We start from the raw sequence: 72,089 nt of genomic DNA, 5'->3' as shown, positions 1-72,089 counted from the left end.
AAAGATGATGTTCTTAGACGCTGTGCCCGCGAGGATGAGTATTTATATATTCTACAAGAGGCACACATGGGCGTAGCTGGTGGTCACTTTTCAGGAAAGTTGACTGCCCGAAAGATCTTACAGTCAGGCTATTGGTGGCCCACTCTGTTTAAGGATGCATCACTTTTTGCAAAGGGATGTGATGAATGCCAACACTTTAAGAAGCCACAAAGAAGTGATAGGATGCCTCTACATCCCATCAAGGTAACCCAACCATTTGAAAAGTGGGGCTTAGACTTTGTAGGACCGATTAGTTCGGCTGCACGTAACACGCAATCACGATATATCATTGTGGCTACCGACTATGTAACCAAATGGGCTGAAGCAAAAGCAACACGGAAGGCGGATGAAAAAACAACAGCTAAGTTCCTCTTTGAGAACATTATCACACGTTTTGGATGCCCCTTTGAACTTGTGAGTGACAATGGAACTTATTTTACAAATGAAGTAATAAAATAACTCACATCAAACTTCATGATATCTCACCACAAGTCTACACCCTATTATCCCCAAGCAAATGGCCAAGATGAGAGTACCAACAAAACTCTCATCTCCATTTTGACAAAGACAGTCGAGGCTCATCGCACTGATTGGGACCTAAAGCTTACATCAGCTTTATGGGCTTATCGTACTGCGTATAAAGTTGCGCGCTCTAGAGAACCAAGAGCGCGCTCTAGGAGAGTCAAGACCAAATCACGATGGATTCCAAAACGACTATTAGAAGCCCAAGGCTACTATGATGGAAATGAGCAAATTTGGGTACCTAAACGTAAAATGTGTCCTTCCCTATCGACAACAAACCCATATGAGTCAAACAGTGTAACGCTAAATCCAATGGCAGACCGTGGGAAGGGAAAGATCACAGAATGCTACACACCTAGTCCAGAGCTAGTTTGGGCTCCAAGGCAAAACCAATTTATTCCACCTAGCTCAGGAAGGGGGGAGTTCCATGAAGCTTCTAGCTCCTCATGTAATACATCCATAGAGGTAAAAGCTTCTACACAGCCTGCATCTATAGTAGTGGACCTCCATGAAGCTACAAAAGAATCCACACCTCCCAGTGTTCCAGAATCACCTAATGAACCACTTATAGTTTGATCCTGGGAGAGTACCTTACCACCCTTGCAACTTGATGAGGCACCTAGGGTAATAGAAAACTATTGGCAAAAATCCTCACCTATTACCAACTGGAACGATTGGTTTCAAAGGGTGACGAGCTCATTTCAAACAGTATGATCTACCCAAGGAAGGGGGGAGTGTCTGCTGACAGTCATCATTCACTTGCTTCCCTCTCAACCTTTCTCCCTGACCTCTTAATCTCCAATCTTAGGGAATGTATATATAAAGCCTTATACTCACAAAAACAAGATAAAAAAGTAAAAGAGAAAGAGCCATAACACAAAATCATAAAGACAAATTATGCACAAGAACACGACCCTTGTAATATTTGCACTCTAACCATCATCTATTTGCGTGTACAGATATGGCTAGTACGCTAGAGTCATCCACTCCTGCCTTGGGTGAGAGGTACCCTCGTTACTTTTCACAAATATTTCACATGGTCTTTCCAGTGCTTGCATGTGAATGGGATTTGATAGGTACGCTAGCATGTGAGAGGAATTTTGAGGAGTTAGAATGGCTGGTACGTCTCTTGACCACGTCTGATCCATACTTAGTAGAGAGCGTTTCTCCCATTGCACAAGCCTACCCTTTTGACCAAGATGACTATAGGCTTCTAGTGACCTTCTTAGTAAACATGGGCACCTATGATGAAGAAGAAAATTTACAGGACTACACAGATGGCACATATGGTCTCATGGATGATGACTTTGTTTATCTCGACAACGAGGATAGGGGTTTAGCCTTAGGGTTTCCCCCCAACCTCTACAATATCCTATTCCCTTGACTCTCTAGGGGGAGTGCAACTAATTAGGTTAGGGTTTCTTATGTTTTTTTTTGTGTTCAATAAGTGTTGGTACCTTTTCCCACTAATGTGCCTCCTGGAGGTATTCCTTTTGTTTCCTAGTGTGTACAGGAGCGTGTTGCTATTGATAGGATTTGGACCTTCATGGAACCTTTCTCTCGTTCACACTTCAGATCAAGCGCCACCATCAACACAAACAGGTGTTTCTTGTCCATTAGCATTGTCCCTTATCTTTATTGCATCTATGGTTGTCTGCTTTGATTGTGATTGGTAGCATAATATCCAGCACATTTGCTTAGTATCAAACATTTAATTCAATGTCTTTTTTGTCATAATCCCTTGTCTAGGTTTAAACATCAAGCAAGTGCGACTAAGCTAGTTTGACCAAGTTAGGTTTTAGAGATCTTCTCTTAATACCATTGGGAATGCCTTCTAATAATTAATGGTTACTTAGGTTCTTAATCCGATTTAGGCAGCATTGTGTGAAATGTACTAGGGCTTTCTAGTGGGCTTGACCCTATTGACCTTTAGCTTAAGTATTATAAAGGGAGTTTACTAGTGTGATGAGCCTGGGGAGGTGTATCAGTGTTATATGACCCCCCAAAGTTACAAAATTAAAATGATGAAAATGAACAAACAAAAAATCAAAGTGCCACATTGTAAAATCTTAATCTGGAAGAGAAATCTCAGCTTGATTGGGTACTTCACTCACATGTATCGCCTATGGTACTAGAGCCCTAGAGGTTCTCAGTATGGGCGCTTTTTCTTGAAAAGCAAAAAACCCAAGGCATACAAAATAAGCACACACATCAAAATTGAATCACTGTGAAAAGAATTTGGGGGGTCAAAGAAAAAGTAATCAGTCAGGTGATGATTTCATGAGAAATTCCTTTTATGGTAGCTTAACTACAAGGTCTTCTAGATATAGCCTCTAGTCAGCCCTCGAACATGAATACTTGGCTCTCGCGATTAAACAACTTAATTGACCGTAGAAAATTAAGAAGCTTACCCATGGGATTAATATTCAATCTCGAGTGCCTTTCGACCGTCAAATTAGCGACCCGAGACTTGTTTAATTTTTTACCTTTACATCTGTTTATGCATTTGATTACATTGCAATTTAATGTTCATTGCTGACAAATTGTTTGAAATTCTTTTACCAATCAATTTGTCTACCTAAAACTGCATATGCTTTTTAATCACTTATGAGAATGCAATTACTGTGCCAATGTTGTTTGATTTTGCAGTGACTGAAGAAGGCTAAGGACATTCATCTCAAATGCTCTTCCACCTCGACGAACGAGCTTCAACTCAATAGCTTCCGAGGACGGAATCTACATCAGGAAGGGGGGCATGTTAACCCTCACGGCTCACGGACACCCCATCACCTACGACGGACGTGTATTATGTATTTGGTAGAGTCAGGTACCGGGCTTGTCGGACCAATAGGAAAAGGGTAAGAGTGATCGCCGATGAAAGGTGCACTCTAACTGGGACATTCAAGGGATTAGTTGGCTAAGCATGGGCGCCCAAGTGTGAATGGGGTGAGCTCATATAAAAGCCAACTAAACCTAAAATTCACTTATTCTCTCATTTGTGCAATAGAAGAGTGCTCTTGCTCCATCTTCTTCTTCTTCACCTCCTTGTGTGTGTGTGTGTGTGTGTGTGTGTGTGTGAGAGAGAGAGAGAGAGAGAGAGAGAGAGAGAGAGAGAGAGAGAGAGAGAGAGAGAGAGAGAGAGAGAGTGTGATCGAGCATTGCAACGACGGCACGGCGGCGGCAAAGCGGTTGAGCGCGGCGAAGCGGTGGTTCCTTCTTCTTCGCAGCGAGGAATCCTCCATGAAGCAAGCTTAGAGCAGTGAGTGACACACCATCGCTTTCTTTGAGCTTACTAGTTAAGCTAGTTGTGTGCTTGGAGCCGTCTGTGGCTCGCACACAGTGTTAGGAAAGTCCCTTGCTTCGACAGTGCGCTCCTTGCCGCACTGTCGAAGCAAGGGACTTGCCTAACACTGTGTGCGAGCCACAGACGGCTCCAAGCACACAACTAGCTTAACTAGTAAGCTCAAAGAAAGCGATGGTGTGTCACTCACCACTCTACACTTGCTTCCTGGAGGATTCCTCGCCACGAAGAAGAAGGAGCCGCCGCTTTGCCGCGCTCAACCGCTTCGTTGCCGCCGTACCGTCGTCGCAATGCTCGATCGCACTCTCTCTCTCTCTCTCTCTCTCTCTCTCTCACACACACACACACACACACACACACATACACACACACACACACAAGGAGGTGAAGAAGAAGAAGATGGAGCAAGAGCACTCTTCTATTGCACAAATGAGAGAATAAGTGAATTTTAGGTTTAGTTGGCTTTTATATGAGCTCACCCCATTCACACTTGGGCGCCCATGCTTAGCCAACTAATCCCTTGAATGTCTCAGTTAGAGTGCGCCTCTTATCGGCGATCACTCTTACCCTTTTCCTATTGGTCCGAAAAGCCCGGTACCTGACTCTACCAAATACATAATACACGTCCGTCGTAGGTGATGGGGTGTCCGTGAGCCGTGAGGGTTAACAACGGTGTAACTTAGAACTGAAGGGTCGACATCCTCATGGAACACTTTGTTGCTTATGGCCCCATGCCGATTTTTTAGAGCTTCTTGGAACACAGTGTGCTCACTTCCATCCCCCTAGGGTGTTCCCTTGAGATAGAAGCTACCATGGTCATGTTGGCGTCATGGAGGCTATAACGTTACGTCCCCCAACAACAAACTAGCGTTTTGTGTGCACACTTGAGTAAGGTGGCCGCACTTTTGCTAGCAAGATGATTGGAGAATCCCCCTCAAGATTTTCTTTAGTCCTCCTTGTTCGTTGTATGGACACGATTCTGAGGTTTTCTTTTCTTGGGCGGGGCTTTTTCACAGTTCACCTAGGCTATCTGATGTTCAGATGGAAAGTCTCTTTTGGAGCATTAAAACTACACTTTTGGGCTCCTGTCTAGAGATCCTCATCCTTGGGCTTCTAGGTGCCTTGAGCCTTTTCCTTGCTTTTTGGCCTATCCAAAGGGCAAAGTCTATAGAGATGCCTTCTCTTTTTGCTGACTAAAATAGAAAAAGGCTGAGTTGTAATTTCAAGCATTTTTTGATAGGCCAAAAATAATGATTGTTTTAAATAAGATAGTGGGCACTCGTTTAAATGAAGAGTGTAAATCTAATGATGGACATGTCTTGAGTTTTGAATTATGAATTGAATGCTCATTTACCAAGGAAAGGATTTTGGGCTGCCCGTTGAAAGCATGAAAAGTTAAAAGCCTTAGAGGTTAAATGATAAAGACTTAGCATAATGGGTGGCTCTACAAATCCCGAGAGTCGCCTTTAAAGCCTTAGAGTTTAGATGATAAAGACTTAAGATAATGGGTGGCTCCACAAATCCCAAGAGTCACCTTTTTTTTTCCATAAAAGGAGATATGAGGTTTGTATTAGAAAAGAAACAACATTACATGTATCTGGGGAGATGGGGATAGGCTAAACTTGTTTTTCCATGGGAGATTACAATGGCCATTAGATACAAAAACATTACAACAGTCTTCCATTATCCCTTTACAATCACACACGGCTACTTCCCAGCAGAAAACTCAGGACATCCTAAAGGTGTGCAATTAGACGAAGGTCGTTGAAGTGTTGCCTCCTGAGTTTTTCCTCTTTATACCTGCAGTCGTCAATCATGCGCTGGAGGTGCGTGTAGAAGAAGGTGAGTCACCTTTTCAATTTGAGAAGTTCTTTCACCCATTGAAACTTGAGTTAATAGACTAAAGTTTTCATTTATAAGATGATTATTTTTTTAGTTCAAACTTTAAAGAAAAATCTATCCTTTAGAGCTCTAATCTCTAGAGATTTTTTATTTTTAGTTTTAGAGATTTTAAATCTAAGTTTAAAACCTAAGGATGTAGAACTTTTAAAGTACGTCTCCAATGAGGACCTATAGTTTTCTTTTTAAAGACTACCTTGCGCGACCCGCCTACCGGCGGGTCTCACTCGCTCTTACTATGACACAAATTAAATTAATGACACACATGGTATACATAAGTTGTGCTTGCATGATCTTAATTAGTTTTTTTCATGGTACACACACACACACACGCGCGCGCGCACGCCAAAAGCGCAACATGGTTTTCATTCCAAATAGGAGCCAATAGTTCTGTTACAAAAAAGAGGCTTCTTGATAAGAGAGTAATCATCAGAAACATAAGGGATAAAACATAAGGAATCCCAACCCCAAAAAGACATCACCATCAAACCAAACCCATTGTAGAAGGCATCATTTAGGTTGAAAGCGAAGCTTGCGATAGACACGGGTTCACACCCGTAACACCCAGGGTCCAATGTATCGCACACTTCGTCCAAGCCGCCTTGGAGTATCATCGACAACATACATTCTCACTTTCCAATTCTCGGCTTCAAATCCAAAGGAAGGTAAGTGCATTTATGGGCCGTTGATACCCTATCTCTCTAAGAGAGACAGGACCCCGTCCTGCTGCCTCGTCTAGCTCTAAGGCAACATGATAGTATCCTATGAGTCCTAAATAGCACGTGGACTCATATAGACCTACCAATAGATGGACTGGATAATAGTGTTTTCTACAAAAAGGAAAGAGTATGTTAAGAAAAATCCAAGCCTATTGCAAGATATAAATAATAATAATTCAAAAGCCAAACCTTATGACATCAAAGTCTTCTAAGATATGGACAACATCATTTGCAGGTATGGGTCCCCTCCAAAAAAGTGGATCTATGCTTCATACAACACGATTAGTATGCTTTAATCATTCAAACTTTAAAGTGAGGCTCATTTTTTTTGTAAAGTTTCAACAAATTACTTTGAATATATTCAGATACCCTATCGATTGTGTATTTGATTGTAGAGCGGCTGGCCATCTATAAACAACAACAAAAATTAAGATTAATATAAAACTGCATTTAAAAAAAAGTTAATGACAAAGAGTAATGCATGGATGAAAGATAATATGATATCTTAAACATTTCTGACCTCTAGCACTTCTTTGTAGACAATGTTTGGGCTGCAAGCCATTGGATTTGCATTTGAATTGCCGTCGATGTTTGACTACCATCTATCAAAATCTTTATGGTAGTAGAAGAACGCACGCGAGACATTGCTACATAGAGGTGACCATGAGTGAAAACAGGTGTAGAAAGGTACAAACCTAAGAATTCAAGTGTTTGACCTTGTGCCTTGTTGATGGTCATTCCGAATGCAAGTCTCACAGGAAATTGTCTACGCTTCATTTCAAAAGGTAATCCTTGAGAACCTCCTATGATAAAGTCGATCCTTGGTATGAACACATTGTCTCCAACATGAGAACGTGTCATTACTTCCGCCTCAATGACCCTGTGATAAAAATGCTTACATATCAATCTTGTCCCATTGCATAAACCACGCCTTGGATCCAGGTTGCGAAGGAGTATGATTGGAGCATTCTCTTTCAGGTGCAAGCAGTGTGGTGGGAAGCCACCACCAAGATCCAATGAGTTTAAAAACTCTATTGGATATAACCCACCATTACAATCTGATGTACAAAGAGAATCTGCACTCAAGTATTTTTTGTCAAGTCCTCTCATTTTATGCATAGCCAAGTCATTGATTATGGAAACATCCTTATTGTGTGGTGCAAGAATACCTCTGTCCCTAAAGAAGCTTGCATGTCTTTGGACATTTTGTAAGTCACCATATATACTGTGAATTAGGCCTTGAACATTGTTATCTTCGAGTATCATACTGTTGGGGTGTGGGCCAGGTGGCCGTGGGAAACCGCCCCTGTTTATACTTTCACCTAAAATGAATATAGGGAGAGAAAGGGAGAGAGTTGACCACTCTCACACTTTTCTCTCCACTAACCCAAACTCCCTGCTGTGTACTGTGCTTCATCCCCTTCCCCTTCTCCTTCCCTCTCTATGCACACTCTCTGCCTGCACTCCCACAATTGGTATCGGAGCTTGGGTGTTCCAATCTCGAGCCCAACCCGATTCCCTCCCCACTCTGCATGTGTAGGCTTCTTAGCTCAAGCATGGAAAAATCGGCCTCTTCAGAAATCGAGCAAGTTAGCCAGTGAACTAGCAAAGAGAAACGATTCAGTGGTACACAAGACTTTGAAGTATTGTGTGTGGCTTGGTGTACGCGCGCGCACACACACACACGGAAATGCAACAGTAATCGGCAGCCAGAGGTGAATCTCTTCACGATATTGCATCTACAGTTAAATGCGGAGAATCGTAACAACAGGTAGCAACGAGAACTTTGTGGACGTTTGTGTATACACAAACATGCACACAAGTTTAACAGAGTTCAAAATCGGCAGTGAGTCCAATCTGCAGCTCGTAATTGATGCTGAGCCGCATGGGCACCGAGATGTGTAGAGAATGGGGGCGATAGCTGGAAGTGAAGACCCCTAGGGGGCGGTCGGAAGCACTGCAAGCTAGCTTTGAGGTAAAGTGCCATAGGGCAGGCAACTCAAGGCAATCGGGAACCAGCTTCTTGCGGATCTGTCCGCACATACAAGGTCCGTAGGCAGACATAGAGTGGGCGGTAGTGGACTGCACAGGTTGAGCCGACATTGAGCAGTAAGGCCCTGAGTAGCTAAGCCGACAGCGGGCAGCAGAACAAGGCTCGACAGCTTGAGCTGGGGTGGAATTTGAGCAGGACATTGGCAAGCTTGTGGTGTGTTACACACACACATAGTGCACACACACTCCCCTGCGTGTGTATTCAGACAGTGCTACACCAAGAAAGTCTTGAGCAGAACAGAGTGCAAATCGGGGGCAATTTCAATTGCAAGCAAAGCAAGGTCGGGCTGGTTCGACATTGAGCATTTCGAGGGCTGCAGCGAGCCGGCTTGAAGCAAGAAAACACACACATAGAGTCGTTGAGTCTAAAGTTGTAGGCAGAGAGAAGTAAAATCGATTTTTTTTTAAATTTCAAGCTTCATAGTTTGTGTGCAAGGGTTCATTCACACACAGAGCCCTCGACAAAGGCCATTTTGATGCTCTGACCCCCAACTCCTTGACCAGCTCACACACATGCCCCAAAAACAAGCGTGAGAGAGAGATTGGAAGATACCAAAATCTCATCATTGACATCAGTGATTCTCCGACTTCGTCATCGACTTCTTTGACATCATCATCCGACTTCGACGTCCACACACCGAGTTCGATAAGCTTGAGAGCGATCTTGACAGATCGAGTGAGATCTGTGATCAATACCGATCCTACTCGGCCTTGACCGTTAGATACCGGCTTCAAGCATGGGCATTTTACGGCTACTCGGCTAGCCATTTCTGCTCGGCGGCGGAAGGCGACATCAACATCGACATCGACACCGCTCATGGGCACCGGCTTGACACTGCTCATTGTGGCGGATCTCCGACATCCGACCTAGACATCGGGCGTTTCCCCAGACAAGCGCGTTCCCGCGATCAACGACCATGCTTGTGACATGCGCGGGTGAGGTACCTCTGTCATAGAGGAGTGACACCCTCATCGGCATCGAGCGCACCGATCGCACTGTACGACACAATTTACGGATACGACACCTTTGGCGGCTATTCGACCAGCATATTTCTGCCCGGCGGCAGAAATTGGCACATAGCGACACCGACACGCAGGTTACAGGTTACAGGGGGTTTTTCAGCCCATTCACTCACAAATTCTCCAGGTTACCAGACACAGCGCTTTCACAGGCGATCTGGCAATCATTTTGACAGCAGATTCTCTGCGGACACATGCGTTGACAGATGCATTTTGTTGTGAGCACACTTAGTGCTACTGAGCTCTTTTGAGAGAAGATATCCCCGCAGGGATCACTTTCATTGCATGCAGCATTTCCTAGCGCCTGTTTGAGCGCGGTTTTACTCATGTACGTTGAGTTGCGGACACTGCCCATTGTACTACGTGTGGAGCCATTTTTGGCTATTTTGGTAGTTTTTCCCGGCCGTTTCTGAGACTTGGACCGAAAGAGCCCTTTCTGAGACTGTGGCTAGTCCATTTGTGTTTGCATTAGCCTTTGGAGGGTCGATAGCGTGAGGTTTTCTTTGAGCTGGGGTGTGCTCGAATGTTGAGACACCTTTGGTGATACAGGTAGCTGGAATTTCCCTTTACGGTACCCTCGCCATAGGATATGTATCTGGACGGTTATTTATGCTTTTGACACCGAGTTGGCAATCACATAGCAGTGGTTTTGTGCAGCACATGCCCAATTAGTGCAGTTGGCACATTTATGTTCATTTTGAGTTGAGTTTTGACTCCTCATACAAAGGAGACTCTACCGGATTTCCTTCCCGCGAGTCGTGACTTTCATTGTTGGCACTTTTGAGTCTATTTCGGTTGAGATTTTACTCCCGATACAAAGGTTACTCTGCCCAAATTTCTACAGCTTCTCGCCATAGTTTGGCACCTCTCAAACCCTCTTGTCAGTGATGGCTTCTTCTTCAGAAAAGGAGGAGTATTTCATTCGGAAGTTCGATGGCAGCAACTTCACCATGTGGAAAGAGCGCATGAAAGATGTTTTGATAAACAAAGGCCTCTCAGAACCGTTGAAAGAGCGCGCAGAGGATGATGATTATACACAAGCTCAATGGGAGCTTTTGGATGCAAAAGCCATGTCTACGATACGTCTACATCTAGCCGAGTCAGTCTTCTTCACTATCATAGGGAAGAAAACAACCAAGGAACTTTGGGATAGCTTATGTTCAGCATGGGAGAGAAAAAGTGCATCCAACAAAGTTTTTTTCATGAAAAAGCTTATGAAGCTCAACATGAAAGAAGGTAGCACAGTTTCCGGTCACTTAAATGAGTTCAACTCCTTGTTCAGTCAACTGACATCTCAGGGCTTTAAGGAGTTTGACGATGAACTCAAGTCTATCTTCTTGTTATGCTCTCTACCCAGTTCATGGGATATCTTTTGCACAGCCATTAGCAATTCGGCTCCGAATGGAAAGTTAGAGTTCAATGCTGTCATAGATGCGTTGCTCACTGAAGAGATTCGTCGTAAATCTCTTGGTGGTGCTAGTCATGGAGATGCATATATGGCTAGTAGTTCAACAAAGGCAAGAGGCCGTGACAGGAACAAATAGAAAAGAAAAATTAGAGAGCGAAATCCTCGTAGTCCTAGCAGACACACGAACCAAAGTAGAGACCGCAATGCCAGAAATGTCGAGTGTTACTATTGCCACAAGAAGGGTCATTACAAAAAGGATTGTCGCAGTTTCCTAAGAGATCAGAAAAACATGCAAAAGGACAATTCTGGAAAAGGAAAAAGTACAGTAAATATTGAGGAACTCAATATTGTTGAGTCTCCCATACCTACCACTACAGTAGAGGATGCTCCTCCTCCAGTGATGCTCATTATGCCCACAGAGATTCATGCCGAGGTGACAACAGATTCCTCAGATGTTCTCATTTTCGCTTCAGATCTCACTCCAGATGCTTTGGTTGCAGAGGATGAGGATTATGCACAGAATTGGATTCTTGATTCTGGTGCAAGTTTTCATGTCACACCGCATAGAGAGTGGTTTTCCTCTTATGCATCCATGCATGGAATAGTCAAGCTTGGTGATTCCTATGAGCTTGACATTATTGGCATTGGTGATGTGAAACTTCAGATGCATAATGGCACTACTTTTGTGCTGCAGAATGTGAGACATGTGTCCAAGCTTACGAAAAGCTTGCTTTCTATAGGGCAATTGGATGATCTTGGCTACACTACAGTTTTGGGTAATTGTTCTTGGATGATCCGCAAAAACAACCTTATCATGATGAAAGGTAATAAAAACGGATCCCTGTACTCTTTATTTGTTTCGAGTGTCTCTATCTATGTTGCCGAGCTGCCGTCTCCTGAGTTGTGGCATAGCCGGCTAGGCCATATTATCCAAAAGGGAATGAAAACACTTCAGCGTTTTGGCTACTTACCTGTGTTAGATTACACGGACTTTCCATTGTGTGAGCATTGTCTATATGGAAAACAGACTAGATTGACATCTTTGCCATTAAATAAGAAACTAGGCGAACCTCTAGACTTGGTGCACAGTGATTTGTGTGGTCCAATGCCACATAAAACTCTAGGGGGGGCGAACTACTTTCTCACGTTCATAGATGATTCTACCAGAAAGGTGTGGGTGTATCTCCTTAAGAGTAAGGAAGAAGTCTTTTCGACATTCCAAAAATTCCTCGCCATGGTTGAGAACCAATCAGGAACAAAGCTCAAAGCTTTTCGCACGGACAATGGTGGAGAATACGTCTCCACAGAGTTCAAGGATTTTTGCAATAGAAGAGGCATTCGGCGGCATTTTACTGCTCCATACACACCTGCACAAAATGGGATAGCTGAAAGAATGAATCGTACGATTCAAGAGCAAGTTGTCTCTATGATGTCTATGGCGAAGCTTACTCCAGAGTTTTGGGGGGAAGCTGTTCTGACAGCAGTGCACATCATCAACAGGTCACCTAGTTCTCCTTTAAATTTCAAAATTCCAGAGGAATTATGGACTGGCAAAAGGCCAAGCTATGAGCATTTATGTGTATTTGGATGTGAGGCATATGCACATGTGCCCAAAGAACTTCGTTGAAAGTTAGATCCCAGATCACACAAATGCATTTTTATTGGATATGGTGCAAACGGAAAGATGGGATATCGTCTCTGGCACCCAGAATCAAACAAAGTCATTTGTAGCTCACATGTGATTTTCAATAAATCAAAAATGCACAAGAAGCCCATCAAAGATGTTGAGTACAAACGTGTTCGTTTTGAGGATGTAGCCTCTGAACCAACTCAGTTCAGTAGTGTTGCACCTACTCCTCAAGTGCAAGATACTACTATTACTTCGGAGAGAGCAGAGTCCAGCAGTCAGGCACTGAGACACTCTGAGAGAGTATCACGTGCGCCCGAGCAGTTTGAACCGGGTTTACATCACATTTTGGTCACTGACAGTGGAGAGCCAACCTGCTACAAAGAAGCTATACAAATGGATGATAGCATTAAGTGGGAGCAAGCTATGCAATCAGAATACAATTCGATTGTGGCTAATGAGACATGGGATTTGGTTGAATTACCAAAAGGCAAAAATGCTTTACCTTGCAAATGGGTATACAAGAAGAAGTATATAGCGGAAGATCCTGAGCCTAGATACAAGACTCGTCTAGTTGCCAAGGGTTTCAAGCAGAAAAGAGGTGTGGATTTTGATGAGATTTTCTCTCCAGTAGTCATGATGACTACACTTCACACCGTGCTTGGCTTGGTTGCTATCCAGGACATGGAACTTGTCCAAATGGATGTGAACACAACATTTCTTCACGGGGATCTAGATGAAGATGTCTACATGAAACAACCAGAGGGATTTTTATGTGAAACCCAAAAACCAACGAGGACAGAATTGGTTTGTAGACTTAAAAAGGCACTCTATGGACTCAAGCAAGGTTCAAGGCAATGGTATCAAAAATTCGACAAATTCATGCAGTCTCAGGGTTGCATAAGAAGTCAAGAGGATCACTGCTTATACACAAAAAGATTGAACAATGGTTCTTTAATCATCTTGATCTTGTATGTAGATGATATGCTTATCGTCGCAGGCAAATCAATTGATGAGATCAATCAGTTGAAAAAGATGCTAAACACTCAGTTTTCCATGAAGGATTTGGGAGATGCCAATCACTTTCTTAGTATGCACATCAAGAGAGACAGACAACGTGGAATTCTTGAATTATCTCAAGAAAAGTACATTCACAAAGTCTTGCAACGTTTTAGTATGTAGGGGGGGAAGTCATTGAGTACCCCAATGCAAGCATACTCCAAACTTAGCAAGGAAGACTCTCCCAAGACAGTGGATGAGAAAGAGGAAATGGCAAAAGTACCATATTCTTCAGCAGTTGGCAGTTTGATGTACGCTATGGTCGCCACAAGACCAGACATTGCACATGCAGTGGGAGTGGTTAGTAGGTACATGGCAAACCCTAGCAAGAAGCATTGGGAAGCAGTGAAGAAAATCCTCAGATATTTGAAAGGTACAACTAGCAACTGTTTACGCTTCGGAAACAGTGATGCATGTATTGTAGGTTACACGGATGCACATTATGCGGGTTGTGTGGATCATAGAAGATCCACATCTGGCTATGTGTTCATGTTTGCTAGAGCAACTATCTCTTGGAGATCGTGTCTCCAAGATTGCACGTCTTCATCTACCACTGAGGCAGAATATGTTGCTGCGTCTGACGCCTGCAAGGAAGCCATATGGTTGGCTCGTCTAGTGGGAGATTTGGGCATTGACGAGGTTCTAGTACTACATTGTGATAGTCAGAGTGCCATTGCTTTGGCAAAGAATCCAGTGTTTCACTCAAAGTCGAAACACATAGAGGTCAGATACCATGTCATACGAGATGCATTTGCTGGCAAGCGTATCGAGCTTGTCAAGCTTCACACCGACGACAATCCCGCAGATGCTCTCACAAAGAGCCTAGCCTCGGAGCGATTTACACATTGTATAGAACTTATGGGTGTAGGATGAAGCCTCGGCAATGCTTCATCAACTTTGTATAGACTAACTATACTAATGCCACTATTGGCCATCGTGACCTTCAAGTGGGAGGTTGTTGGGGTGTATGCCGGGTGGCCGTGGGAGACCCCCCTATTTATACTTTTACCTAAAATAAATATAGAGAGAGAAAGGGAGAGAGTTGACCACTCTCTCACTTTCCTCTCCACTAACCCAAACTCCTTGCTGTGTACTGTGCTTCATCACCTTCCCCTTCTCCTTCCCTCTCTATGCACACTCTCCGCCTGCACTCCGACACATACTACTTGGAAATGCTACAGTATCAAGTAAATCCCCATGACATACATTCCCATTTCCAATGTCTAGTATTCATTTTGCAAAGTCTCTCTCAACCAAGTCATTGGAACAATGAAGTACACACATATTCTCTATTAGCTTCAGAGTCTTCACATGTTTCCATACATAAGATCGGCACAAAGAGGCATCAACAATATCTACTCGACTTCCTTTGGGCACAACTGGTAAAATTTGTCTAAAATCACCCCCAAGGAGAAACACCTTTCCCCCAAACAATCCATCACTTTCAATAACATCTCTCAATGTCCCGTACAGGGCCTCAAAAGCATAACGATGGACCATGGGAGCCTCATCCCAGATGATGAATGATGCTAATCTCAAAAGCTCTGCAAGTAGACTATTTACTTTGATGTTGCATGTTGATTCAGAATGCACTTCTATTGGTATCTTAAATCTCGAATGTGCTGTACGTCCATTGCTAAGAAGTAAAGCTGCAATTCCCAAGGATGCACATGCTAAAGTGACATTCTGCTGACCACGTATACGACAAAGTAGTGCATTATAGAGATAAGTCTTCCCAGTCCCACCACGTCCATCCAAGAAAAAAATTGTCCCGTTTTATGAGTCAACTGCTTGCATGATTTTGTTATAAGCAGCTCTTCGTCCACAATTCAAAGATGCTTCCATACAAATGGCTAAAGTCATTTGCTCATTTGCATTGAACTACCTCTCTTCTGCTATCAAACCACTCCCACATCCTAATAATACAGAATGGTCTACTTCGGGCATCCCAGAGTAGTCACAAAGTCATTTCTCATATGATTGAAGCAGAGACTCCAAGCTACATAATGCTTGATTCTTAGCTATCTCATGACATACATCCTCATCACTTGTAAATTCATGCAAATCATAAACATAATCCTCAGAAAGATCCAAGGAGAATCGGTGCCACATTGTACCTGGACATAATGGCTCACAAAATACCAAGATCATGACAAATAGTTGTCTTAATTGCAAGCCGGTACTTGTACATGATTCCTCTTGCAAACACATAAACCATTCATCATCATTTTGTAGCAAACCCCTGGCACTGCAAGCTTCCTTGAAAGTGGCATAGGTTTGTCCGTTGAAAGTGCGAAGCTCCTCAAATGATTTACAACCCTTGCATATGCTAAGCAACATACACAAATAATAAAGATCGCCTGCATTGGGAACAACATTGTACATTCTCCCTATAGTATCACCTCTTTGCCTATGTGACCACATTTTATTAGTGGGGTTCCAAACCCATTTGGAGGGAAAATCTATATATAATAAATCATTTGCTTTTGGATATTGTTGATTCGCTACAAACCACTCAGTAAGTGTTGTCTTTCTATTATCATCATTATTGACCAAATTGGATATGTTAGTAGAGTCTCCAAAAGCAACCATATTCTATTGTGGAAGATGCACTTGCAAACGCAATATATCACGCTTTTCCTCATGCAATGGGAATCCAAAAATTCTCCAAATTGCCTCTGATGCGGATACATAGCGTGCATCTAAATAACTCTTGATTTCATCAAGAACAACTTCTCCATCTTGGAGCACAACTGTGGCCCTATCAGGTCCTTTGTACACATACTTATAGAGATACTTCACTGCTGATATGGTTGAGCATATCTCTACATTGATGTGAGCTTTATATCTTAGAGACAACAATGGATTATAGGGAACAATCTATATGTTATCAAGCCTCTCTTGCTTTTGAACCACATATTGACCATCATCTCGCCGCATATACCTTGGATATCCATCACCATCAATAGAAGTAGATTCACAAAACTCGTGTGGGTATTTGAATCTACATCTTCGATCTACCATGCATGGAGCATTTGGATCCAATGCGCCACACGGACCATGAACATTGCAACGACTCACAACATCATACAAATCAGGAAATAATTTTTTATATGGAAGTTCAGCGCAAACCATTCTATCGTAATGTCACATCTCTGTCGGCTTATATTCGGATGCAAGAATCAGTAAGATATGAGCATGGGGAAGACCTCTCTTCTGAAATTCTATCACACAAATATGTCCAACAACCTTTCCAAAGATAGCCCTTTTAAGAAGCAAGTTCATCAAATCTTTGAATTTATGATAAAAGACACGTGTAGTCAAGTCAAGACGATCAGAAGCAGTCTGTCCTGGCAATAACGCATCTTCTATTTCCTTCCACCTTGGGTTGGATGTGAAAGTTATGAATAGATCAGGCTTTCCTCTCTTACATACGATTGCCATAGAATCTTGATAGAGTTGCTGCATGTACCGAGGTCCCCCCACAAAAGATGAAGGCAATACAATTCTTCTCCCAACATTAACACCCATGACCCCATGCGCATTGTCACTGGAAGCAAGCATGTCTGCAAGGCCTTGATACACTTCTGCAGGAATTGATCTCTGATTGTTTCTAAACCATAATAACCTTGAATCCTCCATAGTATTGTAGGTATCAACAATGTACTGCTGCAACAATCGTCCTCCACGTAAAAGGCATTCTATGGTGTCACTCCTAATCTGCAACCTAAAAGTGTAGTATTTTTTGTGTGTAATAAATTGTTGCTCATTGGGAGTTTGTGGTATATATGGATGCCACCCATCCTCTCCATTAGGAAATAATAGAACATATAGTAAAGGCATATATGATCGATGTAGGTTGGAGATCCTTTTAAGCCCCCCATCACGATACTGCAATACAATATCACGATGGCCGATGTTGCTCTCATCTCCTTGCCCTGACATAATTGCTACAACCTCAGATCCATGTGGAGCTAAATATTGGCAACCATTTGTATGCTTTTCAGTAATGTATCCTCATCATCGGAAGCCTCTTCCTCTTCGGGGCTGCTCACATCAACGCTTAAAACTTGCCCTTTGCGTCGCAAGTGTCATGGTGGCTCATCGTGCTCCAACTCCAGCTACATGGCGCTGCTCTACTTCCCACGTACCATTGTTGAAGGTGAGCGTAGAGGGGGTATGTACTTCAAAAAGTCAAGCATGAACATAAGGCAAGTTTGAGCGCGACAAAGGTGATGGATGGTACCTTCGATTAGCACACCCTCCACTAATAATACCTGTTGCACAAGGGATTCACGTAATGGGAAATCATCCCACATATCAAAATATTTTTTCAAATTACCTCCATTAAAAATTCCAATCCAAAAACATCCAACCTGAGAAAATTCGATGTGAGAAAATCCGATCTGAGACACTCTGACTTGGCAGACAGATCTGATCTGAGAAAATTCGATTACATGTATCTGGGGAGATGGGGATAGGCTAAACTTGTTTTTCCATGGGAGATTACAATGGCCATTAGATACAAAAAAATTACAACAGTCTTCCATTATTCCTTTACAATGACACACAGATACTTCCCAGCAGAAACCTAGGACATCCTAAAGGTGTGCAATTAGACGAAGGTCGTTGAAGTGTTGCCCCCTGAGTTTTTCCTCTTTATACCTGTAGTCGTCAATCATGCGCTGGAGGTGAGTGTAGGAGAAGGTGAGTCACCTTTTCAATTTGAGAAGTTCTTTCACCTATTGAAACTTGAGTTAATAGACTAAAGTTTTCATTTATAAGATGATTATTTTTGTTAGTTCAAACTTTAAAGAAAAATCTATCCTTTAGAGCTCTAATCTCTAGAGATTTTTTTAAATTTTTTTTAGAGATTTTAAATCTTAGTTTAAAACCTAAGGATGTAGAACTTTTAAAGTAAGTCTCCAATGAGGACCTATAGTTTTCTTTTGAAAGACTAGCTTGCACGACCCGCCTACCGGCGGGTCTCGCTCGCTCTTACTATGACACAAATTAATGTAATGACACACATGGTATACATAAGTTGTGCTTGTATGATCTTAATTAGTTTTTTTCATGGTACACACACACACACACACACACACACATGCAAAGAGCTCAACATGGTTTTCATTCGAAATAGGAGCCAATAGTTCTGTTACAAAAAAGAGGCTTCTTGATAAGAGAGTAATCATTAGAAACATAAGGGATAAAACATAAGGAATCCCAACCCCAAAAAGACATCACCATCAAACCAAACCCATTGTAGAAGGCATCATTTAGGTTGAAAGCGAAGCTTGCGATAGACACGGGTTTGCATCCGTAACACCCAGGGTTCAATGTATAGCACACTTCGTCCAAGCCGCCTTGGAGTATCATCGACAACATACATTCTCACTTTCCAATTCTCTGCTTCAAATCCAAAGGAAGGTAGTGCATTTATGGGACGTTGATACCCTATCTCTCTAAGAGAGACATGACCCTTTCCTGGTGTCTCATCTAGCTCTAAGACAACATGATAGTATCCTATGAGTCCTAAATAGCACGTGGACTCATATAGACCTACCATAGATGGGCTGGATAATAGTGTTTTCTACAAAAAAGAAAGAGTATATTAAGAAAAATCCACGCCTATTGCAAGACATAAAGAATAATAATTCAAAAGCCATACCTTATGACACCAAAGTCTTCTAAGATATGGACAACATCATTTGCAAGTATGGGTGTTGTGCGCGTATGTCGCACATGTCAATGCAAGGAACTTGTCGATACACCGCGTGAGAGCCACAAATGGCTCCAAGCACACAACAAGCCTAAACTAGTAAGCTCAAAGATGACGATGGTGTGTCACTCACCGCTCTACGCTTGCTTTGTGGAGGATTCCTCGCCACGAAGAAGAGGGAGACGCCGCTATGCCGCGCCCAACCGCCTCGCCGCCATCGTGCCGCCGCAATGCTCTCTCTCTCTCTCTCATGCATACACACACACAAGGCGATGCAGAAGAAGAAGAAGGAGATGCAGCAAGAGCACTCTTCAATTGTACAAATGAGAGAATGAGTGAATTTTAGGTTTAGTTGACTTTTATATGAGTCCATCCCATTCACACTTGGGTGACCATGCTTAGCCAACTAATCCCTTGAATGTTCTAGTTAGAGTGAGCCTCTCATCGGCGATCACTCTTACCCTTTTCCTATTGGACCGACAAGCCCGGTACCTGACTCTACAAGTAAATAATACAACGTCCGTCGTAGGTGATAGAGTGTCTGTGAGCCATGAGGGTTAACATGCCCCCCCCTCTTGATGTAGATTCCGTCCTCGGAAGCTATTGAGTTGAAGCTCGTTTGTCGAGGTGGAGAGCATTTGAGATGAATGTCCTTAGTCTTCTTCAGTCACCGCTAAATCAAACAACATTGGCACAATACTTGTATTCTCATATAGAATTAAAAAGCATATGCAGTTGTAGGCAGACAATGTGATTGGTAACGGAATTTTAAACCATTTGTCAGCAATAAACATTAAATTTTAATATAATCAAATGCATAAACAGATGTAAAGGTAAAAAAATTAAACAAGTATGGGGTCACTAATTTAACGGTCGAAAGGCACTAGAGATCGACTATTAATACCATGGGTAAGCTTCTTAATTTTTTCTGGTCAATTAAGTTGTTTAATCGCGAGAGCCAAGTATTTCATGTTTGAGGGGGGCTGACTAGAGGCTATACCTAGAAGACCTTGTAGTTAAGCTACAATAAAAGGAAATTCTCATGAAATCATCGCTTGACTGCTTACCTTTTCTTTGACCCCCCAAATTCTTTTCACAGTGATTCAATTTTGATGTGTGTGCTTATTTTGTATGCCTTGGGTTTTTTGCTTTTCAAGGAAAAGCGTCCACACTGGGAACCTCTAGGGCTCTAGTACCATAGGCGATACATGTGAGTGAAGTACCAAATCAAGCTGAGATTTCTCTTCCAGCTTAAGATTTTACATTGTGGCACTTTTATTTGTTTTTGTTTGTTCGTTTTCAGCATTTTAATTTTGTAACTTTTGGGGGGTCATATAACACTATTACACCTCCCCAGGCTCATCACACTAGTAAACTCCCTTTATAATACTTAAGCTAAAGGTCAATAGGGACTAAGCGTCGGCGAATAACCTCGAAGGTTAACCGCTTACTTTTTTTAAGCATCCGTTTCCACTCGTATTTTTTACGTTTTTAATGTTTTTTTAATGTTTGATTTTTTTTTATTAAATGTGTGATACCTCGAAACGAGCGTATCATTTAGAGGGTCGCTGTGTACTTTACAGCACAATTTTTGAGCATCTGAAGTTTCGTTGGTTCTCAAAAAATTGATTTTTAGCTATGTGTGAAGCTAAAATTCGTTATTTAAAAAGGCGACTAAGGCCTAGGCCTGAGCGTGAGCTTGGGCTTGGGTCTGGGCTTGGGTTTGGGAGATATTCCCGATCCCGATCCTACCTTTAATTTTTTTATTTTTTTCAAAAAAATAGTTTTTTTTTTAAAAAAAAGGATAAGGTCGCCGCGGCCTGCGCGAGAGCACACACACACACACTCTATCTACCTAGTTCTAACTAATACACCTACTGTTACACACTAACACACTCTATTAGCTCTCACAGATCTACTTCCTACTTACTGTACACGGAAAACTAACAACCTTAATACACAGAGAATAAACACAGTACCTTTGAAAACTCCATTAATAAAGAAAACTAACAACCTTAATACACAGAGAATTAACACGATACCTTTGAAAACTCCATTAACAAAAAAAATACACAGTATAACACAAAATCCTTCTTCTCAACACACACACACTCCTTCCTTACCTTTCCTACAATTGAAATTGCACCACAAAAGAAGCACAGAGTGCCATTCAAGCTTAGTGTATGGCATTCCCCGGCAACGGTGCCAAAAATGTGCGCGTATGTCGCACGTGTCAATGCAAGGAGCTTGCCGATACACCGTGTGCGAGCCACAAATGGCTCCAAGTACACAACAAGCCTAAACTAGTAAGCTCAAAGATGACGATGGTCTGTCACTCACCGCTCTACGCTTGCTTCGTGGAGGATTCCTCGCTGCGAAGAAGAGGGAGACACCGCTATGCCGCGCTCAACCGCCTCGCAGTCATCGTGCCGCCGCAATGCTCGATCACACTCTCTCTCTCTCTCTCTCTCTCTCTCTCTCTCTCTCTCTCTCTCTCTCTCTCTCTACGCATACGCACACACACACAAGGAGATGAAGAGAAGAAGATGGAGATGGAGCAAGAGCACTCTTCAATTGCACAAATGAGAGAATGAGTGAATTTTAGGTTTAGTTGACTTTTATATGAGTTCACCCCATTCACACGTGGGCGCCCATGCTTAGCCAACTAATCCCTTGAATGTTCCAATTAGAGTGCGCCTCTCATTGGCGATCACTCTTACCCTTTTCCTATTGGACCGACAAGCCCGGTACCTGACTCTACAACTAAATAATACAACGTCCATCGTAGGTGATAGGGTGTTCGTGAGCCATGAGGGTTAACAGGTCCCCTCCAAAAAAGTGGATTTATGCTTCATACAACACGATTAGTATGCTTTAATCATTCAAAATTTAAAGTGAGGCTCAGTTTTTTGTAAAGTTTCAACAAATTACCTCGAATATATTCAGATACCCTATCCATTGTGTATTTGACTGTAGATCGGCTGGCCATCTATAAACAACAACAAAAATTAATATTAATATAAAACTTCATTTAACAAAAAGTTAATGACAAAGAGTAATGCATGGATGAAAGATAGTATGATACCTTAAACATTTATGACCTCTAGCACTTCTTTGTAGACAATGTTTGGGCTGCAAGCCATTGGATTTTCATTTGAATTGCCGTCGATGTTTGACTACCATCTATCAAAATCTTTATGGCAGTAGAAGAATGCACGCGAGACATTGCTACATAGAGCTGACCATGAGTAAAAACAGGTGTAGCAAGGTACAAACCTAAGAATTCAAGTGTTTGACCTTGTGCCTTGTTGATGGTAATTCCGAATGCAAGTCTCACAGGAAATTGTCTGCGCTTCATTTCAAAAGGTAATCCTTGAGAACCTCCTATGATAAAGTCGATCCTTGGTATGAACACATTGTCTCCAACATGAGAACGTGTCATTACTTCCGCCTCAATGACCCTGTGATAAAAATGCTTACATATCAATCTTGTCCCATTGCATAAACCATGCCTTGGATCCAGGTTGCGAAGGAGCATGATTGGAGCATTCTCTTTCAGGTGCAAGCAGTGTGGTGGGAAGCCACCACCAAGATCCAATGAGTTTAAAAAATCTATTGGATATAACCCACCATTACAATCTGATGTACAAAGAGAATCTGCACTCAAGTATTTTTTGTCAAGTCCTCTCATTTTATGCATAGCCAAGTCATTGATTATGGAAACATCCTTATTGCGTGGTGCAAGAATACCTCTGTCTCTAAAGAAGCTTGCATGTCTTTGGACATTTTGTAAGTCACCATATATACTGTGAATTAGGCCTTGAACATTGTTATCTTTGAGTATCATACTACTTGGAAATTCTGCAGTATCAAGTAAATCCCCATGACATACATTCCCATTGCCAATGTCTAGTACCCATTTTGCAAACTCTCTTTCAACCAAGTCATTGGAACAATGAAGTACACGCATATTCTCTATTAACTTCAGAGTCTTCATATGTTTCCATACATAAGATCGGCACAAAGAGGCATCAACAATATCTGCTCGACTTTCTTTGGGCACAACTGGTAAAATTTGTCTAAATCACCCCCAAGGAGAAACACCTTTCCCCCAAACAATGCATCACTTTGCATAACATCTCTCAATGTCCTGTCCAAGGCCTCAAAAGCATAACGATGGACCATGGGAGCCTCATCCCAGATGATGAATTATGCTTATCTCAAAATCTCTCCAAGTTGACTATTTACTTTGATGTTGCATGTTGATTCAGAATGCACTTCTATTGGTATCTTAAATCTCGAATGTGTTGTACATCCATTGCTAAGAAGTAAAGCTGCAATTCCCAAGGATGCACATGCTAAAGGGACATTCTGTTGACCAGTATACGACAAAGTAGTGCATTATAGAGATAAGTCTTCCCAGTCCCACTGGGTCCATCCAAGAAAAAAATTGTCCCATTTGATGAGTCAACTACTTGCATGATTTCGTTATAATCAGCTCTTTGTCCACAATTCAAAGATGCTTCCATACGAATGGCTAAAGTCATGTGCTTGTTTGCATTGCACTACCTCTGTTCTGCTATCAAACCACTCCCACATCCAGATAATACAGAACGGTCTACTTCGGGCATCCCAGAGTAGTCACAAAGTAGTTTCTCATATGATTGAAGCAGAGACTCCAAGCTACATAATTCTTGATTCTTAGCTATCTCATGACATACATCCTCATCACTTGTACATTCATGCAAATCATAAACATAATCCTCTGAAAGCTCCAAGGAGAATGGGTGCCACATTGTACCTGGACATTATGGCTCACAAAATACCAAGATCATAACAAATAGTTGTCTTAATTGCAAGCCGGTACTTGTACGTGATGCCTCTTGCAAACACATAGACCATTCATCATCATTTTGTAGCAAATCCCTGGCACTGCAAGCTTCCTTGAAAGTGGCATAGGTTTGTTCGTTGAAAGTGCGAAGCTCCTCAAATGATTTACAACCCTTGCATATGGTAAGCAACATATGCAAATAATAAAGATTGCTTGCATTGGGAACACAATTGTACATTCTCCTTATAGTATCACCTCTTTGCCTATGTGACCACACTTTATTAGTGGGGTTCCAAACCCATTCGGAGGGAGAATCTATATATAATAGATCATTTGCTTCTGGATATTGTTGATTCGCTACAAACCACTCAGTAAGTGTTGTCTTTCTATTATCATCATTATTCACCAAATTGCATGTTATTAGAGTCTCCAAAAGCAACCATATTCTGTTGTGGAAGATGCACTTGCAAACGCAATATATCACGCTTTTCCTCATGCAATAAGAATCCAAAAGTTCTCCAAATTGCCTCTGATGCGGATTCATAACGTGCATCTAAATAACTCTTGATTTCATCAAGAACACCTTCTCCATCTTGGAGCACAACTATGGCCCTATCATGTCCTTTGTACACATACTTATAGAGATACTTCACTGCTGATATGGTTGAGCATATCTCTACATTGATGTGAGCTTTATATCTTAGAGACAACAATGGATTATAGGGAACAATCTATCTGTTACCAAGCCTCTCTTGTTTTTGAACCACATATTGACCATCATCTTGCCGCATATACCTTGGATATCCATCACCATCAACAGAAGTAGATTCACAAAACTCGCGTGGGTATTTGAATCTACATCTTCGATCTACCATGCATGGAGCATTTGGATCCAATGTGCCACACGGACCATGAACATTGCAACGACTCACAACAGCATACAAATCAGAAAATAAATTTTTATCTGGAAGTTCAACGCAAACCATTCTATCGTAATGCCACATCTCTGTCGGCTTATATTCGGATGCAAGAATCAGTAAGATATGAGCATGGGGAAGACCTCTCTTCTGAAATTCTATCACACAAACATGTCCAACCTTTCCAAAGATAGCCCTTTTAAGAAGCAAGTCCATCAAATCTTTGAATTTATGATAAAAGACACGTGTAGTCAAGTGAGGACGATCAAAAGCAGTCTGTTCTGGCAATAACGCATCTTCTATTTCTTTCCACCTTGGGTTGCATCTGAAAGCTATGAATAGATCAGGCTTTCGTCTCTTACGTACGATTGCCATAGAATCTTGATAGAGTTGCTGCATGTACCGAGGTCCCCCCACAAAAGATGAACGCAATATAATTCTTCTTCCAACATTAACACCCATGACCCCATCCGCATTGTCACTGGAAGCAAGCATGTCTTCAAGGCCTTGATACACTTCTGCAGGAATTGATCTCTGATTGTTTCTAAACCATAATAACCTTGAATCCTCCATAGTATTGTAGGCATCAACAATGTACTGCTGCAACAATCGTCCTCCACGTAAAAGGCATTCTATGGTGTCACTCCTAATCTGCAACCTAAAAGTGTAGTATTGTTTTTGTATAATAAATTGTTGCTCATTGGGAGTTTTCGGTATATATGGATACCACCCATCCTCTCCATTAGGAAATAATAGAACATATAGTAAAGGCATATATGATCGATGTAGGTTGGAGATCCTTTTAAGCCCCCCATCATAATACTGCAATACAATATCACGATGGACGATGTTGCTCTCATCTCCTTGCCCTGGCATAATTGTTGCAACCTCAGATCCACGTGGAGCTAAATATTGCCAACCATTTGTACGCTTTTCAGTAATGACCATCTTCATATTTGGGATTCCTTCATTCCCCATTGTTGTAGCAGCAAACCGAAGGCATTTGCATATGGGTTAACACGATGCATCATAGCCTGCAAACTATGCAAGGAATCTCTATCTAAATCTGGCACATGATGCAATCTATTGTTGAGCTCATTCTCTGCATCAAAAAAGTACAATTGTGCAAAGCGAGGGATCTAATCCACTCTTCCGCATGGTGTCATGGGCCCAATATTATGGTAGATGGCACCATGAACTTTAAAAGTGTACACACCTCTCCCTCGCGTAAGTTTCTCATCAACATGAGCACCCAAAGAGGCAAAAGCCAATACATTATTATATGCTCTGATGTGTTTAAGAATTTTTTTGCTCTTGGTAGTACCACCTTGCATCAATTCTTTGAGCTCCATTGGTGGATCACTCAAAGGAAGTAATTTGACTTTTCCTGATAGGCAACAATACTTACCTACAAATGTGCGTATAGACCTACCTTCAACCTTCCAAGCACATGCACTACAAAAGGAGCACATAAAATTTAAGCCACCCAAGTTGTGGACCAAGCATTTTCCATGGTAGAGGGCAAGCATAGAGTCATGCTTCATGATTGTTGCATTTGGATAAATGCAACGAATAGATAGACAATAATGCTCAATTTTAGAGAATCCTCCTTCTTCAAAACAATGCAAGGATGTTGTTGTTGACCCTCCCAATTGTTGGCAACTCCAATAACGGAAGGTACTTCTAAAGGTCTAGTGCTTTGAGCATTTGTAGTACAATTTTCAATATGCATAGCCATTGCCTCTGTTTGTTGACCGCCATGGCTTAAATTCATGATATTCACACAATCTCCTAAAATACCCAATGGAATTCGCTGCAAAGATCGTTGAGCCCTAGCCTGTACTGTTTCTCGCCTAGATTTTCGAGAAATGTTGCACAATCTAGCTCGATGTGTGTGTCCTGGGGACAAAACCCGTGGTCCGGACACCATCTGTGTTAAATAAATTTTTTTAAAGGTTGTCAATAAATTTGAGTCTTCTAAATGGGAAGATTTGCATCTATCTAATATGAGACACCAATCTACTTTTCCCTGACTATTTGTGTCACATAAGTTTGGCATGAATTACTTTTCATTCCATATCTCCTTTCCTCCCCCTTTCGCTACCTGAGAGAGAGAGAGAGAGAGAGAGAGAGAGAGAGAGAGAGAGAGAGAGAGAGAGAGATACTACAATGATAATTTGAAGTTTTGCAACATCATTAGATAAAAAAACATTACATTTTAGGATAGGATATAGTAACACCCCCTTGTGCGTTAGGCGTGGCAATGATAATTTGAAGTTTTGCTACAACATTAGTTAAAAAAACATTACATTTTAGGATAGGATGTAGTAACACCTCCCTGTGAGTTAGGCATGACAACACGACTAAGTCTCCTATCGCTGGCATTCAAGCGATTAATTGCAATTTTTAAGGTCTTCATCTCAGACCCTAAATCTGCTACATGCACTTTCAAAGCTTCAACTTGCTCCTTGTGTTCTTTAAAGGTCCTAATCTCAAACCCCAAACCTATTACATGTGCCTTCGAGGCTTCGACTTGGTCCTTGTGTTCCTTGAAGCACAAAGACAATTGTTGCACAACCTCATTCTGGAAATTTTCCATGAATGTATAGATTTCATGTTGATTGATTTCCAAATGTGCAGTTTCATCCTTGATACTCTGCAATGCCAAAATCACCTCCTCTCGAAAGGTGATGTGGTCTTCTTCACCTTGAACTTGTTTGCAAACCTTTTGTAAGTAGTTTTTGCACTCTTGTTGGACAGCTTCGTTGTGTTCACAAAGTCCATGAATGATTTGTAAATGCTTTGAAGGACCCTCGCAATTCAATTGCCCCCCTGATCTGGCCAACTGCTTTGCGGCTTGCACCTATTTCACTCTGGAGGTGTAGGCATGATGACCTCATTTACATCATGATCTCCTTGAGAAACATTCCCAGAGTCGGAAGAAGGGCTATCCATCACTAAAAGAGAATAGATGCATCGATTAATTGCAATTGATCATGAAAATGTATGTTGGTTAAGTAGAAACAAATTATGATGAAGTGGAATAACTTAGGTCTAAAAAGAGAGAGACACTTGTCACTGCTTAGTCATGGAGGTGCATATAGCATGAATATATATACAGAGGGAGATAGATAGATAGATAGCTCGGCCATGCTCTTTGGCAACAGCTGTACCTAAAAGAGCTGTGGGGAAGCCCTCCATGTGTCAAATTATAATTAATTATAAACCTAGTCATGAGATTCATATAACATGGATACATATAGAGAGGGAGATAGAAAGATAGATAAAGAGGGGGGGGGGGGGGGGAGGTCCACATTCGGCCAAGCATCAGGCTTTCATCTAGAGAGACGTCTCCACTTCACATCCACTAAAAATAGGCCATAGCTTTATGGCCCTAGCCCTATCTATTGTTGGCAATGTGCTTCACTTGCCATGGTCGCACTTAAAAATGACCAAGTTTTTCATATCAATGCATACTCAACCCGATTACAATAACCATTGGTAAAGGCTTTGACAAACATTACATGCAAAATGGCCATGAAGTCAGTGTTGCACCTCTTTCCCAGTGTCTAGGAAAAATGTGTCTCAGCTTAATATTGTGGCGTTTTCAAAGATGGGTTCTGAATGAGAATCACGTGTCGATGGCTACATGTGATTATCCAATCATCTATGTGCTTTGGCCTCAAATCCAAGTGTCTATATAATGTGGACACTTTCACATTGCCAATTGTCTTAATAAGGATAGGAGAATTGACCATGTGAGTCCTAATCTCAATAATTCTTTTCTAATGAGTTTTCTTAGGCATACATTTCAAATGGTTGTGATGGCATCTAAATAATCCCATCTAAATAGTATTATTAAAGAAATTTTGGAAGAATTATTGAGAAATCAATTTATTTTCTTTAATCTAAAATAGCTCTACAAAATTAATGAACAAAATGAGTTTCATTATTGGCTAACAATGGATTGTGTAGTGTCCATCCATGAAATTATTGGCATTTTTAAAACTAAAAATGCTTGGCAGCGCTGCATGGCACTGACAGTGGCGTCGGCGAGTATGGTTGCAGTGTGGGCACACTGTGCTGCATGGCGCCGACAGGTACGGTTGCAAGATGGCTCAAGGTTGATGGTTGGATCGCCTCTGGGTAGACAGCACCTTCAAACAATTCAAACGAAAAAAAGAATACATTAGCTCTCTGTGGCAACGTAGAGAGAGATAGCCAAATCGTAGCGATAGACAACTTAGTCTCTACAACTCACCTTGCAACACGGTCGTCGGCTAGCAGCAACATCTATTTCGCTGATATGTGATTTTCACTACAACACTAAATGAAGATATCGACGCGCCTATATCGACGGCCATGCCTTTCCACACGTATATCGATGACATTAGCGGACGTCGCTATACGCGTCGCAATGTGCGTCGATATATGCGTGGAAAGGCTTTATTTGCCACGCGTATAGTGATGCGTATATCGACGCCAAAAAAATTGGGGGAAAAAAGCGAAACCCGTGCGCAGGGGCCATTTTCACCTGTTCGGGTCTTGGCCGAAACCTGCTGCGCAGGTATTATGTCCATCTCCACCCTCCCCAACCCCTCTCTCTTGCTCTCTCTCTCTCTCTCTCTCTCTCTCTCTCTCTCTCTCTCTCTCTCTCTCTCTCTCTGAGAGAGAGAGAGAGAGAGAGAGAGAGAGAGAGAGAGAGAGAGAGAGAGAGAGAGAGCGGTGTGTGTGTGTGTAGAAAGAGAGAGAGAGAGAGAGAGAGAGAGAGAGAGAGAAGAGAGAGAGAGACAGAGGTGTGTGTAGGAAATAGAGAGAGAGAGAGAGAGAGAGAGAGAGAGAGAGCGGCGCGTGTGTGTGTAGGAGAGAGAGAGAGAGAGAGAGAGAGAGAGAGAGAGAGAGAGAGAGAGAGAGAGAGAGAGAGAGAGAGAGAGAGGTGTGTGTGTGTAGGAAAGAGAGAGAGAGAGAGAGGTGTGTGTGTGTGTGTGTAGGAAAAAGAGAGAGAGAGAGAGAGAGAGAGAGAGAGAGAGAGAGAGAAGAGAGAGAGATAGATAGATAGATAGATAGATAGTTCTATTATCGTCCTGGGAGGTCAAATATGACCTATGGGACCAAATGAACATGTCACGTGGTGTGAGTGGAGTTCATAAGTGACTCTCGATGCTAAAAAAATGGTTGAAATGAGCGTCGCAATAGAGAGTCCACATCGTGGTTGGGAGAGGAATATGTAGGGAGAGCTCAGGCTGAATATATGGGAAAAGAGGACCTAATGTGGTCAAAAGCTGAGCACTCAAGTAGTGTGTGGTACTCACTCTCTCGCACTTGACGAGGGCATAAGTGCAAAGTCGATGACACTCCTCGCCAGTGCCCCAACGTCCTGTCTCGCAGCGTAGAGAATGGGAGCTAAGACGAATGGAGCAATGGTGCGGATCGCACTCAACGGGATGGGCTCAAGGATGTAGGAATGGGTTCGGTTACCTCGTTCCGAGAAGAAGAGAGATTTGTAGTTTGGGGCAACGTGTGTGGTGTAATGGCTGAAGCGAGAACCTCCGGATTTCTCCCAAGCCATGATACATTGGCGTTGTAAGAAGGCCTCATTAACTTGGGAGTCGATCGACGCATCCTTGACCAAGTGACATGCATCCCATCTTCCAAACCATTTCTTGATATCAAGCATCCACCCCGAACTTAGTATTTTGCTCTTGCATGTCTTTTGAACCTGTTGACTTGCTTCATATGTGATTCTAGGAAGTCGATGCAAAGGGCTACGTTGTGTCTTACGCATGTACTCCACAACCCTTTCCATGCCCAAGACCTCAATGGGAAGCGATCCGGACTCAAGAAGTAAGAGCATGTAGGGTGTTTGTGTCTTGACTTGAGAAAGTTGGTGAGAAAACGCTTTTGGACATTCTCAAACTCTTTCCAAGTAGACTTCCGATGCTTCCACCCCACACCTCCACTCCATAAAGAAGCACCGGTGTCACCAATGTGTCAAAGAGGTACTTTTTGAGAGCCCAACACTTGATCTCTCCTGCATTGCACATGTTCTCAAATGCATAATAAGCCCTCTTTCCGGCTTCCAAGCGACGCATTGCACAATCCTTCCATTTATGATTGGATGGAACCTCAAGGCCAAGGTACTTGAAGTGATCTACCACTTCAAGTTTCTCATTGTTGTATACAATGCATGGATTTTCGTCATTGAGGGTCTTTACAAGCATAACCTTGGTTTTGGATCCATTCACGATCAGCCCGCTATGTAGGCAAAAGCGTTCCAAGACACTCATAAGCTTTTGTGCATCTTCTGAGAGAGAGAGAGAGAGAGAGAGAGAGAGAGAGAGAGAGAGAGAGAGAGAGAGAGAATCAATGTATGCTTAGGAAATTAAAACTAAAGAAAAAAAAATTAAAGAGAGAAATGAAATGAAATGTTATATTAACGTCTTCGAAAGGCCAAAGTGACCTATGAGACATGAGACAAGAAAGTTACAATGTGATGGATCTGATACAAAGTCAGAGTAAGAAGATGACAAAATAAAATATCATGGAATCCTAAACTGCTGGGTGTGGACTAAACGGCTAAACGAGCTAGTTGGGATAGGTAGATCTCCTCCATAGTCAGTACTCTGACTGGACGTTGTGCATGTTGAGCCAAAGTGACCTAGCTAGATCCTCTGATGCAGCATCTATCGATGTTGTGTAGTCCTCCGCAGTCGTGGGCGTCTAGATCTCCCTAGATCAGTCGCTCGTTCAATCATTAGAGAGATAGGGAAGTAGAGAGAGAGAGAGAGAGAGAGATAGAGAGAGAGAGAGAGAGATAGGAAATAGAGAGATAGAGAAAGAGAGTTATATATCTATATATATATATATATATTATATATATATATATATATATATATAGAGAGAGAGAGAGAGAGAGAGAGGAGAGAGAGAGAGAGAGAGAGAGATAGGGAGGAAGTGGAGCTCCAGGAGTTATGGCAGAGAATAGGAAAATAGAGAAATAGAGAGGGATAGGAAAATAGAGAAGAGAGATAGCGAGAGCGAGATCGAGAGAGAAAGAACGAGAGATAGGGTACGTAGACAGAGAAGAAACTATGGGACTAAAAGAGGCAAAGGGGTTTTGTCTGCTACATGCATTGCCATGTACACCTGGGAGTGCACGTATGTGTCTACCCATATAGGATTTGACCAATAAAGACGAGATTTTGACCCAGTGGTCCTGATCTCCGTACACCTCTGGACCGAGGTGTACAGAAATTGGGCAAGACTAGAGAATGCGAGGTAGTTTACATTGTGAGGAGTATATATATATATATTAAAACAACATTCATAATCATTGTAGATGGCAACATCATCAACTAACATGGAGGAAAAGATTGCATGCTCGTGCATGCTCTGCAAGTATCGAATCCTGCACAAGCGTAGGATATGTAATGAGCATGTGCACAAGTACGGAGAGTTTGATAGAGAAACCGTACAGAATTTGCGATATGACTCCTACAGAACGGGCATTGATTTCCGTGATATAGCACCTACATCTGAGAGAGAGAGAAAAAAGATTATGCGTGAACGTCCGACCAATATAGAGCCACGGATGGAAGCAGAAAAGGGCTTACAGACAAAAGATGACCGCATGGAGGAGATGTTGGATGCCTTCTTCCAGACAAGCGAGGAGAACGCGAACGAAGCAGCACCAGAAGCCGTGCGCCTATCTCCTAAAGACATGTTGAGAAACTTGGCACGTCAACCAATCTATGAAGGCGCCAAAATATATGTGCTTCGTACTTGTCTTGCGTTTTTGAATCTTCAGTCAGTGTACGGGTGGTCAGATGCAAGCGTCACTGCTTTGTTTAGGTACGTAATTTACAAAAGAGATTTTTTGATTGTAACGGTGATGTGCTCGAAGAGCTTTAATTTTAATTTAATGTGGCTTAAACAGGTTATTGCGGGAGCAACTTCTCCCGGCTGGCAATGAAATGCCCCCCTCCAGGCCAGACGCAAATCAACTTCTGACCTCAGTTGGCTTGGACTACAACAAGATTCATGTATGTCCAAATGATTGCATTCTTTTTCGTAATGAATTCGCAGATTGTCTATCGTGTCCTAAGTGCGGAGCAATGCGCTACAAACAAGATACAGTTGGCGAGACAGTGCCAGCTAAAGTGTTGCGGAATTTCCCTATTATTCCTAGGATAAAAAGCATGTTTCATTGTGGTTTCATTGCAAAGTTGATGCGGTGGCATTCTACGAATAGATCCACTGACGCAACATTTAGGGTGCCTGCTGATTCGAAGGCTTGGAGGCACGTTGAAGATACCTGGCCACATTTTAAGAGTGAACCACGCAATTTGCGTTTGGGCATGGCAATGGATGGAGTCAATCCATTTGGCTTGAGAAGCTCGTCATGGAACACTTGGCCTGTGTGCCTTATCAATTACAACCTCCCGCCGTGGCTTGCTATCAAGAAGGGTCATTTGATTTTAAGCTTGATTGTACCTGGTAAGTTCAAAGCAAAAAGCATGGATGTTTATCTAGCTCCACTAGTTGACGAGCTCCAGGAGTTATGGCATGGGATCGACATAGCAGATGCGGTTGAACCAGTAGGACAACAGCATGCAAGGATCCATGGACTTCTTATGTGGACTATGCATGATTGGCCAGGATACAGAGAAGCTTCTAGTAATGGTTATTGATTTACAAAATTCTCGCTATTCGCAAGCCCTTTGCCTTGGCCTGATTCATGCTTTGATATATGCAGGACTAACAACTTCGGGATACAATGCATGTCCAATTTGCGGGCAGTGTTTGGATGTGCGCTATTCTACCTCTCTTCGAAAGACAATTTATCAAGGCCACCACCGTTATCTTCCAGATGGCCATCACTTGCGCAAAGGCCAGCTTGGTCGCGTCGAATGCCGTCCTATGCATGTTCAAGAGTGGCGTCGCCGATGGGAGCAACATGAGGGGCAACGTGTTCCAGGAATGAAACGTTTGTCCATTCTCCATATGTTGCCGTACTGGGGTGATCTACTAATTAACCATTTGCTGGATCCAATGCATATATTCAAGAATGTGGGAGAGCTCCTCTAGAAGACAATCATGGGAATGAAAGACAATCGAGCTTCACGAGATGATTTGCAGTCGGTTGAAAAGATGCCAGAGCTGTGGCCTTTCACCAATGCAGCTGGTCAAACAAGGGTGTTGCACGGGACACCATCAAACATCGACGAGATGCAGCCCCGAATGCTTTCAGGACCGGCTCGCCGAAGCCTTCGGGCATCCCACACGAGACGTGGCTGCAGATCAGGGAGGATGAACGGACAGCGGCCACGCGGTTCAGACAGCAGCGTGAGGCCGCGCAGGTACGACAGATAACTAGGGAGACATCTTATCTTGGCAGCGAAGGCTTTGACACCTTTTGCTATGAGTTTGTGAGTTTCTAATCCAATCTTAACTATGGCGTTTTTTAAAACGCGATGAATCATGTATTTTTATTACTTTGATTTTTGTATAAACGCAGAATCTTGCGATGCATCGAGCTCCATCACGCGAGGAGGAGTCAGATGGATATCGCAGAGGTATCTATGAAGTACTGAATGATCTTGAAGCTTCAGGAGAGCCTGTAGACTGGGAGGCCTTACAGTCTCGCTGATTGCTTGAGGTGAGACGTTAATATGTGTGAGTTGATTTAATTAAGTCAGTATATGTGAAGTAATATCAATACTAATTTTGTGAGTTGTCCTATGTGCAGGTTGCGACGTCTAGTCATTAGTGGACCAGATTTCATCTATATGCTTTGTGAGACACAGACACGCTTCTGTATCTCTTTTTGTACAAACAGTTAGTGTTCAAACAGTTATTGTTTCCCTTATGGTTATGATTATTGTCATTGTCATTGTATAGACAGTTATTGTTTCTCTTTCTGGTTATGCTTATGGTTATTGTTAATTTTGTTTATGGTTATGGTTATCTGCATTATGGTTTTGATCAAAGTGGTTATAGCCGGTTATGGTTTTAAGTTATGGTTATGCTTTTAAGTTATGGCTATGCTTTTCAGTTGGTACGGTTGTCTTTCATTGGCCTTAAATCTCATGTGAGATCCTACATGGATAGCATGTAGGAAGCGTATACATGATATGGTTTTTTTTTTTTGAAAAGTTTACGTAAAAACAAAGGGAACTCTGCCGAAATTTCTGCGCGCGGGAGCATGGTTGATATTTTGGTGCTGCTCGCTTTCTTGGACAGAGGGCAGGAAGTCTGGTTGTGGCTGTGTCCATCTTTTAACTGGGCACAGGCTAGGCTACCTGCCCTCTGCCCAAGAAAATTTTCTTCTGCTATGTGCGTCGCTATGCACGTCGCTAATAGCAACTGGTTTCACAGCAACGCGCATAGCGACGGGCCGCGTTGATATCTGCTTCGATAACACATTTTTTTGTTGTAGTATTTATAGCACACAAAGGTGAGTCGAAGGGTCGCTTGCAACGTTTTCTTCTTTTCTTACAATGCACTTGCAACGTTGGCCGGAGTTGAAAGAGAGGCTCCTTTTGAAGACACGTGGCGGCCTGAATGTGAGGCTCCTTCATAAAAAGTATAGAAGGTAAAACTTTGAATTAAAGAAAGTGAAAAGTTTACATGGACCCACAAGTAGGAGGAGGATCACCGAGAGATGCTAAAATTTTAGGGCTTAGAACTTCGGAGCTTTTAAAGTGGGATTTAGAGCTTAGAGATCTAGAGTTTTAAATTTGTAAAGGGAGCTCTAAAGTTTAAGGAGGTAGAATTTTTAAAGTGGGATCTAAACATAAGGCTTTAAAACTAGGGATGTAGAGCTTATGGGTGCTTTTCTAATCCAATTCCCTATGCTTTCAGTTTTTTTTTATTTTTTTATAAAGCTTAGAGATATAGAACTTTTAAAGTAGGATCTAAGTTTAAATCAAAGCCTAAAATTGACACCTATTTTTTTTTTTTTAAAAGCCTATAAAAAATAACAAGTGCTTTAAAAAAACATCATGTCATTTGACATGCTAGAAACTCAAAATTGCTTGTCAATATAAGTTGATCGCATTACACAAAGCATATGAAAGAGGGCTTGGCAAATTGCATGTCAAAAAGAAATTTCTATTGTTGCCTGGCAGGCTGGTGATTTTATCACTTGTTGATCACTTCTTCCTTACCTGCAGTACCTTTTGAGCCTTGGACCCTTAGTAGAGGATTTTGCACAGGGATGGGATGGGGTAGGCTATTGTCAGTCCAAGACTTACTACTAATGACTCCGGCACTAAGCTCTAAACTCCCCGACACATTTGAGTTTGAGCAGGATGGCCACAGCAGACGCCCTCTCCCCCTTAGGGCGCAGCTGATTGCTCAACCTACGTAAAGAGTTCCAAGAGGAGGTACATTGACAAATATAGTATCCCCCATCTCTCTACTCAACGTTTTCTCTGCAAAACTATAAGATTTTGAACTTAGATTAAGGATTTTCAATGGCAAGTTGGAAGGAAGACAACCACTCTCTATCCTCAACTTTATCTTTACGAGTCTACAAGATCTTCAAGTTGAGAATGTCCCATATGGATTATGGCTGGGATTGCCTCATGGGTGCCTGCATAAAATGCTTCATGCATCCCAAGCAGGGGACAAGCAGATGCTCTGATTGCAGCATATGTACGAAGTCAGCAAATTTTTGGCCTCTCATTTTTGGATTATACGCTGATCACAGGATATGTTCAAAATAATCAACGATTGGTTGTTGGGTTCTCGAAAGGAATGCTATGTATGCAAAGAGTGGTGAACAGCAGAGATCATCAACATTACTTGACTTTCATTACCGCAGCAGTATTAATCAATAAAATGCATCATCAGAATGTAATGAATTGAAGGTATGGACACTATCTGGCACTGCAGAAAATGCTTCATGGATGTCTAGCAATTTCTTTGATTGCAAGATATGCCCAAAATGGGCGAGGTTACGAAGCTACAATGGTTGGAGTATATTTGTCCTCTCACCTTAACACCATGCGCAATTGTCTTGGAGAGCCTTCCATGCAATGTCCTCTGCTGGAATGCCTGATTGCAAGGTCATCAACAGATGTAGCAGAATGGTATTCTTCCACATACAATGCAGTTTGTTTGCTGTTGGTCATCTAGGTCTGGTTAAAAGGGCCAAGAACCGACCGATAGCATGTGCCCCTCCAGCATTGTTTGCTGGGTGCTTGGAAGAGATGCTTTGTATGCAATGTGTGGCAGGCTGCAGAAAAGCATAAGAATCATTTGACTGCTTTAGAGCAGCAATATGATCCTCTGGACTGCATTAAGATAACTCATCGATAGAATGGACCCTATTTAGGACTACCTCATGGGTGCTTGCAAAAAAAAAAAAAAAAGAGTTCTTCCACCACATTGGAAACAAGTTTTGAACTGAACTTCTCTTTTTCATTTGGAGGCGACATCAAAATTGTCTTCATGCAATTCTCTCGGAAAATTCTTATGAAAAAATCATTTGTGCTGTGTATAATGTTTGCACACCATCATCATCATCACAGAGTGATTTGGAACATCAGAAAGCTGTAGCCTAGTCTTGTAGCTGTGTATAATGTTTGCACATCATCATCATCATCACAGAGTGATTTGGAACATCAGAAAGCTGTAGCCCTAGTTTGACATTGCAGAGCAAGCATTGGAATTTGCTAAACAGATGCGAGTAGAGGGGTTTTCGGGAAACTCTGCCACCTTTGTTTACAGATCGAAAGCTTGTGGCATAATTGCAATGACAGATGAGGGCACAAAGATATTGTCATTGCAGGGTTTTCATCACATGGGTGTGGCGAACAAGCATTGGCTGCTTTTGAACAGATGAGCTTTGAAGGGATTCTTCCAAACTATGTTACTTCTGTTTGTGCCCTCCAAGCTTGTGAAATTCTTGGAGCCATAGACAAAGGGAGAGAAATACATGCTGAAATATGTAGGCAAGGGTTTACGGAAAAAGAAATAGCTGTCAGCAATGCACTTGTAAATATGTATGCCAAGTTTGGTTTGTTCAGTCAATCATGGAGTGTCTTGTACAATTCTCTATTACAGGCTATGTCTATCATTAGTGTCTTGATTGCAGGCTATGTCTATCATTAGTGTAGTCAGGAAGCACTTGTATGCTTTGAACTTATGCAGCTCGAGACGGTCCCTCCAAATCCAGTCATGTTGATATGTGTTCTCAAAGCTTGTGGAAATGTTGGGGCACTGGACAAAGTTGTCAAGATCCATGCGCAGATGTTAAAGCATGGGATGATGGGAAGTGAGTCTGCTGCTGGCAATGTACTGGTGGATATGTATTGCAAGTGTGGCTTTCTTAAAAAAGCTCGGGAACTGTTTGATCATCTTGTGACCAGAGATGTAGTTTCTTGGAATGCTTTGATGTTCGGCTATGCTGACCATAATCATGCCAGCGAAGTGTTAAGTTTTTTTGGAGCAAATGCAACTTGTTGGGGTCTCTCCAGATGCTGTCTCATTTATTTGCATTTTGAAAGCTTGTGGAACCCTTGGGGCCATACAGAAGGGAACTGAAATTCACAATGAAATTTCCAGGAGAGGACTGTTAGAAAGAGATTGTATTATTGGCAACGCACTCGTTGATATGTATGCAAAGTGTGGTCTCCTTGCAAGGGCTTGTTTATTGCATTTTTACCCAAAAAATCAACTTTTTAGAGATTTTAGATGCAAACAAGCACTTCAACAAATAAATCAATGGTGAATCGCTATAGATCCAAATCAGATCCCTTACCTAAAGCTACTCCTACTCATCATATGGGGTTTTGCATTTATGAGTAGAAAAAAGCTTCACTGCCATGCATGGGCTATCAAACACTTTTATCACTTCATACATCACTCGACCACCAACAACTACTATAATCTACAACTAATACTACAAATCCTAACTAAATCTATCTAGTCGCAGACCTTCTGCAAGGCCCACGCTTCGTGGCTGGCCACTTAATCTCGAAATATCCTCTTCCAGATCCGCTTAAGAAAAATGCTCTCTTTAGTCAAAACTAAAGCATGCAACCATCACACGAGTGCTAGTAGAATTACCTACTTAAGTCCCAGTGTCCCTGGCAGCGCCGCCAATGTTGCGGGAGCGAATCACGCCACCTATAAAGTGCATGCAACACTACCTAGATCAACATAATGTCAATCGAGGACACAAATGACACGATAGGCGCACATAGGCAATCTCTATAGCTTGTCAGGTTGAGACCATCCCACACATGCAACACTTTGGAAGGCCAACTAAACCAAAACCAAGAATCTCATAGCCCTCAACTACACCACCCAACCCACAGACAAACAAACAAAAGGAAACTCACCGAATCATACCAAAATAATACGAAACTTAAGGAACACATCCTCTCACTAGGATCCACCTGCCCCAGAAAAAAAAACTAATAAACATCTCGCATGCTGTCGATTGGTTAACAACAAGGGAATCGACAACAACAAGGGAATGAGGTTGAAGATGATTGATTTGAAGTGAAAATTTTTCCTTTTGTTGCACTGTAGATTGTTACAAAGGGGTTAAAATTGGCCATTGAAAACAGTCATTTGAAAGCTTGAGGGAGTCTTTATGCAAAGAGATATTGAGATTTTTGAAAACAATGCAATGAGAAAATCATTTGATGTTTGCTTGCAAATTGTGGAGTTTCATGAATAACCCAAGATTGTAAACGAAGCTGAATTCATGGAGCCGAAGTAGATTTTTCACCATCATTCCCTAGGTAGTTCATAGCATGTGAAGCACCTCTTATTAATAATACCAATATTAATAGTAAGTGACCATTTCATTATAAGTCAGGGGGCTCCTATCAAGCTACTGCTCGATCTCATTTGAAAAGGCTATATAGTATACCCCATATCCATCAAATCATCAATAGCCAACATGGGCAATCAAGAGCCCATAGTACTCGGCATATATAGCATTTTCCAACATCTACACCTCAGCACCCTGAGTCTCTCTCTAGAGTTTCCTCCCATCAACATTTCTCCATCGGCATGGCGCCCTGAGTGTAGCAAATACACATGCATTTTCAGCCAACAGATCAACCTCACCATCGCCAGAACCTCCAGCACCCTAGCGTTAGCAAATTTCAACCAATTGCCTCATGTCAGCCAGCATCCCTTGCGTTTTTGCATCAGAAGATGAGTCTCTCAGTTTTCAACCCATAGTCTCATCAAAGTTTGCAGACCCAAGCCAGTTTTCCTAGCGTTTTCATATTTCAGCCCTTAGCCTCTCCATACCGTGAGTCCAAGCATCCAGTGCATGATCCCATCAGCATCTCGGCATCTAGATCCATTGTATCAACATTTGTGCAATGTAAAGCAAATACCACTCTACAACTCTAGCAATAGAGTGGGGGGCCCTTGGAGGGAGTTTTGAGACCCCGTCTCATGTTAGTCTTCTTTGTCTCTTCTCTCTCTCTTTCACATCTCTCTCACGGAAGTAAAAGGAACCTTGTATATGTAGTAAGCATTAATCCTAAGCTATCACCATCAACACTTCCTCTGCACTTTAGAGGGTATGTGAAAACCTGCTTACTTGTCTCCATATGATGAAGCTAGAAAGGGAACACGAGGTGCAATAGCCGATAGAGCTGCAGAGGCACCCACAAAATTGAAGACCAAAAGTAGAGCTTGAGTGGCCGCAAAACGTGGCACAAACCGAAGAAATTACTGACGGGTAATTACAACGCTAGGAAGCTTTTAGACGCCAGTTAATTGAAGCAGGTTACTTTTTGTGCTTTAGCACACCATGTAAAAATAACTTGTGCTTTTGGGTTATGAAGTAGAAGGCATGACCTCAATTGTAAGAAAAATTGTACGAATGGCCTCACAGAGAACATTTATAACTTGACCGTTCATAAATTAATAAGATATACCACCAAGGACGCTCGACTTGAGGGCCAATACTCTCTGAAGAGGAATTCTTTACCTTGTGGTTTACGAGTGCAATGTGTGATCTCTCTCTATTTTGTTTTCATATTTCAAGTGAGTTATCCGACCAGGGGGTGGTTACAACAGTCTAAGACACAACCGAATCCAATCAACAAGACAAGTTGAGAGAAGTCAAAGTTGGCATCCTCATGGAACACTTTCTTGCTTATGGTCCTAGACCGCTTTTTTGGAGCTTCTTGGAACACATTGTGCTCTCTGCCATCCCCCTAAGGTGTTCCCTTGAGACTACAGCTACCACAGTTCTTTATCAGCTATGTATTTTGGTGTCATGGAGGCTATATCGATGTCCCCCTCCGTCACTATCTCACACGGGGTCAACCAAGGGGGATCTAAGGCCCAATTTTGGGGATGCAGAGCGGCTTTGATTTGAGCCGTCCAATCGCCCGGTGAGCTAGGGGTGAACTAAGGATGAATTTGGGGCGAAAATCGCGCTCCAAGTTCACACTAGCGCATGTCGCTACCCATGTTGACATGGCACGCGATCACACCCAAGTTCACTAAATGATCCGACGGCTGAGGTTAAAGTCCTCCCCCCTCCCCCCCCCCCCAAACCCCCAAAATTTGGGCCCTAGATCCCCTCTTGACCATATGTCCGTGCCATATAATGGTGAGGGATACCCCCCTCCCAAACCAACAAACTAGCATTTTGTGTGCACACTTTAGCAATCGGCCAAGGTGGGCGCACTTTTGCTGGCAACATGATTGGAGAATCCCCCTCGAGATTTTCTTTCGTCCTCCTTGTCCATTGTATGGGCCAGGATTCTGAGGTTTTCTTTTCTTGGGCGAGGCCTTTTCACGGTTCAGATGGTAAGTCTCTTTTGGAGCATTAAAACTACACTTTCGGACTCCTGCCTAGAGGTTCTCATCCCTTGGGCTTCTAGGTGCCTATTCCTTGCTTTTTCCTCCTTACCTGCCATACCTTTCGAGCCTAGAGGATTTTGCACATGGATGAGGTAGGCTATTGTCATCCCACTAGCGTGAAGGGACCGGGGTCCAAAACAAGGCCACCTTCAAAGTAAATGGAAAATACCACCAAAAAATACGAGAAGTATGATTGGGAATGGCAAGAGCTTAATATGAGCTATCTTTTTGTATCAACTTCATTGAAAACTGTCATTCCTATTAAGTAATTCATATCATTCAAGATTGAATGTCCCTCTATTGGCCCCCATGTTTTAAGTGGCCTTTTATTACCACAGCAGTATTAATCAATAAGATGTATCAGCAGAATGTAATGAATTGAAGGTATGGACACTATCTAGCACTGCCTTGTGGGTGCTTGCAGAAAATGCTTCATGGATGTCTAGATATGCCCAAAATGGGCGAGGTTAGGAAGCTACAATGGTTGTTGGAGTATATTTGTTCTCTCACCTTAACACCATGCGCAATTGTCTTGGAGAGCCTCTTCCATGCAATGTCCTCTGCTGGAATGCCCTGATTGCAAGGTCATCCACAGATGCAGCAGGATGGTAATCTTCCACATACCCTGCAGTTTGTTTGCTGTTGGTCATCTGGGTCTGGTTAAAAGGGCCCAGAACCGATTGATAGCATGTGCCCCATCCAGCGGGTGCTTGGAAGAGATGCTTTGTATGCGATGTGTGGCAGGCTGCAGAAAAGCATAAGAATCATTTGACAGCTTTAGAGCAGCAATATGATTCTCTCATGTGTGCTTGCAAACAAAAGTAAAGGTTTCTTCCACCACATTGGAAACAAGTTTTGAACTGAACTTCCCTTTTTCAGTTGGAGATGACATCAAAATTGTCTTCATGCAATTCTCTCGGAAAATTAATCATTTGTGCTGTGTACAATGTTTGCACATCATCATCATCATCAGAGTGATTTGGAACATCAGAAAGCTGTAGCCCTAGTCTTTTAAATATGTTGAGGAGGGAAGGTTCAGTCTGCATCCAAAACAACAGAACTTGTAGTCGACAACATGCATTGATAGTGATGAGTGATAAGTGAAAGCTGGAATAGGACAGTAAGTTAAAAATCTTCACTTGGCATTCTTTGCTGAGGTCTACTACCTGGTCTGTGTCTTCTATAAGGAGGAAACCTTTGCGAAGGGAAGGTGCACGATTAAGAGACGCCAAACAAAACAGATTTAATACTACCACAAGACAGCTACTCTATAATTGCAAAGCATTGACGGCTAAAGAGGCAGTAATTGAACATGGAGATGACCGATCTCTCACCTAGATAGATAATAACTTGGGCTAGAATTTGGTAAAGAATAAATGCTTAATGTGTTTGTATGTGGGCAATGACGTCAAGAGTTCGAGTTCCAGGCCATGACATACTTCTCATAATATTGAAAGATGTATTGCTACCTGATTGACTCTTACAACAAGAACCTTCCACTGTGTTGCTATCTTCACCGACATCACAGCAAGACGGCTTCAATACCTGAGGAGCTTCGATAATCCATCAGCCTCAAATCCGTAGCCTATCCAGACATGACTCAAAAACTAGCTATGCTTAAATGCCCCTATACGATGCTGTCATGTGTCAATCAATCGAACATAGTCCGCTTCATTGGCACCAATCAACAAGCCCAATCTCCTTCGCAAGACAAAGAAACAATTAGACACATGCCGAATTTGCATGTGACACTTTGCAGGCAGTTGTTCTTGCGTCTACGTAAATGCAATATTCCCATTAGTTTATACACATTGACAAATCTGTAGTGATGTGAGAGGAAAAGGGAGTAATGCAAAAGCTTGTCAGTACCAGTACCCTGGAGTGAGGCATTTCTACAGATGCACTTGCAGCATGAGACGCTGGCCAACAGCACCTCTCCCTCAATCAACATGCCTCTCATTGTGGGTGTTGGAACCAGCCCATCTACAAACCAATCCTAAATGTTGCCAATCTTGTAAACTGCAAGTGTATCAAGCAGTTGCTCCAGTAGAATCTAGCAATAGATGAAAGGCAGGTTGGCAATCCTGTGATTACAATTGCAATAAAAAACACTTGAGTAAACCCAATATGCAGATGAGTCCAATGAATGAAACAAAACCAGTAAAAGTGTCTCGGCTTTCTAGACAGTCCATCAACATACCTAAGGAAAAGTCGTCACCCTTGAACTCATAAATATGACACAGCTTCTGATGAACCTAGCCACAGCGGTGCATTTTGAGGAGGGACCAGTGCTAGCTCCTGCTACTGACTTCATCTTTTACGGTTGCCCAGGATTGCAAACCGTGTTGTTTCTTGACCTCTAAGTTGCTCGTGATCACACATCTATGTGATTGACCCATGTGTGAGCAAATGTATGCACATGTCAAACTGCATAGGTGCATCAATGTGTGTGTGTGTGTGTGTGTGTCTATGGGTACTTGTCTGTGTGTGTATGTAGGCGTACAAGTGTGCAAATTCACACACGCGCGCGCGCACACACACACACACACACAGAGAGAGAGAGAGAGAGAGAGAGAGAGAGAGAGAGAGGAATTTTGCTTCCGGCAGCAGCATGTGAGGCCACGGGCTACACGAAGGCCAGACAGGTAGGTAGGGTATTGTTGACTCCCATAGCTCTACTATTTATTCACTCCAGCACGCAAGCAAAAGAGCAAACCTCCTTTGATCATCATGAGGGTTGCCCCGGCGCTGATCCTCCTCCTCATCTTCCTTTTGTTGTGCAAGACTTCACAATCAACGCATCGCTCTACTGCTTTTTGACGTTCTGCAAGCGCTCTCTCTCTCTCTCTCTCTCTCTCTCTCGTGTCTTCCCTCCCGAAACAACTTTTGTTCAAGACTCGGATAGCTCTTTACTTGGTGAGCTCAAGGTCCTCTTTCCAGTTCCAGTATGCACAAGCCACCACGTGGCATTAGATTTAAATTAAATAAAAACTAAAAAAAGCTGCGCTCCCGTCAAAAAGCTCTTTACAAAAAACGCTACACTGCGATGAAAAGCTCTACCAGCTGAATCGAATAAAGCTCGAGGTTGCTGTTTTTCTCAATTGCGCTTAGAAGCAGATCAGCACGCATCGCTGGTTCGCCATAAGGAGTTCGAAGCTCGCTGTTGCTGCTTTGCTGAATTGCAACAGGTTTGACTCTATGTACTCTTTGAGAGAGAGAGAGAGAGAGAGAGAGAGAGAGAGAGAGAGAGAGTTGGAGCCTTGTCAATCACCTAGTAGCTTTTGAGTGCCTCCGTTGCACCGTTAAATAAAACAGAAAAGTGGTAGGTCATTATATCACGAGCTCAATGCCACATGCCTTCAAGATAGAAGCGTAGGTGATTGCAGATGCCCTCTCTTTGCATCTGCTGAGGGCCAAAACAACCATCTAGGACAACTGCCCCTTCCATCTATGGTGGGCAAAAGGCTCAAGTCGCTTCTCCACAGCAACTCGCTTCTTGTACAGAGCGCGGCACCTGTGCGAGCGCTCATGGACTTTTTGGTAAACACGAGAGCAGTTTTTTGCGTGGTTATAGCAGGCTCGCAGGTTTCTGGACTGCAGATGAAAAGTGGTTGGTGCCATAGCTATGCATGGCAGTTGCAGGACGCTATCAATGAGGGCATGCTTCAGGGTGGAGGAGCATGGCACTGCAAGACGAACAACTGCCGATCAACGCATGATGTAGAGTGGCTGTCGGAGCATGGTGCGGGATGGCCATCGGAGATTTGAGAAGTGTGTGAGAGAGAGAATGGCTGTCGAGCATGGTGCAAGGTGACCATCAGAGAGAGAGAGAGAGAGAGAGAGAGAGAGAGAGAGAGAGAGAGAGAGAGAGAGAGAGACGCCTCGTATTTGCTGCAGGAAGGATGGCTCCACACTAAAGCAGGGAGATAATGTTGATAGGAGAGGAGCTTGAGAACCGTGCGTTCTGCAAGGAAGTTATCTCGCTAGGCAGAGGAGCTTGATTGGATTCTAAATGCACACTCCCGTTTATATAGAGATAGCGTAAAAAAAGCACTAGTTTACGTCGTTGACGCCCCGGAGAATGTGGGCCATAGCTATGTGCGTTTCAAATGCGAGCGAGGTGACCATTCTGCTTGTGTGACAGCGATCGTACTTGAAGTGCCTCCTGCCCTCACACACACCATTGCGTTCTAGTGTTCCCTTTTTCCACTCAAACAAGAATCCCGCAAAACTTTAGGACTAATTGAGGAACACGAGGCTTAGCTTTTGCAGCATCATCGGCTTTACAAGCCAACTCGTCGCCCTCTTGAGTGAACTCCCTTTGCAGCCTTTCTGAGAACCCACAAAGGCTTCATTGCAAGAAACCACGGTTCTGAGCTCACTCTTAACTTTCTCAAACTTGGCCTCGTTGTTGGCTCTATTTTTGAGAACCTAACAACAAAACAATATTTTCTCTGCTTAAGGTCTCTCATTAGACCGTCCACAACTGGGGGAATGTAGTAGTGCAGTGCAAGATTCATGGAGTGACCAACAATGAATGTTCGGGCTCCAGATGGCAGTGGTGGTGCTGAGCCATCATCAAACTGACCATGTACTTGCGCCCCACAGCAACAGATGAACTTCGATGGAGGAGCATAGGCTCCTCATCTGCAATCATCTCCATCACCAAGCTACGCACCTGCAGAGACGGAACCTTCGAACAGATGTAGGTGAAGATCTTCCATTGAAGTTCCGAAGTATTGTTGCTTCGACACGCTGATGCTTTCAATGATGGGAAACCACAGGCGAGTCTCAGTTTCATCCCCGATGACACAATGAAATAGACCTCGTAGGCGGCATAGCCTCCACCTATTGAGCGTACTGAAGGATTAGCGGTGCAACGCTGCTGCACATGATGGATCACAGGGCAGAGGCCGGATACGAGAGAGCTCTATGGTTGGTTGTCGAGGGTAGGTCGTGAGAGAAACACTCGACCGGATCAAAGAGGATTTCATAGGCATGGGTTATTTGCTGGAAGATCGTGATGGCATCCTCAACGTCATGGTTGTGATGTTGTTGTTCATTAGAATTCCATCTGAAGACAAGCTTGAGATATAGAAATTTATGGACGATTGGCGAGTATGCTAGCCCGACAGATTGATGGGCTGACAAAAACAAGTGAAACATTGAAAGTGCTCTTCAATGATAGCGGTTTTCCATCATTGTTTTTTTTTTGAGTGTCTCTTTGGTAATGTTCTTATCAGACTTAGCTATTGAGCATGCAATAAAATTAGATCTATTTCTGTGTAAGCTTAATCAATATGCTACATGCCCTATATTTATCCTGATGCGTATTTTGTGTCTGGCAGGGAGATCATATACTCAAAACACTGGATGTTTCGATTGCACAAGCGTAACTCCAACTGGACTACATTGCAAGGTTCGTTATCTCCATCCAGCTCCCTATGACTATGCGTTTTCTTGGCACAACACATAAACGCTACGGGGCTGGGCACGGCTTCCGTTTCTTATAATTTTTGGAGAGACCACAGTGCCAACTCTCCACCATACTTTTGTATGGCACTTCTGCATGACGTGCACTGTATACTTAGCATCTTCAATTTTTAGCGCTTCATTGCAAGATAAAATGTTTAACTATTCACATTCCTTTTCTGTAGCTTGAGTCAAAGATTGGCGTGTAGCTTGGACAGTCCAAAAACATCTGTACAACATTTCAGGTCAGTAAAGCACTTCATCTCAATTTGTAGTCCATTGATGCTTTATTAATTTGCTTGTTTTAGAATTTTGTACATTGCTTCCTTCAGTTTGCTTTACTTGCATGATGCTTTCAGAACTATGCACTCGATGTCAATCAACATCTGTATATGCTAATTAGATTTAAATAGTAGACATAGTAGTACAAGTTCCCTTGGATATAATGTTCTGCGAGCTCATCCCCCTCACTGCAAGAAATACATGTTCTTGAAACAAAAAAAAATCTAAATTCTCCTAATTGCCATTGTTATACACGTCTCATTGAAAGTTGATGTTTTCTCTGCTAACACAACATCCCGTTTCTCTCTTTCCTCAACTCTTTCCTCTATTATTGTGCCCATAACCCATTTGAAAAATTCACATCAAGTATATTGGTTCATTATTAAAATCCTCATATCAATCTCTATTATTTCATTTTTAAAACAACTTTGTATCCTCCCATCATTAAAAAACATAATAACTGTTTTTCCCTCTTTTCTCAGTTATTGTGCGTATAGTCCATTTGCAAAATTCACATCAAGTATATTGGTTTTATTATTAAAATACTCATATCAATCTCTATTATTTCATTTTTAAAACAATTTTGTATTCTCCCATTAGAAAAATAATAATAACAGCTCTAGAATCACTCCTAGAATCTCTATTGATTTACGCACTAAAATTTGTCTCCTATAAAAGAAAACGACAGTATCTTCCAAATGTATAGATGCCTTCACGCAGTGCTGCCATTGCCAAATTAGTCATGCTTTTGTTCCATTCAATGCACGATGTTCAATGTCAACTTGGAAATGCTCAGCTATATTCTATAGATGTTACATAGTGAGGCCCACCAAGCAAGACTAGTTGAGAAGTAGAGGTCTCCTGGGAAGGCATTTAAACTTTAAAACTCTCTCTCTCTCTCTCTCTCTCTCTCTCTCTCTCTCTCTCTCTCTCTCTCTCTCTCTCTCTCTCTCTCTCTCTCTCTCTCTGTGGTCACTAAGGGTACTATATACCTTCACAACATCTCTATACATATACACACACAAAAGATCTCACTCACTAAAGCTCCTCTTTAGAGAGGATTTGGTGGCCTCAAAGCACATGAACAATCGAAGATTGTTGCAATCCCCACAAGCAGGTCCATGGGATTGGAAGGATGCCATGATAGAGGCCCTAAAGGAAAACAATTTTCTAGGCAACATTATGATCAATCGAGTTGGTCAGGAGTGGTGTCATCAAGGAATACGACATTCACATTGATGGTGTTGCCTTTCATGTTTGCACATTCAAGGGACCTGCATTCTTTCAAACAATGGGATGGTATGGCTGGGAGAATTGGGCTTTCCAAGGACAATACAAACTAGTGGACACATTCACAGTCACCTTTCATTGATACTTTGTACAACCTTGAAGATAATGAATGTGCTTTCTCTTATTTCATGCATCTCTTCACATTTCTTTTCCATTGAATAAAGCTCGAAATAAGGTTTGCTAAACACTATAAAAGCAAAGCAAATCGAAAAGTGAAGAATCCCTTTTAAATCAATCGAGATTTCGTGCTCGGATTATTGAACGGTTGTTAGAGGTAGCAAAACATATATTATCGAATGATATAGAAGAAAACTAAAATTATGGCCTATACCATTATTTATAATCATATGGCCAAATGTCCTCTGCAACATTTGCAATAGTAGACCTTTGTCCAAGGAAAATACATTTATGCACAGGTAGAGTTCTTTCATCTGTGAATTAGTCTAGATTAGCATGCTCTCAAAAGTTTTCTTTTCTTTATGCCAACAATTAGAGTCTATTAATAACAATCTGAAGGTGTGTTTTAGTACCTTTGGAATGCTCGCATTGTGACTCAAGATGTTGGAAACTAGTAGGATAATCAAAATTGATAGCTACTCAAAGTGGAAGCAGCCGAACAAAAATTTCAGCGGTTGTATCCGAGGGACGAGTTTGAAGAATTTTATGATTCCAAATTATTGAACATGATGGAAAATGATGGTCTTGTCGATGCAAGATACTCTTGGTGGAGCAACTATTCTTGTTGTACATGAGGCTAGAGACGACAAGGAAGAGGAGCTTGGTTCGTGCTAATTATGGGGGAGTGTAGTTGAGATGTACTCTACAATAGCACATCTTTGTCTAAGAAGATGCCATTTATGCATATGTGGAGTTCTTACATCCTTGAATTACCCTATGTTAGCATGCCAATGAGCAACATGTCATTAACACAAAGCACAATTATAAAAAAAACTTTCAACCACAGGCTTGGCATGCAAAGTGCTCTCATGGATCATGCTTCAAACCATACAAAGCCTTATTAAGCATCCACACTTTGTTTTCCTACCTTTTTGAAAAAAACAACGAGGCTACATTACATACACTTCCTCATGCATATCCTCATTCAAATCATTTATGTTTGATTCATGTACGTTTGGATTATGAGTTGCCAATGCAAAAATGCTACAAATTGTAGTCATACAACAAGTGAAAGCCAGAGTCCCATCAAAATCAATGCTCTTCTCTTAAGCATACTCTTTTACCACAAGTCTATCGTTATAGACATCAACACTACCCATCAATCTTATGTTTTAAATCAAACACTAAGTATCAATGACCGATTTGTAAGGAGGCCTCATGCATTGATTGCATTATATGTGAAGCGCACTATTACTCATCACATTCGCTAAGCAAAACAAGATTGGGATACTCTAGATGGTCGTTACGCAAGTCGCAATGAGGCTAAAATTGCAATGCTGGCGTGAAGAGCTGGATTCAAAGACTATGCAAGAGGAAGATGGCATGGAAACTTTTCTTACTGGTATTAAGTATATCAATGATTGACTCATTTCTAGGGGTGAAGTTATTTCTAGCAATTCACTTGTGCACACTATTCTCGATGTGTTGTTTGACTCTTACTAGACTTTTACTAGTACTTGGAGACTTATGACCCAAGGAAACCCTCAAGCTATCAAGTTTGATGCATTATGCACATTGCTATTACAGGAGTCACTTTCAACAAAGAACATGGCTAAACAATGTGTAGTTGAATATGCTTTTGTTGTTGCTCAAAGAGGAGGTGGTAATAGCAATTTAGCCACTTCTCGTGGTTCTTCTATGACCTGTGTCTAGTGCTTCTACCGATAGCGACTCCTCTAGGAATTCTAGTTAAAAAGGCAAGAAGAAGATGCATTGCCATTATTGCAAGGCTAATGAGAAGTTGATAAAGCAATGTACTAAGTTGAAGGCAAAAGAAGCCAAGAAAAAAGATGCTAGATCTACTATCAATATAGCTATTGTAGAATCTTTTATAAATGGAGATTATGATGTTGATGTAGATGCATTCAGTGCAAAGAACCTTCTGTCCATGATGCATGTATGTCAGTTGTTGTAGAGTTACATGTTTGGTACTTTGATAGTGGTGCTACAAAGCACATTACTTTGTAGCGTGATTTGTTTGCCTCTCTCCAGGTTGTCCCTCATGGGAATATGATCACTTGTGCCAACAATGCCTCTTATGTCGTCAAGGGAGTTGGGAAAGATTGTTCTTATTGCTGTGAATAGTAGTTCTTTGACACTTCTTGATGCAATTTATATGCAGAGATAAAAAAGAACATTTTGTCTATATTTGCACTTGCAAGACTTGGTCTTGTTGTCAAATTTGTGGATGACAGATATACACTTCATGAGCTCAATTTTTGCGATTAAATTTTTGCATATGGTATTTTGTGTTGTGGGTTGTATAAGATCACTTTGTATGCCAAGTGTGGGTAGAAGTTTGCAAATGCATTTGTGGATTCAAAGTGTTTCAAATGCGGCCAAACTTTGGCATGCATATTTTGGGCGTTTGAATTTTTCCGGTTTGCTTACTTCTTTGCTACCTCTTGAAGCACATTCTAAGAATGTTTGTGAAGAACGTATTTTGGGTAATATGTTGTGTTCAAAGTTTCCAAAGGATGGTTTAGTCAGGGTTACATGCAGCAAGCTATGTATAGTGATGTTTGTGGACCTATGCAAATTCCATCCTTGGGTAATCACTTGCACTTTGTGACTTTCATTGATGATTACTCCAAGCATACATGGGTGTATCTTCTTAAACCTATCAAATGCATTTTTGTTGCTTACAGTTTTGACAGCAAAAGTTATAGGTTACTCCATCCGCAAAAAAAAAATGTATCTTGGTTTCATGAGATGATCTATTTGTGGGCACCTGCAAGAAACCCAATTTTTCATGCTCACACAAAGAACATTGAGGCACATTATCACTATGTCAGTCACAGACTCTCAGCAGGAGAGATCAACTTGACTTATGTGCCAACTTAGGATAACCTTACAGATTTGTTCACAAAAGCATTGCCTTGTGATAAGTTTAAAGCTTTCCACAAAGCTTTGGGCTTGCTTCCTTTTGTGGATTGATCATGTTCTTAGGGCATGGAAGTTCCTTATACACTATGTGTAACCTCTCGTAAATTGCATCCTTCCCAGGGGGGATTTGTTACCATATATGTGGTAGTGATTTGTGTATCAACCACTTTGCTGACTAGAAGAGTTTAATTTTAGCTGAGGTTGTAAAACGAGTAGTTGGTTGGTCAACTTCTTTACAACTCAAATTGTTTTTGACCCAGAATTGTGATAGATGTGTTAACCCTTTGTTGTTAATTTTCCTAGCTATTTTTATCCAAAAGAACCTTATTGTAACGCCTATGATCTCAGAGAGACAAGGGGACCAGTAGGTGATGGAGCTCTTGAGATATTTGGTTGCCTCTCCCCATTTGAGTTCTTATGCTACTTTGGCACATTTACGCAAGCAACTCACATGTGTTGCTGCCTATCTTTACGTGAGCCTAGGGTGGTGCCAATACATTTTTCATGAGCCCCTATCTCTTTCCATGGGCCACCTTGGGAGAGGAATTTTACCTTGTCTAACGTATATGTTGGGGTTCTTCAACACGCACAAAACTTCGGTGTTGACAACATGTCACACACACTAAAGACAGAGTTAAACAAAGGCAAACACATTCAACTCATCAGAATTTCAACATTCACCAAATTCTGACACAGCAAACTGAAGAACAAGCATGAATCATAGAGCAAGAGACTACACAGTTGATTCATCTTGGTCCAAAGATAACTTCCATTTCAGCCAAAATTACATACTCGCGTGAACCAGCATGACCTTTAAATAGGAACTTCTGACAATTATAACTGTTACATCCGATTTACCAAAATTCCGACTCACTAAGATCCGGCTGACTAAGAGTTGATTGATTAAACATAAGTACAAGTACTGATCTGGTGCAGGTTCAACACCTGGCACAGCCCCGTGGTGGATTTCCTTGAAATCCGACTTGGATCCACAATCCCTTGATCTGCATATTCTGCACCATCAACATTACTCTCTACACTAGTTCAGCTTCATTTTGAGCCTCCACATCTGGCTCAACCATACCTTGCTCTTCAACTACTGACTCGGGTGTCACTATCCTAACAGGTACAGTTTCCACTGCTTCAAGCACTTCAACCTACTGATCAACCTGCTGTTTCATCTCTGCATCATCCTTCAAATCTTGACCTTCCTCAATTTGTTCCTCCAACTGAACATCAGCCATATCCCCTTGCAATTATTTCATCTTTAAATCCTGAGCTAATTTGAACCACATGTCTCTGTCCTTTTTTACATCCTCTAACTCCTGCAGTAATTCACCCTCATGCTCACTTACAAATCCCTGCTTCATCGTCTCATATGGATGCTTTATTGCTACAGCAAGTCTGTTCTTCATAGACTTCCAAACTTCCTGAATTGCTTGCAACAGCTGATCTTTCAAGACAGAAATTTCTCCCTCTGACATAAGCACTACATTGACATCCACATCCTCACCTTTTACTTGCTTCTCCAATTCTTGCAAAGGAATCAACCTCTGATGTAGCATTTGAACGTGAACCTGCAAATCAGCATTAGTCTTTGACAAATGCTTCATTTCCTCATTCAATCTGGCATCTAACTTCATTGTCCAATCTCTGAACAGTCCCAAAGGAATCAACCTCTGATGTAGCATTTGAACGTGAACCTGCAAATCAGCATTAGTCTTTGACAAATGCTTCATTTCCTCATTCAATCTGGCATCTAACTTCATTGTCCAATCTCTGAACAGTCCCAAAGACATTTTTATTCTTGAAACTTCTGCATGATGCTTTTTCACCATATCCTCTAACTCTTTCTGATGTACTTCCTGAATCTGACCCAACTGCAAAGTCATAGCTTCCAACTCCATGTCCTTCTGCTTTACTTGCACTTTACCTACTGCTAAATCTGCAACCTGTTTAAGTTGCTCCTTCATTTGTACCTGCTGACCCATCACAAATTCTTGCACCAACTTAAGCATCCTTATAGCACTGTCAGCATCTTCACATCTGCCTTCAGTTTTAAAAGATGTACTTGGAGTAGCAAATGCAAAATCTAAAGCTTTAGCAACACCCTGCTCACCAGCACTTACCTTTCTCTTCTTGGACAAAGTAAATATTTTGCCCAACCTTACTGGTGTTTGAACATCTACAAGGAATTTTTGTGAGAAGACAGATAACTCACCAAAGTCCTGGAAGAAATCTGGGCTAGCCACAGCTTCTCTAGCCTCCTCCTCTGTGTAACCAGCCTCCATCAAATCTTGAAACTGCTTTCTCTTTTCTAGTTCTCCCATCAAAAAGCTTGTCTAGTTCATCAACCTGCTCTTTACTTTTGTTCTTCTAAAGTTCCAACTCAGCAGCAGTAGAGCAGAGATATTTGGCACCACTATTTCTCCTGCTTTCACCATCCCAACATACTTGAATAATGCAGCTAGGAATGGAGCCACTGCTCTGCAAATGCCAATGGAGCATAATTTTCTTTTGACATATAGTCAAATTTAGCCAGAAAACAAACCCTCTCAAGATACCACTTTAACTGTTCCCTGCGGTCATACTCCACATTTTTAAGCATGTAATACAACCTTGTCCCTTCTCTAGACCCAAACTCCTTCTTTAAACAATCATCTGAACACTTTGGTGGAACAATTACTGTCGTGAATGGTAACTTGAAAACTGCAGCAATCACCTGTGGGCACAACATGACCTTGTCAAATATTGCTCCTCTAGTCTTCCTCAGCAACTCTGCTTGTGACTTTACATGTCTGAGCCACTTCTCATTCTTCTCTGTATCAGCTTCCATCTCAATCTTGAGATGAGCGTATCGGTCCATCAAACTCTGCAGCATTTTGTTTGCCTACAAAGGTGGCGGTTCTTCCTCTGAGAACTCTTCTTCTTCCTCATCACTTACATCCACCCTCAGGTTAAGTCCCTTTCTCCTTGGCCTTGTTGCGTGACAGACTCTGCCGACTCAGTTTCAGCCTCGGGTCTCATGGCTGCTCTGCAGGCTTTACTTTAGGGGCCATAGTGCTTCATGAAGGAGTGGATGAAGAAGGCGACTGCAAGAAGTAATCAGCAGATAAGTACTTGCACGGCGAAGAGACGAACATTTCATAAGAATTGTGCTGCATGCATTAGCTGAGTGACCTCCTTGACAGCTCCCGCGCCCCAATAATTACAGCTAGTGGTGAATAATCTTTTCGCAAACCCAAATATTGTTGAACGTTAAACCCTTTACTTCCAGGTTTAAAAATTCCGATCCAGTAAATTCCGATGGACCAAATTCCGATCAACCAATATCCAATGCACCACACTAGATGGCTGCATATTGGATCATGTTTATATGAAGTGAACTTCCACCCAGCAGAACCTTGCCAAGCACTCCTCCTGCCTTCCTTCATCACCTGTTCTCTGTTGAAACCCTTATCAACATTGCTTCTAATACCATGCTCACTTGATAGCAATGCTTGCTGACTCTGAAAAACTGGTAATTCAACTGCCTCACACAAAGCAGCACCTACCACTTTTGGTGTCAACCAATCAAGGTAAGGTGGTTTACCTTGAAATTTCTTTAACCTGAATCCATTAACTGGTTTGTCCAATTTGGTTCCAAACACATCAGCAAACTATAAATGTGCCTTGACCTAAATCTTCAACAATCTGATAAGGACCCTTATACCTCAAAGTCAATTTCCCTGGGAATGGACCAAGCCTAGAATTATACAGCATCACCCAATCTCCCACTTTGAACAGTTTGAACTTGACATTCATAGCTACCCAGGCTTGTCTTCTCCTCTGAATGATCTCAATGATGTAAGAACTCACCAGCTTGTCCTCTTCTAGCTGCATCAAAAACTTACATATGTGCTTTACTGACAATGCAGGAGACATTTTCTCAGCAGATACTCTCAAGCTAGGTACCACAAATTCCATAGGTACTACAGCCTCCAACCCATAGACCAACCTGAAAGGTGTCATCCCTGTGGTGACTTTGAAAGCAGTTCTGAATGACCACAGAGCTGAATCCAACTTCAGGTCCCAATCCTTATGATCATCCTGCACAATCTTTTTCAGAATTTTAACCAGAATTTTGTTGCTACTCTCTGCCTGTCCATTGGCCTGGGGATGATATGGGGTAGACTTCTTGTGTAATATCATATGAGTTTTAGTCAGCTCCTATATGACTTCATTAAAAAAATGTGTCCCCCTATCACTCACCAACTCAACTGGACACCCAAATCTTGTCATAATGTTATGATACAAAAACTTTGCAACACTGGCTGCTTTGTTATCCTTCAGTGCCACAGCTTCCACCCACTTAGTACAATAATCTGTAGCAACCAAAATGTACCTGTTCCCCCTAGAGATAGTGGGCTTCACTGGTCCTACAAAGTCCATACCCCATTTTTAAAAAGGTTCCAGGGGTAGAATAGGATGATCTGACATCCTGTCCCTATTGTCTAGCTAACCAAGATTCTGACACACCACACATCTTTTGGCATACTCATGTGCATCTTTTAACAAAGTAGGCCACCACAAACCTGCCTGCAAAGTTTTCTTTCCTGTAATGTCTCCTGAAAAATGTCCACCAGCTTGCCCATAATGAGCTTCTTGTAGAACTACTAAATGTTCAAATTCTAGAACACATCTTCTTATCACTTGAACAATATACTTCTTGTATAATGCTCCTGCAATCACCAGAAATGTTCTGCTTTTCAATGCAAATTTCTTCCTTTGATCAAGTGAAAACCCTCCTGGCATAACCCCATCAGTTAGGTACACCAACATCTGATCATCCCAAGAATCTGGAACTTCCTGCTGAACTGAAAATAAACCTGCATCAGATAATTGATCATCCACACCTGTTGGAGATTCCCCTGTTTCTAGTCTGCTCAAATAATCTGCCACAGCATGCTCTTTCCCAGGAGTATGAATAATCACAAACTCAAATTCATGCAAAAGAAACATCCACCTTGTTAATCTCCCTATAAGCATGGGCTTCTTAACCAAGTACAGCAAATCTTGGTGATCAACATGAAACATAACCCTGTTACTGAGTAAGTAATGCCTGAACTTATTCAATGAATATACCATCCCCAAAGCCTCTCTCTTAGTCACAGTATAATTCTTTTCTGCTGGGGTCAACATCCTACTTGCATAATACAATGGTCTATACCATCCCCTAACCTTTTCCTGCATCAACACAGCTCCAATTGCAATATCCGATGCATCAACAAAAACATGAAAAGGCAATGTCCAATCAGAAGGCTGCAATATTGGTGCTACTGATAGCATTTTCTTTAACATCTGAAAGGCTGTCTCCTGTGGTTCATCCCATTTAAAGGCAACATCTTTCTTTGTAAGATGAGTCAAAGGTGCACATATATTAGCCAAATATCTAATATACCTTGAGTGCCACTTCACCTGGCCCACAAACCTACTAAGCTCCTTCACATTCTGAGGTGATTTGGCTTCCTAAATTCAAGGCCATGTGAAACAGACTGCATCTTTCCAAACATAACTTCAAGTGAAACAAATGCTGATCCTTCTTTCCAAATACTGAAAAGTCATCTACAAAAACCCTCATAAAATCCTGAAGATAAGGTTCAAATGTCTTATGAGCCACAAAGTTGAAGGAAGGTGGACCATTCTTCAAACCAAAACTCATCATTGTATACATAAATGCTCCCCACTCAGTGATGAAGGCTATCTTGTGTTGGTCTTCTAGAGCTACCTTGATCTGATTGTAACCTGAAAAACCATCAAGAAAGCTATACATCTCATGTCCAGCTATTGCATCCAACACAGCATCACAAAATGGCATAGGGAATGGATCAGTAATAGTTGCAGCATTTAACTTGCTATAATCTACACACACCCTCAACTTCCCATTCTTCTTTGGCACAACAATAATTGGTGACAACCATGACACTTCATTAACTGGCTTGATGAATCCAACTGTCAATAACTTATCTATTTCCTGCTTTACTTGCTTTGCAAAATTGGGGTTCATTCTGTATCTCTGTTGTATGATTGGTTTAGCATCCTCTCTGAGATTAATGTGATGTTGATGTAGTTCAGGATCAATGCCCTTTACCTGTGAATAATCCCAAGCAAATACATCTTTATACTATTGCAACAGCTGAATCAAACCTTTCAAAAAGTCTCCTTCAGCATGGATGTTGATTCTGACCATCCTGGGATCTTCTTCAGTTCCCAAATTAAACTCTTTGACTTCATCCTCTTTTACCCTGGTGGAGGTACCAAACCTTTTATCATAGATTTTTTCTGCCATTACTCTTGCTTCCTTCTCCTCTTGCTTCCTTCTCCTCTTGATCAATCTGCTCTTTCCGAGGCACCTCTGAATTCCGATCCATCATCTGCAACACTTCTGATCCAGCAATCTCCTGGCCTAGAACTATTTCTACTTCATCCTCACCTTGATCTTCATCCTTCTTTATTATCCCTTCTACATCAACCTCAAAGAGAGGCACAATAGTGGGATTAGCTCTCAAAAATTCCTCCTCTTCATCATCTTCCACTACATCTGCCAAGTTTATGGTCTGAGCACATAATGGTTTAGTCTTTGGAGGGATTTGTTTTCTTCCCTACATTGATATGGTTACTGATTGCTTCCCCTTTTTCATCATGACAATATTTTCTCCCCAATCCTGCTTAACTCTATCTTGTCTAAACCAAGGTCTTCCCAACAGCATCTTGTAGGAAGAATCTGAATCCTTCATTCTAAGTACCACAAAGTTCACAAAGAAATCAATACCTGCAATTTCAATTGCTTGTTGCTTGAGAATGCCTAAAGGCTGGACTCTCCTCTGGTCTGCCATCTTCACTTGAAATGGTGTTGGAGCTAATGTTCCTCCTAACTTCAATCTTCTATAAACCTCCTCAGGAAGTATATTCACCCCTGATCCTCCATCCAAAAGCACCTCTTTGAATAGCATGCCTTGAAACATTAGTGCCACAACAGGTACTACAAAATTTATATCTACTGGATCAATCTGCTGCAGGATTACTTCAGGATATTGGTTTGCCAGCACTTGGTCTTGTTGGCCCTGAAGCTTCTTCAACAATTTATCCTTAAAGGCTAGAACTATACATAATAATTGATCCAATGACAATTGCAAGGGAGAGTTCACAAGCACCTCAAACCAATCTTTGTCTTCTTTTGTTGGCATCAAACTTGGCTTATCAAGCTTATGCTGCTTCTTGGATACCTCCAACTCTTCATTCTTCTCTTCTGCATATTGAACCTGCTCCTTCTGCACTTTTTCATGAACCTTATCCCTCACATCTTTCTGCTCTCTCCAATTAATTGGTCCCTTAGCTTTTGCTCTTGTGACTGCCAATGCTTCAGCTTCTTCTACCTGACCACATTGGTAACAATCACAATACCATCCTTCTTCATGTTCCTTATGCTCAGCCTGATGTACTATGACTTGCTCTGGTTCCTGCTGCTCCTGAATGTCCACCAAAATAACATTGGCCTAAGCTGGTTGATTATGTTGTGGTTGTTGTTGCACTCCCTGTTGGTCTGCCTGACCAGGCCTCACAATGGGCATCCCTCTTTCTCCCCTGTGTCTAACCCATAATTCACAATTAAGACCAACCCAATGGTCTGGTGATCCACAATAGACACAAGGAATCACTCTTTCTCCTCTTCTCTGATATTGTTTTGCTCTCTCCAAGAAGGTCTTGGAGGTCTTGGTGGTCTATTAAATGGTTGTATTTCTCTAAATGGAGCTACCTGATTTGCTGCAGCTTTACCTCTACCTCTTCTTGTATTTGGCTGCTCCCTATTCCTAGGGTTAAACCAACACCTAGAGGTGGCATGTCCTTCTTTGTCACATATTTCACAATACAACTTAGTTTTGGGTGCCAACATTGAATAACCAATGCTCTTTAATTTACTCACCAATTCCCCTTCCTGAGTTGCTTTATCCTTTTTGGACTTCTTCTTTGTGCTTTTCTTCTTCTTCTTTGACTTTTCTTCAACATCACTTGACTCAGTGTCATCATCTGAATCAACATCTTCATCAGTTTCATGGGCATCAGTGGAGTCTAACTGATCATCAGAATCCTCATCCTCTTTGGACCTGCTCTTCATTTTGGGTCTGCCAAGTCTTTCTCAACTCTGACTATTGCATCAACTAGTGCAGCAAAACCTGGACCTATATCCACACTTGCCACAACATTCTTTAAATCTTTCCTCAAACCTATCAAAAAATATCCTTCCAACATCTCATCAATGGGCCTCTCATTGCCCTGAAGTCTCTCAACCAAAACTCTGAACTTTTGAGCAAAATCTTCAACCACCATATCCCTGTGTCTGATCACCCTGAGTTTCTTCAAAATGTCTGTAGGAGTCTTCTCCTTTCTGAATCTCTGTAAAAAGTCTGCTTTCAAAGCATTATAGGTAGCAAAATGGGCTATACCATATTGGCTAAACCAACTTATGGATTTGCCTTCTAATGTAGCTGCAAATTGCTCCATCTTTGTTTGGTCATTATGCAAAGCCTGATAACCACTAGCCTGCCACTTTGTTTCAAACTAGGCAGCATGACAGTCTGCATCTTCTTTCAACTTTCCTCTAAATTTTGTTGCTTTCACTATAGGGTTTGGATGGGCCATGGGAGGATTTCTGGGTGGTCTCCTAGGTCTTTGCATGGTAGACCCCTGTAGTGGGTCAAACTGAAGCCTTCTTCTTGTCCCTGCGGGTCTTCCTGTCAAGGCAAGTGCTCCAACAAATTGCCTCACGTGCCTCCCATATGCTCTCATAGAACCCTCATCCCCTGGTTCAATAACTCCTGTTCACTGTCGCTGAACTCCTCCTCTCCATCAGAGGAATCATCATAATGAAAAGGGTCAATATCAAGGTTTGTCCTGCTCGCACCCATGCCCTCGTATAATAAACTTTGCCTACTCTCCTCTCTTGTTGTGACATACATGATTCTCCACAGATTCACAACAGCAGGATCGCCAAAGTGTTGGGGCTCTTCAACACACACAGAACTTAGGTGTTGACAACATGTCACACACACTAAAGACAGAGTTAAACAAAGGCAAAAACACTCAACTCATGAGTATTTCAACATTCACCAAATTCGGACACAGCAGACTGAAGAACAAGCATGAATCATAGAGCAAGAGACTACACAGTTGATTCATCTTGGTCCAAAGATAACTTCCATTTCAGCCAAAATTACATACTCGCGTGAACCAGCATGACCTTTAAATAGGAACTTCTGACAGGTATAATTGTTACATCCGATTGACCAAAATCCGACTTATCAAAATTCCGACTCACTAAGATCCGACTGACTAAGAGTTGATTGATTAAACATAAGTACAAGTACTGATCTGGTGCAGGTTCAACGGTATCATATGTCATAAATGGCGCATGCTTGGTCCTAATTTGCAATTAACACTACAAACTTGGCACATAGGGCCTTCGCATGGATCGCCCGATCAAGGATGCCAAATTTTCTATTCTAAGCAAAACTACCTTTTCATTTTAAGGCCCATTTCATGGACTTATATAACTTGACCTAATTTTCATTTTATCATTTTTAATTCATTATTGGTTTTTTTTAAAAATACTTAGTAAAGATTTTCTTCAATATTTTAGTTTGTTAAAAGTACCTTCATTTAAGTGTCTCATATGGGGGCCATCTCACTAAATTGTTTGAGAATGCCAAACGTGACCTTCCACCTTGTTTTAGAATGCTAGTGTGTGTAGTGTTAAGGAGGGTAGATTAGTGTGCCATTCATGGCAATGGCATGCTTGAGTAGGATAGTGTAGAGTTTGAGAGTCACAATACAATACATGCAAAATAGGTTGATTACTGCACACAAAAGAGAGTACCAAAAGTTGCTCATATGCCATCTTGTCACATGCACCTTGCCTATTGCACATGCTTCTCACACACACAAGTTACTTGCTTACACATACCTCTTGCCTTTATAAAGGCACACACATGCTCCACATGACTTCTCGACTAGGAGTTTTTCTTATGGGTGTGAGGTGCAACAAAATCCACAACCCAAAAATCTTCCCCTTTAGTGTAGCACTCACACAAAACATCCTCCCCTCAAAACACACTAGGGGGTAGGTACACAAATTTTCCTCCCCTTGACACAGAGGGTGTAAGCATACAAACCTCCCCTTGAACAAAGTAGGGTATAAACACAAAATCCCTCAAACACTATGTGGGATCACACAAAATCCTCCCCTACAACACAAATGAGGGTATGCAGAATTACAAATTGAGTGCTTTCATAATATGTCCTTCATGAAGACAACCCCAAGGTGACTTTTGTTCTTTATGTTGTCATTGTCATCATCAGTATTGTCACAAGAAGCCATGTTGATTTTTCCTTTTTCCTTGTCTTTGTAGTGATTTTTGTTGTTTGAAGTTCTTGGTGTTTTGGTTGAATATCTGCAATGTTTTTAAGAGTGATTGGTTTGTCCACAATTTTCACAAAAGTTGACAAAAAAGAAATCTTTGGAGAGGTGGTTGTCCCTTCCATAGTGTGTACACTTGAGGTTCTTTTTTAATGTACCTTTCTTTGAAGAACCGACAACGTAAGCTCCTCCATTGTGCTTCTATTGGTGCCTTTTATCTTCTTTCTTGTAAAGAGTTTATAACATCCTCAAGAGATGGTATATGATCCTTCTCCTTAAGTACAACTACAACTTGTCCATACACTTCATCTAGGAGTGCTTTTGTTGGAATTAGGGTTGCAGAGAAACACACACAGCTTGGAGAAGACGAAGGAAGCTCAAGCACATGTATATGGTAACAAATCCCCCCTGGAGTGATGCGGTGAACGAGAGCTGGCACATGAGTGAAGGGAAGTGCCATGCCCTGAGGACATGATCTATCCACAAAGGGGAGTAAGCCCAAAGCTTTGCGGAAAGCTTCAAGCTTCTCACAAGACAATGCCTTTGTGAAAAGATCTGCAAGGTTGTCCTGTGTTGGCACATAAGCCAAGCTGATCTCTCCTGCTGAGAGCCTCTCCCTGACATAGTGTTAATGCACCTCAATGTGCCAATGCACTCTAACTGTCAGTGTAGATAGTGTTGGCAGTGTCCTGTCCAACACCCAAATCAGCCATAAGGCGTCTGAGCCATACACACTCAATCGTAGCTGTGAAGACTGCCCTGTACTTAGCCTCGCAACTCGATGTGGCCACAATAGGTTTCTTCTTGCTCAACCATGATATACATGAACTGCCAAGCATGAAACAAAAACCACTTGTGGACACTCTAGTGTCAAAACAACCAGCCCAATCTAAGCCCGAAAAAGCATGTAAGTCTGGCGGCAATGATCCCCCCTTGGCATAAACAAGCCAAGATGTAAAGTGCCACTAAGGTAGTAGAAAATACTCTTGACAGCCTGCCAATGCTTAGACCCTGGGCTATGCATAAATCTGTTGACCTGTGAGACTGCAAATTGAATATCCGGCCTCATGTTGCATACATAAATGAGGCAGCCAAAACAGCAGTTTGGTAAAGAGTGACATCAACAAGATCGCCAACATCATGTAGACTCAACTTCAAACTTGTTTCCATGCGAGTGGAATAGGTTTGCAATCCTCAAGCCCAAACTTACATAGCATGGCAGCCATCCAATTTTCTGAATTTGTGCTTCATCAAAAGACAGAGGCTCCTCAACATCATGTAAGCTAGACACAACCAAAGCATAACAATCTGATGCATAAGTTGCATGGCAAGAGCCTGAACGAGTACGAATAGACAAAGGTGCATCCAATTTACTGTCACGCAAAGTGTGCACCAGCCATTTTGGCATACCTCTAGGCGGCTCATTTTTAGCCCTTTCCTCATCAAGTACATCATGTACATTTGTATCAGTAATAGGCTGATATGTAACATTTTTGGAAACCCCCATAGGCTGTACATTTGCCTCATTAGAACTTACATTTGTGTTTCCACCACTGAAAAGAGGCAACAAAGTGTCATAAATGTCGTGTGAGCTTACATTAATGTCTCTAGTACATGACAGCAAGGGCTGAACAGAATCTTCCACAAACACTACATCCCATGAAACCAGAATACATTTTGTTTGCGGATAATACAACCTGTAACCTTTGCTTTCAGCACTAAAACCAACAAAAATACATTTGACAGCCTTATCATCTAATTTTCTGCGTTGTGTTTGTGGCACCAAAGCATATGCCAAACAGCCAAAAACACGCATGTGCTCAATAGAAGGCTTTCTATCATGCCATGCTTCACATGGAGTAATAGACTGCAAAGCTTTCGTAGGACACCTGTTTAGTACATAAGTGGCACACATGATGGCCTCAAGCCAAAAAGAATGCGGCAAAGCTTGACTTTTGACCATACGTCGTGCCATTTTCGTAAGTAACCTGTTTTCCCTCTTAGCAACACCATTTTGCTGAGGTGTATAAGTCATTGTACATTGGTGTTTTATCCCACGACTAGCCAGAAATGCATTGAATTCATGAGACATATACTCCCCCCCTCGATTGGAACGGAGGGAGCCCATAGTACATTTCGAGACATTTTCAGCCATAGCCAGAAATTGCTTGAAGCACATAAATACTTCAGACTTCGCTTTAAGCGGAAATACCCATGCATGCGTGGAGTAATCATCAATGAAAGTCACGAAGTATAGGTAATTGCCCAAGGACGAAGTTTGTATGGGTCCACAAACATCACTATGCACAAGCTGCAACCTGCATGTGGCCCTAGCCGAACCATCCTTTGGAAACTTAGAACGCTGCATCTTACCCAAAATACAGCCTTCACAAACATGTTTGACAGGTGCTTCAAGAGGCGGCAAAGAAGCATCCATATCAGATTTCTGCAAACGCAGCAAACTGGCAAAATTCAGATGACCAAAACGTGCATGCCAAAGTTTTGCATCTGAAATAGCCCTTGAATTTGCAACAGCATTTGCAAAATTTTGTCCACACTTGTCATACAAAGTGAGCTTATACAGCCCACGGCACAAAAGGCCAGATGCAACAATTTCATCACCAAAACTGAGATCATGAACTGTACATCTGTCATCCACAAATTTGACTACAAGTCCAAGTCTAGCAAGTGCGGATACAAACAAGAGATTCTTCTTGATCCCAATACATAAAGTGCATCAACAAGTGTGAAGGAACTGCCATTTACAGCAGTAAGCACAATCTTTCCAACTCCTTGAACCGGATAAGAGGCATTGTTGGCACAAGTGACTGAATTCCCATGAGGGACAGACTCGAGAGAGGTGAACAATTCACGATGTGAGGTAATGTGCTTTGTAGCACCACTGTCAAAATACCACACATGTGAATCTGCAGCAACTGACAAGCATGCATCATGGACAGCAGGATTGTAAGTGCACTCTACGCTAAAAGCCCATTCTGCATCAACATTAGCAACACAATTTCACAGAAGACTCAACAATGGCTGCATTTGTAGTGGAACCAGCATTTGCAGTGGAACCACCCTCTTCTTCTTAGCCTCTTTGGCCTTCAACTTAGGACAGGACTTGATCAAGTGATCATTATCTTTACAATAATGGCAAAGCATCTTCTTTTTGCCCTTATCACCAAAATTGCCAGACAAAGTGTTGCCAGCAGAAGCATTAGGAACATAAGTTTTGCCAGTAGAAGCATTAGGAACATAAGTTTTGCCACTCACAGTAGAAGCATTAGGAACATAAGTTTTGCCACTCGCAGCAAAACCATAAGAAGTGGCCGCATTGCTGTTACCAGCCTTTCTTTGAGAAGCAATAAAAGCCTGTTCAAATGCACGCTGTCTAGTCCTGTTTTTTCTGGAAAGTGACTCTTGCAACAGCAATGTGCACAATGCATCAAACTTGACAACTTCTGGATTTCCTTGGGTCATAAGTCTCCAAGTACTAGCAAAAGTCTGGTAAGAATCTGGTAAGGCATCAAGAAGAATCTGCACTAAGGAACTGTCTGAAATGACTTGACCTGCAGAAATAAGTTGCTCATTGATATCCTTGACACTAGCAAGGAAAGCGTCCATATCATCTTCCTCATGCATAATCTTCGACTCCAGCTCTTTATGCAGCAAAGCAATTTTAGCTTCATTGCGGTTTGCATAAAGACCAGCCAAAATATCCCAAGCCTGTTTTGCAGATTTTGTTGAATGGATGTGAGGAACAATGGTGCGCTTCATAGCAATCAATGCATGAGCCTGCGCATCCTTTACATCCCAATGAGCTTCTTCTGTTGTAGGCAAAACAATTCTAATAGCAGCAATCCTTGCAGCAAGACCTGCAAGATCCTCAACATCGCCTACATCCTCAGAACCAAGACGTACATCAATGCCCTGCACAATATTCCAGATGCCCTTTGACACAAGAACGTGTTGCATCATATAAGCCCACATAGGGTAATTGTCCCCATCCAACCTCTCCTCAACAGCAAACATCTTAAAGACATCTGTGTTGTTGTCAGCCATGGTAAATGTTGCACCTAATGCGAAAACTGCTCGAAAATAGGAGAAATGGAACGGGAACAACACGTGCTATATAGCACAAACCGTAGAAGATTGTAAGGCACCTGTTATGCAGAAAACGGAACTAACAAAAACTCTGCACAAAATGACGAAATAGCCTGTGCAATATTGCCTGTAGTGGAAACGGAGGCCGAAATGAGCCCAAATCAAAAATCTGAGAACGCTCGCCAAAGCTCACTGAAATCGGAGAAAGTGAGAAGGCGCGTGCTAGAGCTGCTGGCAACTAAGCCCGGGAGGACGCAACCTTCTCTGATACCAATTGTTGGAATTAGGGTTGCAGAGAAACGCACACAGCTTGGAGAAGATGAAGGAATCTCAAGGCACACGATAGAGAGTGTATTACTTATGTGCAATGGAAAGATAGATAGCCCTAGAGTGACGGGCGTATATACAATGCTCGGGGGAAAAAACCTCCAAAAGAGGGAAAAAATGCCACGGCGGTCCTAGTGTGTTCACACACATCACTACCACATGTATATGGTAACAGCTTTTAGAAGCACCACCACTTGATCTTCTCAACTTGGAGAAAATATTGGCAGAATCTTCTTTAGTTTAAGCTTTGGCATCATTTGTGGAAACATATATCCGAATTGTTGTGTTGTGGTCTCAAGGATGATTGGTGCACTCACACTTGGCTAAAATGACATAGAGATTGGAGTAACCTTATATGTATATCTTTCTAGGTTAATTGGATAAAAAAGTTTGTACTCTCATCCATATTTATCTACCATCAAAACTTGCACTCCTTAGGCATCTGTATATGTGAATGCATAGAGGTTCTTATGGTTTGTCAACTCTCCAACATTGGGTTCTACACACTTGTAGAAGGTATGTTGATCCCCATTTGTGAACCTATACAAGCCCTCATGAGTGTAATCCATTAGAAGTCTCATGAATTTGCTGGTTTTGATGAATCTCATGTTGGGTTGTTGATCAATGGATGATTCTCCTCTAGGTCTTCTCCCATTCCCATTGTTGATGGCATTGCAATATCGATTGTGATCTGCATATCTCTGATTTGAGTAGAAAACCCTATTGGGGGATGATGTGTCATGGTTAAATCTCACTCAATACTCTCAAGATATTCTTTGACAAGCCCACCTTGGCTTAGTGTAACTTATCCCTTGTTGTCCCTGGTTAAGTTTCTCAATGTCATGCCTTTGTGACCCTTTGGTCTATGGAAACTAGTTTTGGGTTCCCTAAAAGTTTGGAATTAGGAAACTTGAAAAAATTTGGCTTTTCTCCAGGCTTTACCTGACTCAATTTGGAGTTCTGTATCAAAAGTTAGAGCATTTTTGGTGAGCTGCACTTAAAGCAGTACTCAAACCAGTCTCAGGATCAGGACACGAGAACGTTTGCTTGTATCTTGGTCTCCAGAAGGTATTTTTGGCTCAAACTGCCGCTTGAGTGTACATACACAAAGTTCTTCCTTCTCCAAAAGATAAGCTTCCCTTTCACACTAAAGTTATTTTCTTTGATACCTAGGTCTTTCTAAATGGTTAGTGGCTCGCTCACATGGGCCTTTTACACATATCATGATATAATTACAACTCAAGAAATCGACATGATACTTTGAAATTAGATTACACATAGTGTAGCTACACTAGCTCACAAAAATAACAAAGTACAAATACATTAAAAATATGGTGTCTAGCTAGGTGGGCGCTCGTATGCTGAAATGGCCAAATAGTGTGCACCATCTTTTGGGCCATTCATTCTTGTTGGAATTAGGATTGCAGGGATGCGCACACAACTTGGAGAAGATAAAAAGCTCAAGGAACATAACAAAGAGTGTATTATTCAATGTGCAAATAGAAAGATAAGTTAGTCCTAGAGTGATGGAATATATACAATGCACGAGGGGGAAATTGTCAAAATTGATGATGTGGAAGCATGGAACCAAGGAGAGACGGTATGTGTGTGTGTGTGTGTGTGTGTGTGTGTGTGTGTGTGTGTGTGTGTGTGTGTGTGTGTGTGTGTGTGTGTGTGTGTGAGAGAGAGAGAGAGAGAGAGTTCTAAACCAAACAACCTTGGCAATGAAATTAGTATCCTTTACAATGGGGGCTAGGTGTGTTTATATGCTCACCTTAGCAAATTGACCTACCCAAGGTTTGACAAATAAGTAAATTATATACCTAAAGCCAAAATAAATATTGCAATCACATTGGCTATTCACTTGAGATGCTACAAACCTTAACACGCTCTCTGAAGGTCATAGTGGATATAAATGGTGAGACCAAGTCGATGAAGAAGTGATCATGGACACTCCAAACAATAGATGAAGAAGTGACCATGGACACTCCAAACAATAGATGTCATGCTAGTGGATACACCTCAAATTTTTCTATTATCAATGTGTCACGTAAGAAGAATGCCATCTTGAGTATGATTTGCCTCATAAAAATTTGAATTGTAGACCACACTATGTCCAAGAATCTCCATTCGTGAATTGTGAAAACATCACATCCAAACTTTCCTAGATAATGAACTTTGAACACATCGTGTTTATAATCCAGCCAACAATAATGAATTGGCATGCACATATATAGTGTTTTAGATACAGCGCATTTGTTCCTTGCCAAATGCATGTGCTTGAACTTCAAGCCACGAGTTCAAACACTGATAACTTGAACTCCAACACATGGGTCCAAATCATTTATAGGGAGCACTATTTTCCCCTCTCTGCTACTCACAAGCCTCTCCCTTGCTACAGCTAGTGGTGGCAACACCACCCACTTGACTAGCAAGCTAGAGCCCTTACCACTCTTGTCACACCAACATACTCCTTATTATCCTTCCCTAATTCACTATCACTACTTTCCACATCATGATTGCCTTTGCCTTTGTCCTTTGTAGAGCTTTTGACTTTGCCTTTGGATCTGCAATCTTTAGACAAATGACCACGCTTCCCATAATTGTAACAGCCGGCTATTGGACGTCTTTCTAGAATCAAATGAGAAAAAATTTGAGACCATCAAATTCTAGCTTTTCCTTTGTCATTTGTAGTCGTACTGTCTTAGACAACGTTTCCTACTCCTCATGCAATTTCATGAGTACCAAAGCAACCAATTCAGTACTCATCAATGCACTTTTCATAGATGAGAGTTGATCATGAATAACCTTAGCCTTCATAAGAAAAGACTACATGGAACTTTCGATTGGAGGAAACTTGACGTCTAATAATTGTCCAAGAAGGGTGACCACTCGCATCATAGAATCTTGATTAAACACTTTGACAAGCCATAACTACATATCATTGGTAGTCTTCAAAGTCTGTATGGCTAGATAAAAATTTTTTATAAGAGATTCTACAATGGGCGACATTGCCTTTGCATTGCTTGCATCCCAATCAACACATGATTCTTGATGCTCTCATATGAAGGTGTGTGTACGTGTTTTTTTTGGGTCCCGTAAGCCTTTTCACATGAACCAGAGTTGCATGATCAAATTCCAATCTGCGTAATTATCACCGTGCAGTTTGTCGTTGGCACTCAAGCAAGGGGGGGCATGTTGCAAGTACAAGATCTGGAGAAAACTCGTCTACCTTCTTGCACTTCAAAAGGGCTACACAATTCCCAAGCCACTCCACATCGCTTTTACAACTCCTTTCCCACTTTTGGGTTTCACAACTCATCCTCAAGTCGCTAAAGAAAAACTTCTTTGATGCCTCTTTACTATTCTCCAAAGTCCCAACGCAAGGCCATGAGATGTTTTATAGTTTTTGGCTACAAGCAAGTGGAGAAGGCGAGTCACAATGGGGGGCGGGGGGGTAGGGGTTTTTAGAAACACTGTTGGCAAGGGAGGCAATGAAAGTGGAGCATTTTAAAACGATACCCACATGGAAGACAAAATGCGGTCTCTACAATTTTGTGGAACAACACCTACCATTTTAAAATGCTACCCACAAGGAAGACAAAAGGTGGTCTCTACCTTTTTGTGGAACAAGCCCTTGCATTTTAAAATGCAAGCCTGGCGGGAATAGAATTCACTGCCAATGAAGCAAAAAGGTGTTGCTTGCATTTCAAAATGTTGTGCTACTTCCTCCTTCAATGGAGCCCGTCCAAGAACACCACAAGATCATACCACACAAAAAGGTGTTGCTTGCATTTCAAAATGCTACAAGGCATCAAGTAAGAAAACACTGCGTGCAAACTGAAGCACCTCCTCTTCAAAATTTATCGCTGCTTGACATTCTCCTCCACCTCCAAAGCTTTGATACCGCATCAAAGTCGATGATATGGAAGTGTTGAACCAAGGAGAGAAGCATGAAGCATGAAGCATGAGAGAGAGAGAGAGAGAGAGAGAGAGAGAGAGAGAGAGAGAGAGAGAGAGAGAGAGAGAGAGAGAGAGAGAGAGAGACTTTTGAACCAACCAATCTTAGCAATGAATGTAGTATCCTTTAAAATGGGGCCTAGGTGTTTTTATGTACCGACCTTAGATAATTGCCCTACCCAAATAATCAAAATAAATATTGGTATCACTTTGGGCTATTCACTTGAGATGCTACAAACTTTAACAAAAAGCTCTAGTGAGGGGAAATAGTGCCTTGATGGTCCTAAGTGTGTTCACACGCATCAATAACATATTTATGGTAACAAGTCCCTCTGGAGTGATGTAGTGAACGAGAGCTAGCATATAGTGTATTAGAAAGTAACAAGCCCTAAGGACATATCAATCCACAAAGGGAAGCAACCCCAAAGCTTTTTGGAAAGCTTTGAAATTATTACAAGGCAATGCATTCATGAACAAATCTGCACGGTTGTCCTACATTGTCACATAAGTTAAGCTGATCTCTCCTGTTGAGAGTCTCTCCCTCATAGTGATAATGAGGTGATAATGTGCCTCAATGTTCTTTATGCGAGCATGCAAAATTGAGTTCCTTGTAGCTGCCAATGTGCTTTAATTGTAAGTGTAAATGATATTGATGGTGTCACGTCCAACACCCAAAACGGCCATAAGGTGTATGATCCATACACACTCAACCGTAGCTGTGAACATTGCCATGTACTCAGATTTACGATTGGAAGTGGCCACAATAAGTAAGTTGCTTCTTGCTCAACCATGATATGCATGGATTTCCAAGCATGAAACAAAAACCACTTGTGGACACTCATGTGACATAACAACCAGCCCAATTTGAGTCCAAAAAAGCATGAAAATTTGGCAATGATGATCCCCTCTTGGGATAAAACAACCCAAGATGTAGAGTGCCACTCAAGTAGCAAAGGATCATTCAGGCCAAAATGATCCTGAATCAAACTTCTGAGCACACACCGAGCTTGACAAGCTTTGTGTAGTAGTACTTGACTTTTTGATGCTCAACCAATTCCAAGAAAGTGAGCAATGGGTGCTCGCGATGTTGGTGACTATACCCAGGAGGATACACCTTCTCTAATACCAAATGTTCGAATTAGGGTTGCATGGATGCACACAAAAG

The 72,089-nt window shown here is 41.9% G+C and overlaps 4 protein-coding genes and 1 pseudogene across 12 annotated transcripts; 1 reads left to right on the top strand and 4 right to left on the bottom strand.

Moving 5' to 3' along the window:
* Positions 1-6,271: 6,271 nt before the first annotated feature.
* Positions 6,272-6,888, bottom strand: LOC147462423 (uncharacterized; annotated as a pseudogene).
* Positions 6,889-16,793: 9,905 nt separating this feature from the next.
* Positions 16,794-17,591, bottom strand: LOC147462422 (uncharacterized). Its single transcript, XM_086493595.1, has one exon. The coding sequence runs from the start codon at positions 17,589-17,591 to the stop codon at positions 16,794-16,796; it is 798 nt and encodes a 265-aa protein (XP_086349721.1).
* A 1,330-nt stretch (positions 17,592-18,921) lies between these two features.
* On the bottom strand, positions 18,922-26,094 carry LOC147462421 (uncharacterized). The gene is made up of 6 exons (XM_086493589.1): positions 24,995-26,094; positions 24,606-24,898; positions 23,938-24,169; positions 22,479-23,447; positions 22,300-22,357; positions 18,922-19,239 (listed from the first exon to the last, which is right to left on the bottom strand). Exons 1-6 carry the CDS (start codon positions 26,092-26,094, stop codon positions 18,922-18,924), a joined length of 2,970 nt encoding a protein of 989 aa, XP_086349715.1.
* Positions 26,095-36,239: 10,145 nt separating this feature from the next.
* LOC147462420 (pentatricopeptide repeat-containing protein At4g31070, mitochondrial-like) lies at positions 36,240-39,148 on the top strand. Its single transcript, XM_086526199.1, has one exon. It carries the CDS (start codon positions 38,269-38,271, stop codon positions 38,665-38,667), a length of 399 nt encoding a protein of 132 aa, XP_086382325.1. The 5' UTR covers positions 36,240-38,268; the 3' UTR covers positions 38,668-39,148.
* Positions 39,149-42,196: 3,048 nt separating this feature from the next.
* Positions 42,197-44,841, bottom strand: LOC147462419 (uncharacterized). Of its 9 annotated transcripts, none has more exons than XR_015189931.1 (4): positions 44,171-44,680; positions 43,840-44,054; positions 43,440-43,671; positions 42,197-43,010 (listed from the first exon to the last, which is right to left on the bottom strand). XR_015189931.1 is itself a non-coding variant. In XM_086526162.1 (4 exons), the coding sequence occupies exons 3-4, from the start codon at positions 43,928-43,930 to the stop codon at positions 42,477-42,479; spliced, it is 324 nt and encodes a 107-aa protein (XP_086382288.1). In that variant the 5' UTR covers positions 43,931-44,054; positions 44,171-44,352; positions 44,687-44,834; the 3' UTR covers positions 42,197-42,476. The 9 variants fall into 9 exon arrangements, 6 of the variants coding, with proteins under 6 accessions (XP_086382288.1, XP_086382302.1, XP_086382295.1 ...); XR_015189930.1 differs by having other exon boundaries at positions 43,516-43,671; positions 43,846-44,054; XM_086526162.1 differs by lacking the exon at positions 43,440-43,671 and adding an exon at positions 44,687-44,834 and having other exon boundaries at positions 42,197-42,715; positions 43,846-44,054; positions 44,171-44,352.
* Positions 44,842-72,089: the final 27,248 nt, after the last annotated feature.

The sequence above is a fragment of the Adiantum capillus-veneris genome, chromosome 2 (assembly GCF_014529385.1).
Source record: "Adiantum capillus-veneris isolate H3 chromosome 2, ASM1452938v2, whole genome shotgun sequence".
NCBI lineage: Eukaryota > Viridiplantae > Streptophyta > Polypodiopsida > Polypodiales > Pteridaceae > Adiantum > Adiantum capillus-veneris.
This window is presented reverse-complemented; position numbering and strand designations above follow the sequence as displayed.

Bases quoted from the DNA above. Each gene is read 5' to 3' on its own strand.
- LOC147462419 (XM_086526169.1), bottom strand. From the start codon at position 43,930: ATGAGAGGCATGTTGATTGAGGGAGAGGTGCTGTTGGCCAGCGTCTCA. The intron at 42,716-43,845 runs GTACTGGTACTG...GCTTTTCTGCAG, and splicing joins TAGAAATGCCTCACTCCAGG to CCTGCCACACATCGCATACA.
- LOC147462422 (XM_086493595.1), bottom strand. From the start codon at position 17,591: ATGTCAGGGCAAGGAGATGAGAGCAACATCGGCCATCGTGATATTGTA.
- LOC147462421 (XM_086493589.1), bottom strand. From the start codon at position 26,094: ATGGGGAATGAAGGAATCCCAAATATGAAGATGGTCATTACTGAAAAG. The intron at 24,170-24,605 runs GTGAATAATGAT...CATAATGTCCAG, and splicing joins CTCTAATAACATGCAATTTG to GTACAATGTGGCACCCATTC. The intron at 19,240-22,299 runs GTAATTTGTTGA...TCTTTTTTGTAG, and splicing joins GGTATCTGAATATATTCGAG to AAAACACTATTATCCAGCCC.
- LOC147462420 (XM_086526199.1), top strand. From the start codon at position 38,269: ATGCAGCTCGAGACGGTCCCTCCAAATCCAGTCATGTTGATATGTGTT.